Here is a 60,948-nt window from a genome sequence, read left to right as displayed (position 1 = left end):
AACAAGTTCGAGATGGACAGGACAAAGAAAGAACAGATATAATGTGCTGGAAAGAGGGAAGGAAACAAAAGCACAGAGAAAGAGCTACATCCTCTCCTGACACGGACATGAAGAACAGGACAGGAAGCAGCGTATCGGGAGCCGCTTCTCATTGCTTGGAAGGGACCTTGTTCAAGCTGTTCAAATGTTCACTCACAACCTTGATTAAGAGTTTTGTGAGCAAACAGGAAGTGTGTGTGTGTGTGTGTGACAACGTCACAACAAGGCGATGAATAAATGCCAGTGAAACATCTTGAGATTCGTTGTTTACTCGAATAACGCAGAAAAATACATTAATACTAACTTTTCCAACAATATACATCATCCATTCAAACTTTATACATCCATCTGAAATATATACACACGCTTATATTCAAAAGGTGTGCTCTGAAGTTACAGCAAAGCAAATAGTGTGGTGATCAGCTGCATTTTTAAAACTGTTGCACTGTTTAAACTCATGTCTAAAAATAGATTTCTATCAACATTAGATAGTTTCTAAAAAGACATCAAACAAGATTCTTTAAAAAAAAAGTTTTTTTAAATTCCGAAATGTATACAAGGTTGTGGCCACATAAGAAATAGCTTCTCTTTTACAAACAGCTCCATGTCATATTGAACGAAGGTGCTCTTGATAACAAACTTCATAATGAAACAGGATACATTCTGCTCATAAAATGTTGCTGCGTGCTGCTGGTGAGGCGGTCTGGCAGTGTCATGGGCCCGGCTGTGTGCCACAGCCCAGGACCTCGAGACGCAGGGCGATGCCATTGACCCACCCCCGCGGGTGGATGCGGAGGTAGCGGCCGAACAGAGGAGGATCGAAAACGCTGAGAGCTTCCTCGTCTGAATCGTTGTTTCCTGTGAAGATCTGAGGAAAGGAAACAGGAAGTGAACTGATGACCTGAACTCACACGGAAGACAGTGAGCCACTAACACACTGAACAGGATTCCTTTGGTGGGTTGTCAGCTCCATAACACAGAGTTAGTATAGTCATAATCCATAATCCACCTGTTTGAAAGTGAGGAAACTGTGTAGATTAGGCCTTCTGAATCAATGTTTAAGTGAAGGAAGATGTGCAATGAGTAACAAGGACCTGGATCATTTTAGCAGCATCACTAAGACTGGCCTTCTTTATTGGGCAAACTGGGATGTGTACCTTTTCTCTTTGGGAGCTTTCCTCCAACACACTGCTCCAGGACTGACCATCTAGACTGACGGTGACTGAGAACTCGGTCACCATCATTTGGGTCAACAGTGATCGTGCTCCTTGGGTTATGACCCCTGTGATGCGGCTTACTTTCTCCAAGTCAACCTGCAGCCACTCGTGAGGGTTGTCATTCTGGTGGAAAAAGAAGCGAGGAAACATTTTCAAATCTCACAAAGGAATACATAAATATCAAAGAACAAAGTCAAAAACAGACCCACAAACAGGTATACTGTACTGCTGTATTCATGTATTTTTTTCTGTTCATTGATTTGATTCTCCCAAAGTGTAATCACTGTCTCTGAATGAGAACTACAAGAAGATCATGCGATTATAGGATAATATGAGCAGCAATACCAAAGCCAGAAGTGTAATGCATCAAAAAGAAGAGGAAAAAAGACATCTTACAAAACAAAAATGAATAAATACCAGCTTCTGAACGAGATAGAAGTAGGCCAAGCAAATGAAAACAAAAACAGATGTAGGGATCGCCAAAGGGAACACACCACTTCCTCTCCGACAATACAATTAGGAAAAGTATAACGTAGGAAAGTGTTTCTGGCAGTGCATCGTTTTCCACTGACATGATGTGGCTGAACACAGCAAAACCTAATAACATTAACCAACAGTTAATGTGGGGATTTATGATCACTTCTAGCTTCAACTGATGCAACAAGAAAAACCCCAACAAACAAAAAATGACACAAAGTTTAACCCTATCTTAAATAACAGCTCTCACATTTTAATACAAGGAAAAGCAAACTTGAAAACTTTCATGTGAGCTAGGATAGATGTTTCCCCCTGCTGTCAGTCTTCATGCTAAGCTAAGCAAATGTTGCCTCTGGTTTGAGCTTCATATATATATATATATAGAGGGTTGTCAATCTTTTTTATCAAACTCTTGGAAGTGGTATAAATGAAATAGCGCGTACAGTATTTGTGAATTTGTGATCACCTTTGGCCTCCAGGCGTTGGCTCTGCCTTCCTTGTTGAGGCGAGCGAGCTCGGGGCTCCATCTACGCAGCAGAGATGAATAAAATGAGGAAGCAGTAAAGCTGGTGTCAGGAATCGGCCCGTTCTGGAGCCCAAGAGGGAGAGAGCAACCTGGTCACATGCACAAACACAGACATAAGAGTCATTCTCTGCACTTTGATACAGAATAATATGAACCCTCTGCAACAAATTCTGCTACTGTCGGTGTAACTCACTGTTGAGATCGCAACCCAGCAGCTCCAGACGGAGAGCAGGCTTTAGCACAAAGCTTTTGGGCTCAATCCTGACGTAGCGAGCCACAAATGGTGGAACGATGGGGTTGTTTTTCACCTTGGAGCTGTCCATGTTGCCAAAAAATGACTAAACCAGAGACACACAAACAATTCAGCTCAAACTTCAAGTATTATTAAAACTTGGTTGAGATGGGCAACCCATTACAGTGAACAATGTGTGGCCTTTACTGTATTTATTTGACAATGAAACAGCATGATGTCATGGTTATGCAGATTAGAGACCACTTCTGCCTCTTGGTACATTTAATACTAGTAACAGTAGAGGGCAAACTTTTTTCTGCTCTGTTCCGTTTCCCCTGTAAGTGATCCAGGTCTCTTGGTCCAGGCTGTAGGAGATGTGAAAGAGTGTGATGTATTTGTCCCTCAGCTTCGCTCTGACTCCCTGCGTCTGCACCCTGTGCAACAGGGTGGGCCTCTGAAGGTCAACCTAGTAACACACACATTCCAGCAGTGCTTCTGTTTTACATGTGGTTATTAAAAAGATAATACTCAATTCAGAGCTTGCTTCAGCACATTCAACACTACATAATAAAGCATTGCTTTGCAATGGTTAACAGGAGAAAGGCTGTATATCTTACTTGTATCCATGACTTTTCGTTTCTGCCCATCCAGGCATTGATATAACCGGACTGATCCAGCCTTGCCAAGCTCGGCTCCCAGTTATCTGGACACACGTGTGTAAACATGGTTATAATCCCACTCAGTGTGGGTAATTTCCTGTTCATCAAATTTTTTGAAGCTGCTTGGAGGCCACGCGACTGGGGTGTTTTTTCATTTTCTGCACACTGGGTATACATATGTGGTAAGCATTTCCTCTCTCTACAAACATTGACAAATATTGAAGGTCTTGTTGGTATGTTTACCCTTTGAAATGAAAAACAATGTCTTACCTATGTAATCTGATGCTGTGATCTGGGAATCCTCGATCCTTCCTGATTTCATCCCCAGAGGAACGACACATTCTGCATGGGAAACATTCCAGCTCAATATTGCATTCCTCAAATCCAGTACAGAACTATATATCTGTTTTTTGACATTTCTGAAAATGATGAAAAGTAGGACTCTATGGGTTTGACTCAGATATTCAATTTTGCAATATGGGAAGTCCATTGATTAAGAAGCCCCAACAATTACACAACATACTTTACAGTGTAGAGAATGTGGGGAATGCCACTGACATTATTCATACAATATAAAGTACACTGACAAGGTTGTTGGCTTTAAATACTATACAAGTGTATTGTGTTTCTTACACTATTCAACTGAACTAGACTGCTGGAATGGTGGAAAATTGAAGCAACACATTCATCATTACATTGATGACTACATGGAATCCATTATTGCCCTACACAATTTCGTTCTAAATATTAATCCTATACAGATATGTGCCACCGCGTGTACCTGGATTATAGACCAGTAGTTTAGCCCTCATGCCGGCGAGCTGGTAGTCTCCTACAGTGCACTCCACCAGCCATGTGCCGATTGTGGCGGGTCTCATCTCCACCGTGCCAAACACTCCTGAGGGACACAGAGCAATGCAACACATGCAATAATAGTCAAGAATAAAGCTTTTAGAGTTGAGAGAATATAAAGATGAAAACTACATTATTTTCTATGATTTCATTTATTTTAGATTATACAGTTGGTCATTTTAACATAATTTAGACAGAACAACCTAGTGGTATTAAACGCATAATAAGGACGTGGTTTACATGAATTAGTTTAAATATACTGAAATGTCTGTGGAGTAAATTCAATCTGATGACTAAAGTCTGGCCCAAAACATGTTTTACAGTAGGAATTGTATGGATTGCAGTTGTTTTTACTGTACAGGGCAAAGGAAAATGTTGACTCCTTAGAAGTGAAACTCAAATCTGGAAATTTAGGGGTAAACATCTGTTCATGTGTTTGTTTGTCAACAGAGAGTTTGCGTGATCTTTGGTGTAACGTGTGTCTTTATGTGTGTGTTTACCAGGGAAGAGGTTGTAGACTCCCATTCGATGTTCCTTTTCATTGCGAGCAGTGAAAGGTAAACCATGGAAGTGCACAGCGTGGTACTCTCCATCACCTCCAACATTCAGCAGGTGCCACCTGATCCCCTGGTGCTGGGCGACCAACAGACCAGGAAGTGTCTCGGCCACATAACCATTTATTGCTACGGGGAAATGCAGGCGTTATTTCTGAGATGACATTTTGGAGTTTGAGTTTAGAGTATGCTTATTACAACGTGACACCAACAATCAACCATTTTTCTCCACCTGCAAACGTATTGCTGATGTGGTACCAGGGGTCCTCAGTGTTGGCCTGACAGGGCGGAGCACAGTGCCGCCGCAGGCTCTCCTCCAGGTACCAGCTTTTAGTTTCATCAAAGGTGTGGAAGAGGAGGGCGAAGTCCTGGACGTATGACTGTGGGTCCAGACTAGCAGAGTTACAGATCACCAGTGGACCAATCAGCCCTGAATGAAGGTCTTTCTCCTGGAACATAGAAAAAAAATACATACTTTATTGTTGTCATGTATCTATAGCTCTGTTAGCAATCATAATTACAAATGAGGAAAAGTAATTGATATGTGTTTTTTTTTTGTGACACTTGATTTCTGTGCAAGGTTATACATTTTGATGACACATTTATACAAAATGAACACAGACATACAGTACATGCTGTATATCAATGGAAGATACAGTGGGAACAGGCTTAAGATGAAGACCTATCCAGACCTTGTCCACAGTGGAGTAATAAGACCCAGTCTTGCAGGCAAATCCAGTCTTGTCTGGTCCTTGTTTCTTGGTTACGCTCCAGGTATATGTCCGGGCCTCCCCAGGGGCGACAGGCTCTCCTGGCACCCCAGATGGAGCAGACGAGGAATGGGTTGTACCCTGGCGGAGGTCATAGATCCCCTGAAGGTGAAAGGAGTAAGGCCTGGATGCCTTGTTCTTGAAGACCACCTTCAATAAAACAGAAAGGACAAAGATATGTCAGCAAGCACCTACAAAAAGTGAGGATTATTATTTTAATAGCTCAGTGACAATATCACTCACAGTGAGGACATTATTCATCTCAGCTCTGATTAAAGGTCCCATAATTCCCAAGTGTTGCTCTTGCTCTCCTCTGCCTTCAGGACGGAGGAAGTATTCATCTTTGTAGGCTCGAAACACCACCTTCTTATACTCTGGCAGGAACTTCCTCATCCCTCGGCGCATCTCTCTAAAAAGAGGAGTTGAATCAATACTGCTGCTTCACACATTGGTGTTAGAATGGATTTTAAAATGCTGTTTCTTTCTGTTGTAATTGTGAACAATTTCAGTTTTCTTTTTATTTGTTCCATGTTAAAATGTGGACTTTGCCCAAAACTAGAATTTTGATCTTGTTACAAAATAACCAGATCATCCAAAACATCACCTTGTTCCAACAAACACAAATTCACTGAAGTCTTTGAACACCACAAAAGAAACATGTTGGATAAAAAAGCTTGAGGATGGCGTCTACAGAAATGTCATGTTATTTCCTAAATCAAAAGGCTATTAACATACTAACGAACCAACATTAGCATGGTAACATGCCTAATAAAAGCTATTGCATGTGATCATGAAGCTCTTTAGTATTTTATCATTCTAACATGCCAACATAGTATATTAAGACGCTCAACGTATAAAAAAGAGACATCCTCACAATTAGCATTTTAGTTTATCAAGAAAATAAAGGGAGAAAAAACAATCAAAGAAAAAGATTCATAAAGCTCAGACTGTGCATTCGGGCGGTGGAGCCTGGGCCTGTGCAGTGTTACATTTCTGTTTATGTACAAATTACACACGGAGCTTTCGAGGCGCAGGTAGGCACATTTTTTAAATTTTATACAAAATGATTTCTTTAAGATCCTGCACGGATACCTGGGTGAAATATTATTCCTACCCGGGTTTGATGAACTGGTGTGATTTTCTGATGCCGTAGTCCCAGCTGATCTCCTCAGCAGCAATGTAGTAGTAGTGGCGATTTGTGGAGCCTCCGGAGCGCGGGTCAATGTAATCCGTACCAAGTACATTGAATGTGCTGTTCACCTATTTGTGACAACAGCCAACATATGGATATACTGTATATATACTTAATGAATGGACACAATACATACACACACACACACATAGAATGGTACCTCTTCTTCATAGTCATCATACTCGAGGGACAGTTCAATCCCTGCTGTGACGTTGTGATCAACAGTGTGGTTGTATGTCAGACCCTGCAGACCTGCTGCAAGGTTTTCAGGTTGAGAGCGGACGTGGTTTTGTGGTACTAAGTTTTCATCAATCTCTTCTGAATTGCTTAGCCCTACAGTTGATTCCTTCTCGTTCAGCTGTTGATTCTTATCAAGTAAGATCTTGTTCCCTTCAAGCTCTTCATTCGTCCCATTAGTCAAACTTGACGCTTCATTCCTTTCCTCAGCGTTTACCTGAGCACCAACCTCAGTGCTATTTACCACAGCTTCTTCTCCAATCTCTATCCCTGGTCCTCCATCTCGAAAGGCTCCAGAACCGATATCTATATCTGTCCAGTTGCCGTCTGCTTGTCTCTTGTGCCTGACACCTCCTTCTGCGTCAGGTTCAGTCCCATTCGGAGAAACTGTCAGCTCCCCAACTCTCTCTATTCCCTCCAAGATATCCCGTGGGATTTCTCCTTCTCCTTCTGGTGATGTTGCTGTCATGTCCTTCAGCTGAGATGCTGAATGTTCTTCCCCCCCAGTCTCCTCAGTTTTAACACATGTGACATTTTGATTGGAAGTGTTTCCTGATTGAGTGTTGTTATTAACAAGGGTTTTCTTACACACTGGAACCAACACGGTGGGCTTTTTTGGTCTTCTGCCCCTCGGCTGTCGATCATGGTATTCAGAGTAGTCGTCTGGGATCTCATCCTGATCAACTCGGTATCCATCGCCGCCATGACGTACGCTGTAGCGGATGCTCATCCCCTTGCTTTTGAGGCTGCCATCGTAGGCACTGATCTCCCACTCGCCTGGGGGAAGACAATGTATTACTCAAGAGCGAAGCACAATACGACAATGACGCATCAAAACCTGCAACCACTGTTTTCTATATAAGCCCTCATTCAAGCAGTAACCTGATGCATTAATGTGCATAAATACATATTATTTCTCAGCATCGAGGCATGTCAGTGCTACAGGAAATCAGCTACTGAACCCTGGCTACTTCATCAGAGAAGTAACAGGGTAGCTGTTGCCAATAATAGATGTACTCTGAATTCCTTGAGTCAATGAGTTATAACTTGACAATGTATGAACTGTTTTGTTATTACAAAATGTTTTTCACTACATCTGAACTGCATTTTCTATGACAAATTATCTCAAGTACAAGATCTGTTTGGATATACTTACTTGATTTGAATACTTTCCAATTTGAAGCTAACACATGTTAGCAACTGCAGTCAAGCCATAGGAACATATCTGCAGTACTTTACTGCACCTACACTACATTCAGCTCAGCTTACCCTGCACAGCGAGCCAAAACAGGTACGTAGGGTACTGTGACATTCAGCATGATGCATGTAAAGTATTCAGTGAATGAGTTACTTACAATTTGGTTACACCCACCAACATTATCTAACAAATAAGTCTCACCCAGTTGCTCGGTTTCCATGGGAACCCGTATGCCAGTCATGGGGAAGAGGGTGAGGACGGACTGGTAAAGGCCTCGGTACTGAAAGAGGTTTCCGGTGAAGTAAACAGAGAGGAAGTTACTCTGGGTGCCCACATTGGCCACATGCCAAAAGGCAACGTCAGATTGAGTCGCTACAAACTGTCGCCCGGCGAACATCTTGCCGTTTATACCTGGAGTGAAAAGGATATTTAGAGTTATTAAATTGACGTTGTGATGGCTTAAAGTAGAATGGGCAGATCAGACGAATTACAACATACATACAAATAAGAACAAAACAAAAAACAGCTACGCCTGTTTTTGTGGACATAGAAAATGTCTTTCATGAATAGAGATAATCACTTTAAAGCAGTTATAATCAATATTTTTTAAATAAAGTATCAAATGACACTGTGGAAACAAGGTGAACGTGTTAGTACGTGTCGTAGTGATGAAGCTACAGAGAAGTTTCTTACTGTAAATGACATTAGAGTTGTAGAATTCAGGGTCTGTGATGTTTGGGAGGTTTTGGCTGGACTTCTGCATGTTTTCGTTGAAGTACCAACTTCTGTTCTCATCAAACACAGCAAATATCAGGCTCCACTCTTTATCTGGACTTAACTGCATGCAGCAGTAGATTCAGTGAAAGAGACACAGGGTGTTATATTACATTAGAGCAGGTGAGAGAGAACCCAACAGGATCTTTGGAAATAATCAATCAACAATGCGCTATGTCAAGCACATTAATTATTATTATTGTAGAGACGTTCTTCTCACCAGACGTCCTCTGGTGTCCATGGTGTTGTATTTGCAGATGAGCAGGGTGCCCACAAGCCCAGAGGCCAAGTCCTTCTCTCGGGAGACGGTGCTCTGATACAGCTGGGTCAGACACTGGGGGTCTCCCCCCAGGGGTCCATCATCTACTGTTAGGCTCCACACGTAGCTAAACGTCCCGTTGGGCGGCACTTCCATGGTGCGCAAGTCTTTCTCTTTTTAATGAGATGAGATAGATAATACAGAAAATAAAACAAGAATAAGACCACTGAAGGCAGGTAGGAAAACACAACACACTATAAAGTTTATACATTCAATTTGTGTTGCTAAAATTCATTCAAAATTAATTTAAATCAGTTGAGATTTTGAAGCTTGCATTGCTGATGTTAAACACACTATTGATGAGTTTAGTCTGTTGGTTTATGTCCTTGCGTAAGCTTACCATTTTTAGATCTATGCATTGGAAAGATCTTGGTCAAGCCATTGGGGTAGATGTTGAAAGGGCGACTGGCGAGGTTTCTGAGAGTAATCTTCACAGTTCGAACCAATGGGAGACAAGTAGAAAGCCAAACAAAAAGTGCGTCATAAGTTTGCCTCGGTTTTTCTATGATCGATAACCGATGTCTTTTTTTTTGTCGCTCATATTTGATGATGCACAAAAGACTAAATGTAATATGTCCTGTCCTCACTCACATGGATTTGATCGTTGACTTTTCCTTTCAGAAGTGGACCCATCAGTGTCTCGTTTGAGTTCTTTCTCTGAGTGAAAGATCCATCTGTGTATTCTTTATACACCGCCTTTTTATACTGGTAGCCCAGGTGATGGGGAGGTGTAACCAAATAGCTTGACCGCTCACTGATGTGTCAAAGACAAAAGAGAAAAGAGAGAAGACAATCAATTCCAATCAACTTTCACTTTCTGTTATTCTTCTTCCTTCTCCTCCATCTTTCTTACCTATCTGTGGGTTTGAGATGATGGGTGTAGTCCCAGGTGATCTCTTCAATGGCGATGTAATGCTTCCAAGTCATAGGTGGCTGTCCTCTGCTGGCTCTTGCTTGCACAATTTTAGGATTAAAGCTTATGATGTTGAAATCCTCGTCATCGTCACCGTCGTCGTACTCACTGTCATTGTACTCACTGCTGGACACAATATTCTCAGACTTGACGTGACGCAGGTCGGGTCCCGGTAGAGTCACCGGGTCAGGGCATTCCTCCACCGTGAAAAAGGCATTCATGCCATCTGAGCAGTAGTACACAATAACAACAAGAGTTGTCATTTAAATGAAGTAAATTTAATTAGAGTGACAGATTGTGCTGAGTCCAGGAGACTTATCTGGTCTTTCTTACCGTGGCTGTGAGCTTGTATCTGACAGCTCATAAGAAAGTGGCCTGAAGTAGCAGTTCTCATTTCTGCAGTGATTAAAGTCATCGGGGTCACCTCAACGGTGACTTTGCGATGGTTCAACACCTAAACAATAACAATACTAGTGTCAATTTTGTGTCAAGGCCTGACTGTTAACTTTCAAGTTAGATTTAGAGACTTTTGGAGTCTCTCTGAATCTCTTTTACCCTTTAAAATGTATGACTATTTTATGCTTTAAGACTGAAGTTACCTGCAGAGTGTGGTCCTGAAACTGAATGGAGTGGATTTTTGGAGACGTGCCGATCCCAATGAGATGCCAGATCACACGTTTACGGCCTTGACACATTGTCAAACCTAAACACAAACAGAGAGATAGAGAGAGAGGGTAGGAGAGGGGGAGAGAAAGAGAGAGAGAGAGAGAGAGAGAGAGAGAGAGAGAGAGAGAGAGAGAGAGAGAGAGAGAGAGAGAGAGAGAGAGAGAATTAGGCCACAGTCCTGTGTAGCTCATACAGCAGAGCCACTGATAGACCGAGCACAGAGTTAGCAACACTTAATATTACAACATAACTTCATGGAAAAGACTGTCTCCAGCGGTCTGGTTCATTACCGGGTAATGTAGAGTTGACGTATCCATTGACGGTGTGGTATTCCTTTTGGCCAATGCTTTTCTTGAACTTCTCTCTACTCATTCTCGCTCCTACCGCTCCATACCAGCTCTTGGTCTCGTCAAACACTGCAAACAGCAGGACAAACGCTGTGTTTCTCCTCTGACCCTCCTCTGTAAGGGCACCTGGAAAACAACAATGCAATATGTGATATTTTGCGTTCAATTCTACAGAGCAAAAAAAAATGCAGGATCTTATCTCATTATCTGTCATAATTTGTCCTATACATTTTTACTATTCTATACAGTCGGATAAACCCCTGCTCATCACGAGCGTCTCCATCCTTTGCAGGAATGACAATGTTGATTTGTTTATTGGCCCACCACTGTATTGCAGACTGAAACGTCCCAACAGGATTGGAGGAATCGTCGAAGAGTTTTGTACAGATATTTAAAAGTGCGACGCCCACTCAGTTAACTGATTCCCTCACTTTTCTTCAGCACCAACATGAGGCTCACATTTGACGTTTTGAGTGACAGTAACTATGAATGTACCACACACTGACTTGTTTTGCAGATGAGCAAGGCACCGATGAGTCCTGAGTTCACATCTCGGACCGCGTCCACCTGGGATGAGTAGGAGTAGGTGAGGCACTCTGGGTCACTGAGAGTAGGACCGTCTTTATGGCTGATGTCCCACACATACTTATAGTAGCCTCCGGGAGAGACAGCATCGTCCTCCTTCTCCTTGCCTGCTGTGGAGTCATCGTAGCCGGCTCCTGGAAAGAAAAGACGCAGCATGACTCCTCTGTATTTATTCAGCAGTAGAAGAATGTCAAAGCAGGAAAATGGTTGTCACACGAATGCAAGTAAAAAAAAAAAAACTACAATGGCGTTACAGGAAATGCAACAAATAAATAAATGATATTGTGTTTTGGGAACTTTCGCCTTTTTTCCTGACAATATGTTTTTTATAGTGAAATTGACAGTGTGTACTGCGGTAAAAACATTGCCAAATAATTCACTGACTCAGGATAATTCGCAGTAATGACCTATGTCTGACATGAGTAGACACACCCACCCACAGGCAGCAACCTTTTATTCACTCTTAATATCACATGCTGGTGCGATTAGATTCGACACCTCAATCCTGGATGCAACAGGTGCAGCCTTTCAGATTATGATGAACTCCATTATAGGAATCTAACCTTCGGCAGTAAGACATGAGCTGTTTACAAGAATTGGCTACTTTGGATCTACAGCAGCATTAGGACATATGCCAATGGCTTCTGTGAAGGGAATTAACTTTCAAAAGCTTCTCTGATCAAGGATTATAAATTATTTCCCTTGCAGTTGGGTATTGTAATTCAAAGGCACCTAAAATGAGTCATTATGCTGTAAGACTGACCAAACTGACCGTTTGGCTCAAACATGCTGCAGTCAATCTGCACACACAAGATAATGATAACCGTTGCACGCTGTAATTTCGTATGAATTAGGAGTCAACTTTGTTTTTAATCTCTTCATGAAACCTGACTGTTTGCCTCTGATATCATTCTGGTATAGTAGCTATTTGACTTTTACATCATTGCTTTTTCTGTGGATCTTTCTCATTCTTGACCCCAACATGATTTCAGACTTCAGCAAAAAAACAACAACACAAAAAGGATGTGAGTAAGACGATCTAATTTGGATTCTTCCTGAAATTCGTAAAAGTCGGATTGGACCAGTAAGTGTTGCCATCGACTCATCTAAGCTTTAACATGGACTTCACAATGAAAAGTGATGATGAGTCAAAATACTGAGTCAAAAAATAAAGTATGCCGCTGACTAATGTTGAGCTCTGGCCTTAGAGAAAGTAAAAAAGATCACAGGATGACTGCGGATCACTCCATTCAGTTTTCTACCTTCAGACTGTTTCCCGTAGGTGATCCCCACAGGGCTGATACTGTAGGACTGGGAGGCCAGGTTTTTGAAGTGGATCACCACCCTGTGACCAATCTGAGTAACAATCACTGGGCCTTGAATACCTGCAACCAGAGGACACAACGTTCTTATGAAAGTCATACATTTGACCGCATACTCTAAGACAAAGGGTACATGCTCTGAAACAAAACGGACAACTGTTACATTTTGTTCCTTGTGGTGAAACGTCAGGCAATCGCTATATTTGTCTACAACATCATGATTACAATCACATTATTCTTGACTGGAAAACTGGAATACTTTCCATATAACGTGTGGTTATTTTGTTTGTTTTATTTATAAAATGAATGGACAGGCTATTAAACATTAGTACACAATTATGATGAATTAACACAAACTTACGACACATTTGATTGCTTGAGAAAATGAAGAATACCAAAAGAGACATACCTGTCCATGCTGGCTTTGGTTTGGGCACACTGTATGTAGCATCTGTATACTCCCTGTAGACTGCCTTGATGTATTTTTGAGGAAGATCTCTGCGTGTCCTTTTAGAAATCAAAAGAATCAAAACAATGGAAGCAAATAGATCAAATACTCATTTGTAACAATAACTACTCATAAACAGCTCTCTAAACCAATGGATTAATTACTTGTAAATGTGTTCCTTAAAACACGAGCTTGTATTGGAGCATGAGCCTAATCGTACTTAACCTAATGTTCAGTACTAAACCAGCCTTTGGAAACTGGAAGATGTCTAAATGCCATCCCGGAGTGATTAGTTTGAATTAAACAGAGAAATGTTCACCTCTGGTCGGCCGCAGGGTCAACACCGTCCAGGTAGACGTAGTCCCAACCGATTTCTACGGCTGCTATGTAGTAGACTCGTTCCGGCTGCTGCTGCGCCTCTCTGGCGGAGCAGCGCAGCAGCAGCAGCGGCAGCAGCAGCGTTGCGGCTCTCATCGCGGTCATCTCCAGCGTGTCCAGGGTCAAACAGCGCCGGGCTCTGCTGCTTCTCGTGTGGGCTGAGACATTTAAAGGAAGGAGGGCTGGGGGAGAGGAGTAAAGGGGCAGCTGAACATGCACGCGGGGGCGTGAAAGGCGCGCGCGCTCTGCTATGGTACGATCAAGTGGACTTTCATTGTCCAGTGGGAGGAATTTGGCTGGGACTCATCGTGCTAAAAAAAAAAATGCAGTAAACTCATGAGAGAAAAGCACAAATAGCTACAATGATGTCATATCAAGTAGCCTAAAATATATATTAATAACACATATTGGGTTTCCAAGTTGTGAAAAGTTTTTTGGGGCGTGTAGTTTTTCCTTTTCTAGTGTCCAAGGACTGAGAATGCCGTGTGCTGTATAGATTGTAAAACTTTCTGAGGTAAATTTGATATTTGTGATATTGGGCGATGCAAATAAATGTAATTGAATACTCAAACTTCTTTTTTACTTTGTGAAAAATAAGTAAGATTTGGTCCTGTGACCACGATTTATTTAATGAACATGACGAGAGTTTTTAGCTGATAGTGTTGTAATACAAAATAAACAATGCATCACACAATTAACATTATTTTGTGCCCTTTTCTTGATTTTGGATTGCCGTCAAATCAAATTATTAAAGGAGTTATGAGATTATCATATCCTCAACACTCGAACAATATGGATAAGACATGTTTTCATGACTTGACTTTAATGCCATCTTTTGGCAAATAAGAGGTACTGCAGAACTTCTGCATTTTGCACAGCACATTGTTAATAATTGACCCTGAAAACAAAGAGGTATTGTAAAATAAATGGTTCCAGCATTTTAATGCAAATGTGAAAAATCTCATTTATGGGTGTGTGGAAAAAATTCTAGAAACAAGTAGGCCTCCAAGTTGACCACAGGCACATACAACTAATTTAAATAGTCAGTAAAAACAGAAGCAAAACCAAAAAATAAAATCGCATCACACTATCTAGAAAGGGATAACATTAAATTAAAAGTTACATCTATGTCAATTGGACAGAAATGCTCACAACAATGCTTCTTGGAATATACGAGCACAGAAAAGCGATGCCACTCTCAAGAGAAAAACACATCTTTCTTGATTTCTTGAGTCCTGATCATAGCTTCAGTGAGTTGACCTCTATGATCTGCTGCAGGATGTTGTCCACGTCGGGGGTCTCCATGCTGATGCCAGCCAGGTCCAGCTGAGGCAAGAGGGCTGTGAGAAGCACCACCACGTTGTTTCGGATGCTGCGCAGATCTCCTAGTGAAGATCTGATTGGAGAACAGCTTAAATTATGAACGCTAATAAACATTTCAGTTGCTCAGGTAATGAAACTGTTAAGGGATATTTTATTCATGAAACAGTAAAAATGGATTGTGTAAATAATTGTTGAAGAGGACATGGCCTAACTGCTTTTGAAGAAGTGAGAGTAGAAGAAACAGTAAAGAGAGGTGATAAAGATAGGAGAAGATATCTGTACTATGATTGTTTGGATTACTTTGTCTTTTAAAGTAAACATTCACCAAAATGTCTGGCTTGTAAAAAACATGATATACATTTAGTGAAGCCGGCGCATGTCTCTCTAGTCTAGAATACACACCTGTTGCTTTCACAGGCCTCGTTGTCCCCGACTCTCATCCTGCTATGAGTTCCTGTTTTCTCCTTCTTCAGCACGCTCTGCTCAGACTGCCCTATTGACAAAGCTCTCTGACCCAGGACCACCATGCCCAGAGATCCCGGATCCGAGGTCAGGCTGCTGGAGGAACTACAGCTCTGATGCAAAGGAAGGAGAACAGAGGATTACTCATGAGTTTGCTGTTGGATCTTCATTTCAGATTAGTCTGACCAGATGGCCTTCAATACAACATTTTTCTTTCTCAAGCACTGCGCTCATCTGTGATTTTTTTAGTTACGAATCATCATTATGAACCTAAAATATTCAGTATACATTCTGCTGACCTCAGACAAGTCGGTCTGGCAGCCGACCTCCCTGCATGCTCTGGATGCTGGGCGCGTCTCCGGCCCCCCTGTGGGCTTTTCAGCGCCGCTATCAGCTGTTGTCATCGTGCCTTGAGTTGTCTTTGTGACTTCCAGAGTTAGAAGCCTTCGTAGCTTCTGGGCCTCTTTCTCCAACCCAGCCAGCTTCTGCACGTTAGCTTCCCGCCCACTGCCCTCTGGAGGCGGTGGTCGGCTCCGAGGCCCCTCTGTTCGACTCAGAGGGGAAACCATCACAGTCTGCGTGGAGAGCAGCGAGTGGGTCCAGGGGAGATTGGTGGGCGTTCGATGTGCTGCGTCCCCTGGTTTCCCCACTCGGCTGCTACCATCGGGCCTGGTCTTCTCCGAGGACACCGTCTCGGGTATATCCGTTTGTTTCTCGGGATTCATCTCTTTGGCCATATTTTCTGAGTCAAGCTGCTCCTTCTGAAGAGACGACTTCTTTATCACAGAGTGAATTAACAATCCTGATGTCTTCTGGTGGCTGCAGAGGACAAAAGCTAGTTAGTGAAAATTAACTGGCGGACACTTCAAACATTCTGAAGATAAGAAATGACTTTTATCTTGATGCAGCGGAAAACATAAACAGCTCTGGTAATATTCACTACACTACACTACATGACGGCGAAAGGGTTCGCTCGTAAAAGCAGAACTGTGGTTGTGTACAAGGACACTAAATCAGAGATTTGAGAGTCAGTCATAAAACACACACAGAAGACTGTTATTAACTTTACACGAGACAGTTAAAAGAATTATCTAGAATATGTGGTAGCAAACAGACAGCAGCAATCTCTTTAATCTCAGAAGTTGAAGCGTGCTTTACCTGCTGCAGCTCCCAACGGTGTTACCATTCATTGTCAATACAACTTTGTAATTGAGTTTTTATTGAAAACTAATATTAATGAAAACTGGAAAAACATTGTAAAACTTAAAACATGCTTATGGTGGCACTACCGTAAAATACACAAATGAATCTTATTCAAAGGAGGATTATTCACGATTGTGAACTTGCAAAAAATTCACATGCAACATAACGCACCTTAACGTGTCCGTGTTCTCCACTTCTCTCTCCACCGGCACCATATTTGTGTTATGTTCTCTCTCTTTAGCTTCTCCCCTGTCATCAATGGTCTCCTTTTCCACATGGGTTACTTGTCTCTTGGCTTCAATGATTGTGCGTCTTCCAACGAGATTCTGTTTTGTGTGTGTGACTTCAGCCGTGACTGTACTTTGTGTCTGCTTATCATCTTGAAAGTGTGTGTCTGTCATGTGATCTGCGCTCGTCGGGTCTGGCTCGAGTTTGTCTTCCTCTGTGTGGCTTCGATCTTCCCGGAAGGCGGGCCAACTTGGCTCCGATGAACTGCGTGAGAGGATCTGATGTTTCGCTGGTTGGTCCTGGAACTCACACACCTGCAGCACAAACCATCACGCACACTTGTACTACACATTGTAGGCACACGTTGTTTAGCCAAACAGCACATTGGGGTCTTTATCAATGGCAAAGTTTCCTTAAGTTTCTAACTGTTCACAAACCTCCAAGGATTTTTCTCGTTTTCTGGTTTTGGGATGCACTCTGCGGTGAAAGCAAACAGAGATGAATGAGTTGACAGGAGAAGATACTTAAACAATACGGTGAGGTTTAACTGTAATGTAAATATTTGTCTAACTCCAATAACTCTCTCTCCTTTCCCAAAACCATTAAGATCTGAGAGTATTAGAGATTGTTTTTTGTATGTCAAAATGATCAGTTAGTTAGTTAAATTAGAAAAGATAGCTTCTGATTGGCTTCAATCCGACTGCTAGTAGGATTATCTGCTACTTGGGCAGAAAGGAAGACCTGGACAAATAATAAATAGGAACTTTGCAGCCAAATCGTTTTTACAGTTCCAGTTCAATTAACCTTTATATAATATTTTTTAATTATATTTTATGACCCTGAGATTTCACTTGTAAAGTCAGTCCATACTTTATTATCTTGCAACACAGGTTTCGAGTTAACGTCTGCAAGATAAACAGTAGCTTTCTCAGCGAGTAAACCAATTTGGTTGATAACTTCAAACAATGAACAAACACACTTTTACATTAGATGTTCAACAGTTTTTTGTTTCAAATGTATTCCACCAACATATTGGTTCATCACTTTGCTTCTATGGGGGACGAGTTGAAGAAGTACTCTTCATTGCAGCCTGTCTATCTTGATCACGGTTGAGTAGAGTATAGCAAAACTAGGCACCCGCAGTCACATGAACAGGAAATAAGAGTGTGAAACTGACAGATGGAAACCACACAATGGCATCTAAACCCACAAACCCACAGGCATCCAGTGAGAGAGCAGAGTGAAAAGTCTCCCCGTGTCCAAATTCTTACACAGAACAAGTTTGAAAGGTCTTGAGAAATGAAATTGGAGCTTACTGCTTCTTGTGGTTTTTCTGGTAACTGGGTGTTAAGAGCTCCTCGCTGTCTTCTGCTTCCTCTGGTGAAGAGCAGCTTCTGAAAGACAGAGAGACAACTCAAGTACTGCTAAAGTTAAGCTAATGGCCTTCCTGTGAGAGTCAAAACAGACACACACCGACCTCTAGTTAAGGCACAAGAAGATGTCTCGACTCCTACTTGGCAGTTTAATTTAACATCTTACAGGTGAATCAGAGAGAAACATGTGGTCTTAATCATCATATTTATGTTCCTGCATTTTAAGCCTTTATCATAGACAAGAGAGAGATGACAACAAACGAGGGCGGGAGAGACACAAAAAACGAAAATGTGACTCGTCTGTGGACGAACGATGAGTTGCTGCTTTGCGTCATGATACGATACCGATAGTCCTTCCAACACCGTTGTTGTCGTCGTTTCTGGCGCATGCTCATTACACAAAACAACAACGGGCTTGAGCGAATTAAGACGACGTCATCGTTTCGCAAATCGTTACGAAGTTACCGGAGTTTTAAAAAAAAATCCCCACTCTATAGGTGTGTTTAAAAAAAAGGTCTGTTTTAGTGACTCTGCTTGCATGTGAGTCCTTTCAGTAAATCAGGAATGCACTTTCATAAAGTTGGAAGACTTAATAGATGGTCTAAAATGGAGGATAGAGGTGTGCTTCATTAGACCATTCCTGTCTGATAAATGTCCCCACTACATGCCTTCAGTTCAAAAAGCAACATTTGATGTCTTAAGTTGAATTCAAGGAAATCCATAACAATAAATACACATTACCTGTAATTTACATTGGGGTTCTGGCTGCAGGTCCAGTTTTCAGGAACAACGTTGTAGTGACTTGCAGGGACATTTCGCCATTTCAGGCAGTCTTCACACTGTAACCACATGGGACCCCTGTACAGACAGACATCCACATATGAGAAGTCTCAGTAAACAGAAGCTGGCATTCACTGGGAGATTCTTTCACCAAACATAATTATGAGAATAATTATCACAGCAATTCTGTTTGTGTGCATGAATGTGTCTTTTCAAAAGCTATATACACAAGAGCAAAAATATTTTCTGTTGAAGACATTTATTTTATGGTTTCTGTATGACAAATAGATAATGCTCAATTGGGTTCACGCAGCTCAAGTGTCTCAAAGCTCGAATTTCAAGCTTTGGAAAAGAAATGACCTTTACACTTTCAGTTGAACTGACAAGTTCAGACATGAGAGGGTTATCAACAATACTCAAATCAAACTCACCTAAATTAATAAAAACAATTTGTCACGATTATGTAAAAAAGCAGTCAACACTTACTCGTCTGCGTCCTGCTGGTCTGTGTTTTCTTCTCTTTCCACAGCCTGAAACTCACGCTCTCTGGCCTTCTTCTCTATCACCTCTTTCCAGTAGTCATTCAGCTTTAAGCCCAAAGCACCGAGGGTGAGTCTTGGGAGAAGAAAATGTAGAACACGGTGAATTTCTTTGACTGTTTTACCTTGTACCATTAACATAACAGTGTATTAGGAAAATGTTTCTCCACAGATCTGTTACTCAGAAAAGCAAAAAAAGTGTGACATCAAAATTATTTGTGATCATTATCAACTTCCTCTGGTGTCAATTCTGCTGAAATGAGTGCATTTCCAAGAAGAGCTGCACGAGCATGAGTGTTTGTTATATCTTTGTAAACACAGCATGCAGCAGTTATCTTGCGGCCTTCTCTGATGTATGGCAAGAATCAATCAGATTAAAAGCAGATAGTTCATTAGCGCACATATTAGCACAGAACTTCTTCTCGGTGTCTTGGTTTTGTTTGTTTTGTATGTGTGTTCTACCTGTATTCTTTGGTGTATTCAAAGTCTTGCTTGTTGTGGGCGGGTTTGAGAAAGTTACACTCGATGACACCAATGACGCCAACACCTGCCCTTTGACCTGAAGCCTGGAGGGAATTGAGAAGTCTGATTAAAATCACCTTTACCGCCGTATATGAAAACATACAGTGAGATCCTTTCCCCCTACCTTCAGCTGGCAGCCCACTTTCTCGTAGGCTTTAATAAGACGGTTTTTGTGGTACATCATGATGCCATACTGGTCTTTGTTTTTCAGGTTCAGCCCAAAAGTCACCTTCACCTTCTCTTTCTGACGGACACCAGTCAAGGGTAACAGCACTGGGCATTGGCAGGTTTCAAAGAGGATCAGCAAACATTTAGCAAACTCAACTTATCAGAGGTGAACAGCACCAAAAGACATTTTTTATTTTCTGTAATGATTTAAATGACAATTAATAATGGAAGGAGCCTGTTTTTTTCCCATATCAAAAGAAGAAAAACTGCATAACATCCCAGTGCATCAAGGAACACGTAAACTGAGACTCTTTAAAATAATTCAGCCTGACTGATTTACGTCTGAAAAAAAACCTTGACAATTGAATCAGCACAGAAAAATATAAACTGATTGGACTTCAACACCAGTGCCGATACCGTACCTGAGTTTCGGTACCAGTGCGGGTATAAAAACAACATGGTTCTGCATTTGCTATTATCGGCTTAAATCGGTGGATGTAGTCTGTATTCAAAGTTTTGATGGATCCTGTTTTCAGAGCAAAGCACCAATGCATTAAAAAAATCCAGACACCCAAGAGAGTGGTGCATTTGAATTGTTTGAAAAGATTTTTGTGCTTGTAGAACCTATGTCAGGAGCTTCCAATCAAACATGTTTGGCCATGCCAAGGCACAGTTTCTGTATTTTCTCCTTGTTTTGCCAGATCTGAGCAAAAGTATTGCTGCCTGATTCCCCTCCAAAAGCGACTAACTTCCCACTTGTTGTTTGCAGATACTAACTTGGCTTTACACCAACATGCACACATATGAGCAACCACACAGATATTATAGGATACACTGAATTGGGGTTTGTACACGTCATGCTCAATGTGTTTCAGCCTCTTCGACACCAACTTAACCAGAATCTTCTTCCCTCTCAGTATAATCTGTGTCCTTGGCTTCAGATACAGGATACCAAGGTATTCCTGAGACGAACACAGAAACAGACACAGAGCATAAAAAGTAAGACATTTTCAATTTAAAACACAGACTCGTGTATTATTTTTAGTCTGAAAGCATTTGTAGACACTTAAAATGTTGAGGTTTTGCCTAAGAATATATTATTCAAACTCTTAAAACTAAAAAATCTCTTGAATTACGACATATACAGTAATTATGAATCTTATATTGACTGTAAGACTGTCATTATGGGATTTGTTGACGACAATTTGAACATGAGTTCAAAAGGAATCTGGGGTCGTGTTACCACAAAACCAAAGGTACGACTCTGCGCTTCAATCCGGCTCAAACACTTCAACCAACCACACAAGTTTGCATAGGATTTATATTTCATATGCACTGTAGGGGATTACCCAAACTTTACCACAACATCTCTTGCCTGTTTGACTCAAACCCTGAACATTAACCCTTAATTCATTCAGAAGAGCTTTAAGTGTCCTAACAACCCGAAATATCCAATTAAAATAATCTTTTCCAAATTTGGTAAACATGATTTTTTTAGTCAAATTGAAGGATAAAGTATTCTTTTATGAGTCGAGAAAAATATCTAATGAATTAACGTTCCATCCTAATTTTAAACCAATATTGATGAAAAGTGCTCAGAAAAATTTAAATATTAAAATCTACAATTCCATCACAACTGAGCAAAATCCATCTCCTGATGAAGATCCTGTGGCGCGATCGAAAGCTCCAGAGCGGCTACCGAATGGACATTGTTTTGACATTGTTCAGTGGGATTTGTCAAGAACACGATGGCCCCAGGTGTGTGTTTCATTCAACACTTGCTCATCAACAAATCAGTACCACGTTCATACTGAAATAGCATATAATGATTTACCAAAATTATAGACTATATCATTGCTAGTACTGCTATGCTATAGTATAATTACCACACACACACAAGCCCAACATAATCATCACCCCTTGCATAAGATAGATACGGGACATAACCGTCTATAACTATATATTTATATTTATATATTTGTGGAATGCGTTGTAGCGATCACACAGGGATCCACTCACGCTGAGACTGAAGTGAATGTCAGGGATGTCATGTCTGGCTCTCAGAGATCCACCGGTCCTCGGACATTTCTGCAACTCTCCGTTATAAATCTCAGGCAAACGGAAGTCATTCACATCGGTGTCAAAGTCTATCTCTGGCTTGCCGTCTTTTGCCCTTCAGGATAACATCAAAAGAAGACACAAACAGAGACTTTAAGTGCATCGCCCAGCAGTACGGAAACATTAGCACAGTTTAATTCTTATGAACTGATTTATTTGAGAAAGCGTTGCTTTAGAAAGCAACGAGGAACAGAGACCTCAAACCTTGAAGTTCCAGTTTCACCTGCCCTTCATATGACAACAATATGAGGCTTTGTTTCGGATTGTGTTTTGCATACATTTGTCTAAAAGCTGTCAGAAACAAATTTCATATGCGTGTGCTCATGCTTGTTTGCTTGTTTCTGTTTGAGTCTGCTTTTGCATACTCAGCAAGCTCATCATTTTACAGCATACCCCCAACAGGTCCAGCGACGATCTCAAACCAAGGATTATGGTGTGAACTTAAACTTAAGAAACAGTTTAAACATTTCGAGAAATGTTCACTCTCAACGTGAATGACATGAAGGTAGATTCATTATTTTATGCCAGTGCATTTTGTGATCAACATTTACTTCATATTGAATAACAAAGTTAATAATAAGAATACAAAAATACAAGTTATACAATACAACTCTATAAGAAAGCTAAAAAGAGTAAATTACAAAAAGTCAAACAGTTTTTAAGTTAATTTTGAATTCCCAACTTGCAGATGAAAAATAAAACCTCACGCTGTTTACTTTTGAGAAAATGTATGATTCTGACCTGCGGAGGTTCCAGATTAATATCTTGGTGCCTTTTTTGGAGAGAATGGAGTCAAAGTGTGCATGTATCTGCTCCTGCGAGGTGATGATGGAGTGTTGCAGGATGGCGGCCAGGCTGGCCTCCGAGTCCTCGGTCACCACCAGAGACTGTTTCACTGAGTCAAGGGCAGAACATAAACCAGCTTGCAAGGTAACAAACAAATTCTCTACCAATCAGTGTTAGGAAAAAACACATCTTATTCATTTTACTTCCCATGCCATATTTTTTCATGAAGGATATTGGTTAGTTGGTTGAACGGGACGATGGGGACAATGACGGCCTGGGCCTTGATGTTTTTCAGGTAGGTCTGAGACAGCATTCCCACAGTCCGGCAGCCGCCATTCTTGGTGAATATGAGCGCGTCGCAGCCCAGACGCATAGAGCCAGACTTGAAACCGTTCCCGTACACGCCGATGGCCTGCTGACTGGCCTTACCTGAACCCTTTTCTGTGAAACCAAAGCTGGACATAAGAGTGAAGGGGACAGGAGCAAAATAAGGATTCATGTTTGATTATTTTTGTTGTAGAATAAATGATAAATATTAATAAAATAGAAGTCAATAAATGTGATTGATGCCATTTGTACATATGCGTCTTCATATTGCTTGTTCTAACTCACACAGGCTCTGCTCTCTACTGGACTCTATGGGTAATACTGTCCTGCCCTTTCCATGCTGTTGATGAAGGGTGTGGTGGCAGAGAGGACCAAGACAGAATATCATAGCATTTTGGCTGCTGCGCCAGAGCTGGTCGCTCATCCTCTCACACCGTTTTAACAGAATGAAAGGACTGGACATGAAGAGTGAGTTATTCTCTCTGGTTCTGCAGAGTCCCTACTCCATTTATGGCAAAATGGGGGTAAATCCAGTCTGAATAAGTAATGAGGAAGGTAACAATAATGTAACCCCGGTTCTATAAGTACAGAATACTCTACCAAAGGGGGCCTGTGGCTCCTACGCTGCACGCTGAAGCGTGTGTAGTATACAGCAAACCCTCCATTTGTAAAGTTGAAATAATGTTCAGCATTTAGTTTATTTATAGACTTCAAGGATTAATGGATTTAGCAATGAATCAACATATCTCTTCAGATGTATTTATATGTGTGGAGTTACATTCTTTGAATTTGATGGACACTCCCACTGGTGTGGTCATTTTCAGAGAATGAGTGCATCAGTTTCAATTTGCAGTGTAAAAGCGCTCGTGAGTCACACACTGTGATTTCAATACAGAAGAGAGGAACACATCAGTGTGTTCAACTCCATGCAATTAAATGTTTCTGAAGCAGTGTGCTAAAAATCATTTTTTTAACGTGTTTTTCATTAACACGTCAACGTCTGTGTGCGTCATACCTGAGCATCTTGTGCAATTTGTTGGGGGTCATGCCGCTGCCATTATCAGTGAAGGTTAGACACAGGTGATCGGCTTCATTCACGACATCGATCCAGATCTGTTTAGCCGATACACCAGGATCTGACGCATTGTCTAGAACACACAATTGAATTAATCATTTAAAACTTCTTTCATATTTACATCTATGGTTCAAGCTCCAAAAGATTACATCCAAGTGCATAGGAAACAACAAAACAACAAAACAATGACAATACACTAACACTACATACACTGATAGACTTTAAGCGTATTACGCTTACAGGCACTTTGCAATGATAACAGTTGCAGATTTTACTGAATGAATCTGTTTTTGCCGGCTGAAATTAACAGTTGGAGCTAGCTAGCTAATTTTAGCAAGCCAATTTTTGCTCTTCATGTTGCTTGAAATTGCTGTCTTTGACTGACTTTACTCACTTTCACTTAGATGTTTAATTGTCTTTAACAATATATGATGCTAATTTCTGGCATAGTCAAAGAAATGAAGACATGTACATTAAAGTATGATAAGATGACTGTTAAAATCATGACTGAGTACGGCGGCACAATTAATTAGAATTGTACCCATTTAACTGTACTTGGTTGGACGGTTCGGCCGTCCCTCCTTCCTCGTTGAGTCCTCCTGATGGAGTGTGTACGTGGAAGTGTGTACATGTAGGAGGGAGCATACGGGTATGCTGTGCGTGTATGTGTGTGGTTGATCGTGTATGTGTGTGTGTTCATCTGTTAGTGTGGATGTTCATGTATGTTAGGGTTAGAGTTTATACTCGCATATAGACTACCAACACTAAATGCTACCGTTTGGATTATTTGCTATTTGTTTTATTAGATTGTTTATTTGGATGTCAAGGATGACTCGGATGTGTTGAAAACACTAAATAAAAAGTTTAAAAAGAAAAGAATTTTATCGAAATCATAACATTGCGGCGCTGGAGAGATGTCCTGGCTTACACAACTTAAGAAACACCTGTTGGCTACAAATCACAGCAAAAGTCCAGTTAAAATCATATTAATGTTATTTAGTAAAAAATTAGTAAGGTTATGTAAACAAAATCCTGCAGTCTAAAATCGCGAAATTATATCGCAATATCTCTCAAAAAATGCAATATTTGATGTTCTTAAAAACCATTCATCCTATTCATCATTCTACTAAGTGTTAAAAAAAGCACATTAACAAGTTACAAAAGGACATCAGATGACAGGTGATAGATGTGTTCCTATTCTGCCCCGAGCTGTATGCAGAGTGTAAATATTAGAAATGTCCATTTCCACACGCAACATGAAGTATTTTGCTATTTTCATGCTTCAAACTGTAGATGCTATACATGCATATAATCATATTGTTTTAGTTTACCTCTCTAATCTGTACCATGCATGTGTTTCTACGTTGCTGCATGTGACCCCTAGCTTTTCTTCTTGTTCGCACGTTCACCTTAACGGTATATCTCAACTCACAATGAATATAATATTCTCAGATAGATAGTCCAGCTTTTCACGAGGCCTTAAGTCACCAGTGAGAAGAGAACGGATGGCATTATTCCCCTCACAAATGTCTGTAAACAGGTTTTAATGCCAACATCTAAACTCAAGGTGTAATGTGAGCAGAGACAGCAGTGATCGCATAGGATCATAAGGCACACACACACGCACGCACGCACACAGGCACACGCACACACACCAGTGCACTGCACGACACAGTGCACTCCCACGTCTCCTCCTGTCAAAGCTCAGCAGCCAACAGACGGCCAGCACGTCTGAACCAGTAGCAGAGCGCAGAATGGCAATGTTGACAGCCCCGAAACGGACGCTTTGTGTCACGTGGGAGGACACCTCACCTGCTTATTTACATGTTGTACTGTGAAAAAGTGCTGCCTTTTGTCCCATTTCCCCCAAATATCTTAACAAAACCAAACAGTGCATGCATGTACAATTACTGTACAATTACTGTTACAATTACTGTTACAGTTTATAAGTTCGCAGCAATTGCATTGCAAGGCCATAATTAATTATAATCATTTAACTTATTGTGAGCCTAGTTATTAATAACACATTATCACAACAACACTCTGCTCCCAGACAGGCGCCTATCAGTAACACCGCCGTTGAGGGCGAGAAAGAGGAAGTCCATTCGGTCCATTTCAGCAACAATTTGTTGAAACACACGGTGCACGTTGCGCGTTACAGCGGAGGAGCGCGTGACATGACGCCATGGGAAGTTGCAGCTGCGCCGCAGCGGCACCGGAGCGGCAGGTGCAGGAGTAGTTTCATCGTGGTCCTTCGTTTTGACACATACCTATTAACTCTGCCACTGCGCTGAAGGGCCAGGTGTGACTTGTGGAGTTGCTATTCAGGAAGGAAGGACTCATCTTGAAAAAGAAAAATAAGAAAAGAAGTTTAAGTGTGGTTCATTTTCAATTGTTCTGCACCTTCAAGGAAAGTACATAGACATTGTGCAATGATGTGAACAAAAAGAGGTGAAATACGTACGGAACTCAGGCGAATCCCATGTTCGCTTAGCCTCGCCATTGCTGCGACTGTTTCGCCTCTCGCGGTCTACTTTCTGCACGCAGACGCGTAGACTGTCACAGGAGGCGTAGCGTGCTGGGCCGTCTGAAGGAAGTCACTGAGAGAGAGAGAGAGAGAGAGAGAGAGAGAGAGAGAGAGAGAGAGAGAGAGAGAGAGAGGGAGAGGGGGGGGGGAGGGGGGGGGGGAGAGAGAGAGAGAGGTGACCAAGAAGTCACTCACTGAACAGTCGTACACGTTGGGCTTTTCCTAGAACTATCACTATTCATCAGAAATTCACGTGCCCTTCTTGTGTTTGTCAGCCGTTTGGCTGATGATATTTCATCAAGAAATTAAACTGAGACGAAACTAAAAACAGCAGATGTGGGGACAAATACAAAACGAAAGCACCAGTTAGTACTATGTAGTAGTACTTTTTTCTTCTTCAGTCAATCATTACATACGATACAATTCGTAAAGTCACAATGTAATTTACAAAAAATAAAGACTGAAAAGGTATATAGGTAGTAGTTTAATACCTATATATTCCTATTCTGCAATCTGATCAATTAAATCAGATAATTTGCTCCACAAATTATCTGCTGCAGACAGGGATGCTGGAAAAGTTTGAGCCAGGAGCTCAACATCTGTCTTATTGATCAGCAGTTGTTCAGAAGACATTTTCAGTGTCACCTAAAAGTATGCAGGAGGCACATGGTCGAGCGATGCATAGGACTCAAGTCTGGTAATGCTTCAACGACCGTTTGCCCTGAGGTGGGAGCTGCTGCAGTTCCACACAGAAGTTTGAAGTGAATGCAAACTTGTGTACTTTGTAGAACAAGAAAAGCTAGTTTAATGGCTGCCTGTTGAGTTTTGGTGTCATCAGCCCCCCTTCAATATTTTTAGGCTTCTATTTCCTGCAGCTAACAGGTGGAGTTAGGGTTTAAAATGTTTGCAAGTTATGACCCCCCTCAGCTATCTGCAATGCAAGTACATGTACAAATACATCCTGATGACACATTTATAAAATATAAAAAGTTGAAATCCCATTTTTTGAGCCAGGTTTTATTGTTTTACTTCAGCCTTCAGAGAGTCCATGCATGTCATGGCGGCATTGCTTTGGTGTACTTTCATCATCTGTCTATTTTAGTAACCTGTGCAACATTTGCTCAACAGCAGCCACTGTGGTCACAAGTGTCAAACACAGGATAAAGCTGAATGCTAAAACAAAGTGTAGAAACAACACAAGTAGTCTTAGTTAACACACGCCACTATAAGCTACTGGTCGTACGCAAACTAGGAAGACTACATTTGCAAAAGTCTGTTTACTATTGACTCGAATATAGGTGCTTTCTATTGCTTTCAGAACGGGTTATATATTCTTTCAGAGTCACAGTGTCACTTAACAATGAAGTCAAACAACTGGTTTTGCCAATGCGGTTGAGGACAAAGCTACATGCCGCTAATTGCATGTCTCATGTAATTGTCCATCGAAAATGTGATTGTTGTGACACACTTATGTCCTAAACTGTTGTGATACATGTAGATGTGCATTGTATATCATTCTTTATTTTAAATGTATTTTTGAAAATAGAATCCTGTTAAAATCATAATTTTAACTCAATGTATCAGTAATCTGATTACATCTGTTTGCTTTTTTTTGTTTTTACTGAAACTGTAACAGAATGTATATAGACACGTGTACACACAAACTCATTATATTTATTAACCTCATCACATTGGACAGTCTCTCACTTAACAAACACTGCAGGTTGTCTTCTCAAATTATTAACGTTGCTAACAAAACTAATAATAATAAAGAAACATTCCCTTCTTTCTTTTATTATCTTCTCAAATCTTAGTGCAAGCACTCAATCTCTTGTTGCATAAAAGAGTCCCCATCGCTGGTCTCCACTGTTGGAACGGTTTAGTTTTTCCCTCCATCCGTTTACTATTGCCAAATAGTCCTCTTCAGAGAATTCCTGCAGGAGACAGGCGTTGGCATTATGACCAGTCGTTCAAATCATTTGGAGACACATTAATAAGGTTTAGTTTGTTTTAGGAATTTGACAGATTTCGCTTACTGACCTGAATGAATTCTTCCTTGATGAGCTCAGCTCTTTGCAGCTCTGTCTTTATTACCTGGATGAACTGGGCGGTCCGGTCTTCTGACTGAACGTTGCTGAAACCAGCGTCCTGAAGGAACTGCAGGAGAAGAGAGAAGGGCTGAAGTAGTTGGGCAATCAGCGCCACCAGCTGGTGGACAGTAATAATACATCTACAGCGCAGACTATAATTATTAAAGGAGTGACACAATGTGCCCGGGGACTTGGCAAAGCAGACAAAGGATCAATTTAAAGGGATACAGTGTTTACTAGTTTAAGATCTTAACTGGACATAAGATCTTAGTTTCACTAACAGTTAAAAGAGTATACTCGTTATGTTTCATAGCTCATTTTCTACGACTTGGGTATTTTGTCTTTCAGGGAGGTTTGTGCAATTGTTAGATAGCCACCAGTGCACAGACAGGAAACCACTAAAACAATTGATATTAATATTTTAGACATACGTTTTGTCACTTCACAGCGAGGGAAGAGGAGCGCAACACTGTACAGTTTCAAAACATAATTGTCAGCGCTATCTGGTGGAAAAACATTTGGAATGGCGATAAGGTGAGCTTTTAAGTTATGATAAACTAGAACAAGTATAAACAAAAACAGTTCTCTACTTCAGTAATAATCTGTATAAAATATCTTTGGCATTTCTTGACTCATAATTCTTTCAACATATATGCCAATATTGACATATCTGTGGTAAGTTTACTGATATATCACGTTGTTTATATATTAAATAGTAAAGTGTGCAAACAGACATTGCAACATAGTTCCAATAATTTGTTACCCAATCTGGTTACATAATAGTAAAGAGGACCAAAAGGTTGAAACCCCCATAGGGCAATGTGGTACTTCTACAAACTGTTGCACAATCAGGCTCTACTGTATATTTACCTTGCCATACGTTGATGGTGAGTAGAGAACATAGCCTCTCTGTTTGACGTAAACCTCGAACGCCGGTGTCCATGGCTTCTCCCCGCCACAGTAATCACTGATAAGCAACTTGCCGCCCGGCTTTAACCATGACTGGACACAAAGAACGAGGTGAATGAAAAAAAAGGAGGATTAGTTAGACCGGATCAAGTCACATAAAAGGCTCTCGTTTCCCAAAGGAAAAAAAAACATTTATGTTGGATATATGATATAACATAATAATGTTTGACGTAGTTTGTGCATGCATTTTATTAGATTTGCCAGCTTCCTACAAGTTATATGAAAAGATGCTCACATGGAAGCGTTTGAAGAGGGCGGGTTTGTCTTCTATGTGCAGGATTGTGTCTCTGCTGTAAACCACATCGAAGGAACCTTCAGGGAACGACCTCCGAGTGGCATCGGCCACCTCAAACTGGACCTGAATTGCATTCCATTACTGATTAAAATAAATAAATACATGTTATGTACATATCAAACCAATAAGATAAGACGTACTGATGGCAACTTCTCAGTGATCGCCCTCTCCATGGCGATGTCCACCATGTTGTTTGACAGGTCCAGCCCAAGCACCTCCACTCCAAACGTCTGAAAAGTAATATAACCATTGCCATCACTGCAGTGTCTTCAATCATTATAAAATCTCCCCATCGTCACAACAGTCAGTCTAACAATCCCAGATGTAGAAGCTCTTACCTTTGCCATGTAAAAGTCTCCTCCACCGATGCCACAGCCAACATCCAGAACCTTCTGTCCGGGCTTCAGGTTCAGCCGGTCCACAAACTCCTGTCAGCACAGAAAAAGGCTTCATTCTTTAGTTTATCCAAAGTAGTTTAGCATGCTGGCATGAAATCTTTTGAATTGAACAAATGTATACAAAATAAGGCACTAAGGGGTGTGTCATTAGTTTAGCTGTTAATTGATCATAAACCGTAAGTATTCGACCAATTAATTACTCAATGCAAGATAAACGGTTATTAAAATTCATCCTGTGGCTGGTTTGATTGTTGGTAGCAAATATCATGGCGACTTATTCTGCGATATTTAAATCTGGATCAAAGTAGTGGACCTGAGTATCACCAACCTATTGATTCCTTTCAGCCGACGTCTTTGGTGTTTTCCACACCTTATTCCTACCTTGGTGGTGCTGGGCCCGCCTGTGCTGACGTAACCGGCCCCGAACATCTTCTCGTAGCGCAGGATGCCGCGGTTAGTGTACTGCTGGTTGTCCAGGAACTGCTGGAAGGTGCTGAATCCACTGTCGGTGCTCGAGGAGCGGGGAACCTTCTCCACAAGCCAACAGATCTGATTCGGATTGTTTTTCATCTGGAAGAGGAGAAGCATGAGGACAGGTGGGATGCAGAGGGGTCGGGAAGGGGAGGGAGAGGGTTAAAAACACATCCTCACACTTAAATCTCACACTGCTTTGGTTTCACTAGAATACTTAAATAGTACCTCGACATAGGCCTGAACTTTCTTTTTCAACACAATGTCGAAACCAAACATTTGGCCTCCCTCATGCTCCTCCACAGGAAGTGATGAGACAATGTGGCTGTATTGTGCCTCAGTGCGGTAGCAGGTGGGGTTGAAGTCCCTCTTGGAGTCACCTTGGTTCAAATATACAAGTTCAAACATACAATTTCTTCTCCCTATTGTTTAAAAAAGAAAAAGACTTTAAAGGTGTAAATGTTTTATCGTGAGCTCAGTACCCGAGCGGTGGTTGCAGGACTCCCTGAAGAAAAGAAAGCCACCGGGCCGCAGCCAGCCCATCATCTTCTTCATGAAGGACTTCAGCTCTTCGTCGGTCAGGTACATCAGCAGCCAGTTAGAGAAGATGAAGTCAATGCTGAAGGGCAAAATAAATGGATACATCAAAATAAAACAAAATGCTAAAATTGCTTTTTTCATCAAAATCAAACCAGTATTCTGGTTTCAGTCGAAAGCGTATTCAATGGCTGTAAGCGGCACTAGACATTACTGTCCGTCATTTGTCCTCCAGCAGAATGCGCTGAGAGGCTGTACTGTGCTAAATGCCGACATCAGCAGACAAATGATGGTTTGGACCGAATGATGGCGCAAAATGAAAACTTGGGATCACCAAAATGATTACAATTCTTCCTGAAAGTGGGCATGAACGTCTCATTGATCCGACAGCAGGAAGAGTCAAATGTGGACAATAAATGTGTCTGAACCACTTTGCGATCCATCTAATAGTTGTTGAATTCTTCAGTCTGGACCAAAGTGACGGACTGACTGTTATATCTGTCCTGCCGCCCACACAGCGCTGCATGGGTAAAACACACACACACACACACACACACACACACACACACACACACACACACCTGTTTTGGGGTATATCCAGCTTTGTGACGTCAGCTTGGATGAAGGTAGCATTGCCATGGTGACCATTGTCCTGCCTGTTCCTCTCCACAAAGCTCTCCATGAAGTCCACAGCCGTCACATGGGAGGCCTTGGTCAGCAGGTGGCTGGTGTAACGACTGGAGAGACACACAAGTATAAATCTACCTCACCATCTTCATTAAGTGCCGAACCACATTTTCTGTTTGTAGACATCATAACATTAAAAGCCATAATTGTATCACTAAAACTTGACATTGCCTTCTGCTATAGAGAACATGAAAACTCTGCTGACACACGTCCATTACTACAGACTAGTCTAAAGCAGCCGTGCGCTCACCCTATGCCGGCTCCCAGCTCCAGCACTCTGAATCCATCCAGGCAGGGCAGCATGGACAGGATCTCGGGCAGCTCCTGCTCAGTCAGCTCCTTGGCGCGAGTGTCCAGCATCATCTCCTCCACCGTGGCAGCCTTGGAGTGCTCCTTCCAAAACTCTGTCATGTTGCTACGAGCTGTGAAGCACAAATGTGTCCAGATTAGAAAAAAAATGGATTTGGAAGCGTGTAAAACAATAATTATTGTTAAAAGAGAAATTGCATGCAAATTTGTAACAGGTTGAACGAACAAAAACTAACAAAACATCTATTACTGCCTCTAGGATATGTGGCAAAGTTCAAGAATAATGGCCTGTGAATCATCTATCAGGTAGTTCAGAAAACAAAGTATTCAATATGTTTATCTTATCAGTTATATCCTGACATAACATGTGATACAAACAAGTTTTAAGAAGAAACTGCTATGCCATTCATTCTATTTGAAAGGGACATTTCACAGAGATGTATGTTATTACATAATTCTTCAAAACACAGATTAACTATTAGTCTGGTTCCAGCAAGCAATCTCAAAGCAATACGTTAGTGTGACCTTGAATGTTGTAAATATAAGAATATATGACAAAATAGGCTTTAAATATTGGAATTCAAGTGATTGATCAAAAGCAGAGAAAGCCACCTTCGTGTTAAAAGCAGCCACAACAAAATGGACATTTGATAAAGGACACACTTAATAAAAACTTTTTTCTGCTCTTAAACTTCCCCACACTTTTGTTGCTTTACATCCACCCATAAATCCTGCTTTGCTGAACTGCGAGCAGCCCAGAGTGGTGACACTAACCTCCAATCGTCAAGTGCAAACAAAGGTAAATTAAATGTCTCCACAGTCCACTAACTGCTTACACACAAGAACTAGGATAACTGCAGGGTAACGTTCAAGCTGAATAAAGCTACAGTGCAACAAAAAAAAAATCATTCACACCACTGACACATTCCAGCAGGATTACTTCCACCAGCACAATGAACAAATTAGCACAAACCAACATGTGGCAGCTCCAACCCAGTCAAGTTGCATCATACCTAAAGATACATATCAACAGGTCTCCAATCACTCAAAGTACATATTCACTCTGCTCATACTGTACCTTTTTCCATGATGGTTTTACAATTATTATTATTTTAAAGTTACTGTAAATGTAGTCTCCACTTCCACTGTAGTCTGTTAAATTCACGGGTTAATTATAAAAGAGGGGTTACTGACTCTCTGACAGAGTGCTGGTTTCAGAGAGAGTGGGTGCTCTTTAAATAACAGCACACGTGGAGGAGATTGTCCCATCATGATGCGCACAACATGAGGACATGGGGAGGAGTGGGGCGTGCATGAATCTATGAATAATCATATAGTGACAATTGGGTCTCTAATCAGACCATCACATTGGTTTATAATCCCCATAAAAAGACCTGTGCGTTGTCAGCCCAGATACATTGTGGTCAGTGATGCCAAACTCACGATAGTTGGTTTATGTTGAATTGTGAAGGGGTGTGAGTGTGTGTCCCTGCGTCGGTCTCATTGCGCCTCCGTTGTGCTGACACAGGCAACAAATGTCCCCTGGCATGCAGCGCCGATGACGCAACATTGCGTCATCGTGCCGCTGGAAAAAAAAAATCCGCGTTTGTTAAGGTGTAAAGCGGTAAAAATATATATGTTCAATTATTAGTAGGTCATCCGCGCAAGACAATGTACTTCATAATTTATTCAAACACGTTTAAACGGAATAAGTTATATGTGATGTTAAGCTGTGACGAGTTATTAACCTGTTATTGTGTTTACAGGAAGCTGTTGAATAAAAGAGTAAAGTATTGTTATTTACTGAGTTTAGGGAGGTGAGTGGAGGTCAGTGAGGTGTGGGGCTGTTCGCGTACCTGGGATTAGCAGAGAGGGAGATGTTTGTTGTCCTGCTCGCCTGTCGGGAGTTCATGAGAGCAAAAGACTCGACAGAGTGTAAACTTTGGTCAACACAAACGCCATTTCAAAGGTAAAGCGGTATTCGTGGTGTTACGGTACGGGTGATGGCCCAAAAAGCACGAGGATAGAGTTAAGCAACAAATTGGCCAATTAGATATAACAAGTGAAAAACAACATTATGGAATATGTCCATAATGATGCCCTGTGATGTGACTGGCGACTTGTCCAGGGTGAACCCTGCGCCCCCTGACAGCTGGGATCGGCTCCAGCGCCCCGCGACCCTAATGAGGACACACGGTTAAGATAATGGATGGATGGATGGATGGATGGATGGATGGAGTTTCAATACACTGTACTGTCCTCTTTTCAAATAGAAAAGTGGGCTTGGAAGTTCAAATATTATCAAAAAGTTATCTTTGATATGTAATACAAAGATGTTCTGTATAGGTTAGTAGGATTTAGGTTCAGGATGAGTTTGATTATGTCCATGTCTAATTGCATGTGAGTATGTGTAAAATTTAAGGATGGACATAGTAGGGTTGTACCGAAAGTAAGTATATATGTGAGGAAATAAATAATACAACTGTGTAATTTGAGTTGAAAGTTTCTTGCATAGTACAATTTCACTGTATTATTGTTAATAATGATCCCTATAATGTTCATGTCAAAGTGCATGTGATTGTACTGTACAGTTTAAGAATTTTACAGCAATTCAACTTTATAAACAAACAAACACCACCTTTTCCCGCATTATGGGATAAAAACCTATAACGCATTATGCAATTATGTTATAAAAACCCAGAATGCATTATGTAATAATTATGGTGCATTATGTGATGAAAAGCCTGAACACAATGTGATAAATACACACATACTATTTTAATCAATTACGCATAAATATGTTCCAAAATATTATATGAGACTACATTGATGCATTTAAAGTTTTAAAGTGTTCGTCCCCACCCATTTTTTTCTTTTCATGAATAACATTCTGATCCCCAACGGGGAAGAAAACTACATATATGAGGAAATTATGAATATCAATATCCTTTTTTATCCCCTTAATTTTCTCAAATCCTGTAAAGCAGTAAAATCACATGAAATTGGACTTTCTTATGTGAGGTTTGCAAATGAGTGCTCTTAGTCAGACGACCTAAACTCTTTGGATCAAGTTGTTGTCATCCATTGAATCCGTGGATTATTATGTTTTGCACTCTACCACCAATTTAAATTCGTCCAAATAGGAAATAACATGTTGGTCAAACAAACTCTACAAACAAATAATAGGTCAACAGAGATTAAAAAATACCTGTATTTACTCAATTAATAAAAAAACAGATGTGTTCTTTTTACAAGGAGGGAAAAAAAAGAAGAAAAAAAAGATAGAACTTCTGATATTCGGGCAATATGTAACTATTGTTTGTGCTGACGTGTAAATGTGTGATTTATTGTAGTGTTGGACTATCTGCACAGTTCCAACGTAACCACATCCAAAGTTCACAATAACCAGACCGCACTGGATGAGGTCAGCAGGTGGATGAGGTTTTCTGAGCCTTTTTAGGAGCAGGTAGTGGCTCAGAAAATCTCACAATAAACACTTATAATAATCAATATCAATCAATATTATTTGTTCAATATGAACACAGATACACATATCTGACCAAAGGCAAGTGTCACCAAGGCATGCTGGATCATTTTCAGTAGTTCAGACATGCAACTCAAGTTTTAGTAAGTTTAGTGAGGATGTACATTTATGCTCACTTCCCATTCCACTTTGTCTGTGGTGGATATTTTATCACCTGTGTGTTGTCCCTGTATGAAACTGAATCAGAACCCACTTTGTGATTTAGGCTGTAAAAAAACAACAGTGAATATATACAGTATGCCATATGAATGGAGTTCAGCCGTGATCTTGGAAACAACAAGACGATATCGCTCCATTCGATGATTCAGCAGCTGTTTCGAAGCTCCACGACAAACTGAGCTACTGTATCTTCTGAGGAAGCTCCAGAGCAGCTGCTAACTCCAACCTGTTGGTGCAATCACCTCAAATATAATGCTTACACACAAGCTAATATGTAAATTGCAATAAATCAAAAACACTCAGGGAAGAATTGAGAAAAACAATATTCATAAAATAAGGCATGATTGAGGCCCAGTGCGGCCCTTTTTTTTTTTTAACAAATTTAAAATAAATTAAATACCCTTCATTCAATAACTTGTACAATCTGAATGATTTATTGTCTAAAGATAACATGTTTGAGTTATTATAGAAAACTAAAATCAAAACAATATTGCCTGGTTAAAAGAAAGTCATGAAAATAAGAAAACATTAATTTGTATCATTACATTGAGGAAGTTCATAAAAATCTAACTTGATATTATACCATTATTGCTTCACATGAGACACTAAAGTAGCATGAGAAATACAAATCATCGTCATTTCTACATAGTTCTCCAACCATGTATTTTGTATGCATACGTAATAAAAATAAACCTTTCTGAAATACAGAAAATTAAAACTAGCAAACACACTGAAAACTAACTTCAAAACTCAAATTAACTTTGAAAGTCAAAACTATAACAACCTTTGCCTGAGAGACACCTGAGAAGGACGATGCATCTCAAGAAGCTCTCACAGATAATGTTTTGTTAGAACAAGTTGGAGAAGGAAACAATTTGGAAGTTTATTTAGTTCAAGAGTCAAAATCTCCCACTGCAGTGGAGAGCCTGTAAATGATTATTCACAGTGACAATATTGACACGGTTGTTGTGAAAGACTTTCTCAAACTATGTCCAAGGCATGTCTTTTACATTCAGAGCGACTGTTTGTTGTCGGCTTTTCATAGAAACAAAGACTTTGATCCAGGCAACATGAACCCCAAATCCTGCCCAGTGCATCACACCAATGACACGTTGAAAACAGTACAATGTAAACAAGTCACAATATGATGTCTCAGCTGACGCCTCATATCTAATGTTGCACCTTACGCCAAGGAAAATTACTCGTCTGTGAAAACATTCCTGGCAAATAAATGTTTTTTGAAAGAAATGAGAAGATCTGTATGTCAAATTTGTTTGAAGTGACACTCAAAGCTAATCTTCTGAACGTGAATTACTGATCTCTAATAAACATAACACATCGCTGATATGTTTCACTGTGTTTTTTGGGCTGGAGACACTAAAGCAGGCATGTTTGAGCAAAATACGACTGTTTGGAACATACTGCACTTTTTTTTTTAATCAAAAAATGTGATTATAACGCAGTAGTAGTTTAAGTTACCTAAACATTATTACTTCTGCTGCTCGTTGAGGAGAAAACCTTTTATGGTATGTTTGTGATCCTCAAATGATCCCTCTGAGGCAACAGGACTTTCAGCAGCACGGTCTTTTTATTTAAACACAAAAACTGAGTTAAAACTCTCCACGAGAGAATATGAAAGTAAAGACAATGTTTCCTTTCTTCCAGTAGATGTCAGGAAAGGCACACAATAAATAGATTACACTCACAGTGGTTGTGGGTTGAGGGGGAAATAGAAGTGCATGTGCTGTGGAGCTCGAGCAGTGAAGCGAATGAGGGAATTAAACAGCAAGTTTGGACACAGCTATTATCTTTTCCTGCATTCTTTTAGAGAGACAAACAAAAAGAGAGAAATAGACAGCCAAGCCGGATTTTGAAGTTTGGCAAGCAGCAAAGCAGGACGCTGATTACATCATGATGTTCAAAAGCTTCATCGTATCTTACAAAACAGCCAAGAAACAGTTTCTGTATATTCAACTTCATGTTCATTTTAGGTCCAAATGGAGTATTGGGAATAATGGTGATACACTTAGTCACTTTTTCCCCCCCGGAGGACTTCTTCTGTTTCACAGTTTGAAATGCGTTGTGGCTCACGTCACATAACACTCTCTGCTTTCAGGTCATATCTACAAAAAATATAGAAATAAAGAAATGACGCATCAAGGAGGAGATTTAAGGCAACTTTCATTTGGAGCTTTGCATGTGCGAGCCTTACATTTCTTGCATGAAGATATGTATACTAATAATAATAATAGCCCACTGTGGTCATCACAAATATTCATGCATATTTCATGTGGGAGAGACGGTTTGATTTGTTTTCTGTGCTTTTCTCTAAAATTATCAACTGCCCCTCGGACAGGTCTTTGTCCATTTTACAAGCAGATTCTCCCAACAGAGAAAGACAGGGAGGATTTTTTTTACTGCTTAAGTGCTGTTGCTGTAGGTGAAGAAAACAATAAGAAAGAAACGTTTGGTGTCAATATGATATGGGAGAAATAAACAGATGTATTATATGTGTTTGGCCCCAGGGAGAAATTAAAGAAATCCCACTTCACTGGAACTGGAGTGGCAAAAAAAACAAAAAAAACATGTTAGCACATGAAAGATTCATTGGATATCTCAGTTATTCCAGGTTCTCTTACTCCCAGGAGAGAGAAGATGGAAAGAAACATCCGCGGTGAGAGCAACCATAATGTATGTTAATGTATTTATTTATTGATTTCACTACTCGGGGTGCATTTGTGAATTATAGAGTACAACAGACAAAACAATGCTGTTAAAAAAACAACATTTTACTTCTTTTCTGTGAGCTGAGCTGGTCTCTGTGGGGAAGCTTGAGCTCTCTATCTTTCTTTACAGCACCCCTCCTTCTCTCGTCTGTCAAGGACAGATGGCGACAGAGATGTGGTCAATATCCTCTTTGCTCCCAGGAGAAAGCAATGATGGATCATTACAGCCCATACAGTTCACTTCGAGTTATTGTCCAGTTTAAAGTAAAAGGAACCAGTTTTTAGATTTTCTCATCGTAGATACACTGCCTCTATCCCTCCATTCACATGTCAATTTCTCATTGATATGAATTCGACAACAGCAGGCAGAACATGGCAAAGACTCCTGGCTCAGTGCAAACAAGTGCAGTTGTGTAATTGGACTGGCCTTTGAAACATTAGCCTTATGCCAGGACGAAAGAGGTTGTATGAGAGTAAACTTGAGAATGCCCTTTTGTGGAGAACAAAGACTATCAGAGTGATGCCATGGGATCACTTCACCTCTACTATGAATAACCCATAACTCCTACAATGTGAACAGACTTCAACATTAACCTAGCTGTACAGTAAATGTTTCCTTGCCATTTCTGTCTATGCGTTCGTGCTGGTGAAATCAAATATGAATGCTGTGCGGGTACCAGGTCTCATCAGTGCGAATTTGAGAAGCAACTCCAGGGACAGGAAGCGTGCGTTTCCCAGCTGAAGAAACTGGCAGGACTGTGTAGCATCTCTCAGAAGGTCGGCATGCTCTGTGAACATGATTTGATGCACGGAAGAAGTCTACCTGTTGTGGCAAATCCTCACCTGACTCATCCTCCGCTGAGGGACGGAGACAGACTCGGGCTGTGACTGGGACATTGTTGGGAAAATGATGAGGAACAGTGAAGGGGAACAGCGAGTAGGTGATGCCTATTTATCCCTCAACGACAACAACTGTCAAGGTCGCCTAGAAAAAATAAGAAAAGAAAGTTTACAACAAAAAAAAAAGTTTCAGTTGAGTTTCTCAATGAATTTGATATTTAGGATAAACCTGGATGCTGCCAGTTGTAAAACATTTGGAGGTTAAAGATCCCTTTCAGAAAGGCTTTAATTTACCCAAATACTGTTTGTTTAAAACTTTGCTGAATACTGGAACATTATTGGCTTTCAAACTGTTTGTCATGGCACAGAAACCTGCTCGTACGCTGACGCCTTCAGACACTTTCTTCCTTAAGCACCGGTTTCACTTCCCAATGCACACAGAGAAAACATACATGACTAATTACAACATGAAATATGTAATTTCCCTCACATCGTGTCTTTATTCTCACTAATTGTAGAATGCAGTTTGAGTAGCAACATTCATGGTATTACAATACACAATGTGTTCATGTATTTGGTGAAATTATTCAGTTTTCCAAAATGCATATGTTAGTTTTGTCAGTAATACTGCTGAAGTTTTAGTATACATTTTTTGAAAGCAGGATTTATTTGATTATTTGATGTGTGCTATTGAACATGATTGAATACTTCAAAGTTTAGCGTGATACATTCATGTCCAGTAGGTGGCAGTATGCACCTTGATGTTGCAACTATGAGCAAACGGTGTGCAGAGGAAGGTAACTGCTTTTTCTTACACCTGATTAATCCATTCGTGTGTGACCTGTTTGATAATAACAGTCTCTTGTGTTTCTCATTTCTCTATACAAGTGTGATTTGTCACCAATACAACCTGCTTTCTTAAAAGGAGAGCGCAGCCTTGATTCTTTATTTACGCCTCTGAGGCAAAGTTCATCTTGGCATCCACCAGGGAGTTTCTCACTGAAAATAAATTATTGTTGTTGGAAACTTCAGATTATTGACTAGGAACCAAATTCATTACAAGTTTGTCATTGTCATCGTGAGGTCTGAACTCGCATTAAAAAGGTGCAAGTTGATGAATATATAATATATAAAATATAGACTGGGGAGGATGAAACATTAAATATGATACCGAGGACACCTCTAGCGGTGTAACGACTCTGGCAGTAAATCATGTCGCTGCTGGACTAACTTTACTTCAGGTGAGCCGGGTCAGTGCTCTCTAACAGTTGAACATTAAAAAGAGCCCGACCATCATTTCCAGTTGAATGCAAACAAACCACAACCCATTTATTTACCTTCCCTCTACTTCTATTGAGCAGGTGAGCAGAAAAGAACATATTTTCTCCTAAGAAGCCTGAAGGCAGCGTGCGCCTGAAATAACAATGAATGAGCAAATTAGTAGAGAGTTTATATGTCGAGATTCATTCAGACCACCAGCCTGATGGTCCGCTTATGAGCCACATTTACCACCTTGTCAGTACTCCTCAGTTTATATATATTCTTTAGCAGATGATTAACATGAAGTCCCCAGAAAAAAACAAGATGGCCTTTGCCTGCCGGCTTTCAACAGAACAAATGAGCACAGAAGGGATCACGATGTGAACACCGGATGCACTCCCAGCTCCCATGTCACCGACAATCTTTAACCCCGTTAGGCTCCCTTTCCTCCAGTCTTTTGTTGTCCTGGAAGCTCAACTTGAACTTGCTTCTTTGCACTACATGATAAATGCCAGGTGCATCCAGACACTACATTATGGGATTGGTAATCACCTGCTTTAGGAGTTGGGAATCTCTGTTGCAGGCCAGGGCCACCAGGGGAAAAGTAATTACACAATCTGTTTAGGTGTCATCAGCACATTATTTCTGTGGTCGCTCAAACATGAAGGAGACCTTGAGGTGCTTATTTGTGCGTCTGTGTGTGTGTGTTTGTTTGTGTGTGTGTGTGTGTGTGTGTGTGTGTGTGTGTGTGTGTGTGTGTGTGTGTGTGTGTGTGTGTGTGTATGTGTGTCTTCACTCCTCCTCCTCCTCATCATCATCAGGTCTGGCAAGCTGCTGTCAAGGTGTGGACATGTAATAAGTAATAAGAGATGCTGTTCTAACTTATCGATCTCAGATGTCCTTGCAAACAATCAGAGTCAACATTCTTTTATGGAAGAGAACGATGGTGCAGAGGACGAGGTGAGACAATTTACTAAAGCTTTTCTTATGGACTGAAGAAGTCTCTCCACATAGGAAGTACTAAACAACTACTACTACTACTACTACTACTACTACTACTACTACTACTACTACTACTACTCGTAATAATAATGAATGGATATGATTTCAGTTGGACTTAATATTCAGTCAACGCCTTTTGCAGTCAAAAATAACATCAATAATATTATGAGCCATGGGAGGACTGATGTAAGATATTCACCACACCGAAGTGGCATTTGCAGGTACATTTACATGCTGCGCCTTCCCTCAGTGAATGTTTGTTTGTCGTCTTGTTAAACAAACTCAGGTGCTGGACAAAATGTGTTTTCATGTTGACGTAGACTTTAGCAGGAAAGCTAACGTGGGCAACACTTTCTCCCTCTCAAACTGGTCACATGTGGACGGCGTGTCGGAGAGCCCCGAGGGTCACTTTGTAACACACTGGGTAAGTTTTAAAGAAGTGCGTTACCTTACTTCTTACTCAGGTTGAGGCAACAAACCTACCTGTTTAGGAAAAGATAGTTTGAGTTAAAATACTAAGCTTTTAATGTAACTTAAGTCAAGTAAATGAGTTAAGTACATTACGACAAAATAAGTCAACATTGAGTTGTGACTTCACGCCGTAGGCTCTGGATGTATGAAGATACCTGGAGACAACGTGAGAGGATGGGCTGCATTCATTCCTGTGAAAGTTTCTCAGTGGCGCATGAAGCCACTCTCTACGTTCCTGTCCAATTAAAAAATGACAAAGTCCCAAAACATAATCTTCAAAAATATATAAATACAACCATGTTTTCAGATAAATCAATGGGTAGAGATATTTTACTTTTAAGAATGAAGTTTACCACCTGGATGCAAACTGAAAATGTCAACAGTATTTGGAAATGATTCACATGAAGATGAAACTGTCTGCATAAAAATGATACAAATGTACAGGTGTGCTTTAATGTCGTTATTTATAACAATATGACTATCCGACACAGCCTTACTCGGGTCAAAAGAAGAAAGGTATAAATGTAAAAGCACTACGGTACATAAATTTAATGAAGTACAAAAAGTTGCAGTACTCAAAAGTGTAGCGATGAAGCTTTTGATTGATGCCCACCTTTGGACCAGCGCTGGACCACAAGCAATCTGTTCTTTTATGGGAAAATCAATTTTCAGAGTGAGTATATAAACTCTTTTTAGATTTATTAAACTGCAATTTTTTAATCACATTTTCTCCCATCAGACTCATGCATCTTTGTGTTTTATGGCAATGTATTGCCTCTGAGAAACATTTGTTCCAAGATTGTTTGACTTCTCATTGATCTTAAACTTTTATATCATTAAACAGCAAATACTGGATTGAAAAATCAAATGCTCACTCTTTCTTTTGCTCCCTGACACACTTACACATTATAATTGCTGCTACATAAGTGAAATGGAAAGAGACAGTGTTTGAGTGGTTGGAAGACTAGAAAAGCTTTATACGTGTCATCCTTCATACACTGATGGGCAGGGGCTGGTGCCACCTGCCCATCAGGACTAACATTCAACCCATTCATACACCGCAGCTGCCTGAGCAGTTTGGGGTTAAGTGGACTAGCGCAGCCGGGGATCGAACCGCTAATTCTCTTAGTGAAGGACGACCCTACCCTCCCACTGAGCCACATTCACCCAGTAACAGTGAATAAAGGGTCGATTGGCTCAAGATTTAATTTGGAGTTGAAACCTAAACCACAAACATCTGAACAACACAAAGCAGAGACAACCGGTTCATGGCTGAGTCACCGGACTCATCATGCATCTTACTATTAAAATGAAAGCAAATTTGCAGTTCTGCTTCAAAAGAAAAATTAAGCTAGTATTTCTAGTATTTCTACATAACCTTTAAATGAACCATTTTGGATTGAAACATAAAGCCAGGGCATGGAGATCTGACATTTTTAAACTGAAGCTGATTTCCAGAGCCTGGAGAGCAGCTGCCTCTCCTGCTTCTCCTCTCAGAGCTTTTCCTCATACTTAAACTGACACCTGCAGACTCAGGGATCAGTACCCTGGAGGTGGTTTCCAACCCTCCACCATCCTGCTATCTCTGACAGTCCAAGCATCTAATCCCATCGGAAGCTGTTTTCTGTATATCAGAAAAAAGAATGTATGAGAGCAGGAGAGAGACAGACAGTAAGGAAGGATAGCAAATGAGGAAGAGAGAAGGAAGGGAACAACATGATGTCAAAACAAACCAGAAAAGCCTCCACAAAGATCAAACTCCTGTCTGCACTAAGGTCAATACGTCGGCTTAAGCGGGATCTGAGCTTGAGAGCTGGGTGATCTTAAAGCATCTTTGAAGGTTTAGGAGAACAGCTGCACAGTGGTCTTGTGTGTAAACAGTATGTGAGATGAAGTATGTAGGGACCTGTGTGCAGCGTTACCTAAAACCCTGTTCTGTACTGTTTGTATATTGCTGCGGATAGACAACCTTCAAAGCCTTTCCTTTCATTTGACAAACCCCCAAAATATGGAAACGAGGAATGAAGCAATAGAGCCTGTTTAGTTTGTTGGGGAAGTTCCCATTGGCTCAGCGCAGCAGCTCTAAAGCAACAGCGTTCCAGCAATAGGATGGATAGAAAGGCATTCTGCCGTCTGCAGAGAGGTTGTTTCACAAGCTTCACCACACACAAGCTTAACAAGAGTGAGCATCGTCAGTTGATTGAACAAACTCTGAACAGCTGTTCTGGGAGTTTCCCCATCTCGAGGCAACTCAGGCTCAGAGTTTGTTGAGTCTGCTTTTAGACCCCAGGTGACAAACTTAGTGTCTAAAGCCCAAAGTTAACCTTTCTGTAATGTCTGTGTGAGTCCATTTCCTCTTATCTAAATAAAAAACACCAAATGCTTTCTATGAACCTACATCTAAACCTCTGCATCCCTGTTAAACACTTCTGTACATCTGTGATTAAATGGGAGAACGATGCCAGTGCAATGGCTCGTATCTGCCATCCTGGCATCTCAAGAATGAATCAATAATGTACGAGTGTAGAATAGATAAACAAAACATGAGAAGGTTTTTTTCTTGTGAGACTTGTGATTACTGATCAAAGTGAAGATGAATAGCAAAGAATGCAAGTGTCAGGTTCAAGTAAAAGCGCAGGGATAATGTGATATATATAAAGTCACTTTTCTTCTGGGGTTTCCCATAGGACCTAATGTCTGAAAAAATATGGACGGTAATAAACAGAGAGATAATTTCTTTTGATCTCGTTTGCAAATACAGAAGAATGTCGCAGAATGTGGAAAGTTAGTCAAAGATACATCCATTTAGTTTTGTGTGAACCTCTCAGTGAGCTACAGCTCTCGTCTTGCACAATGTACGTTACTAACATGTCCGTTACCTTGGCTTGCTAGTGAGCAAGGTTAGTTTTTTATGTTCCATGGACAAATGTAACGTCATCTTGCTTTTTAATTGTATAGAGCGGTTCTTTTTTAATGAGCCGGGAAGTGAAAGAACTAGGAAGACCTGTTCTTCATGCCAGTGCATCCTGGTACGACAAAGCAGTTTTATAACCAAATGCAAATTTCTTAACGTGCAATATATACTCACCAAACATATATTACCGAACGTAAGAAACATTAAATCACAATATGTTCTGCTCTGAGGATGCCATGTCTACATCTTTAGACTGGTCGTCTATGCGGATGGTTCTGATGTGAGAGATTTGAGCAACCTAAAAGCTATGTGAAAGACAAGTGAAGCAAACAATGTGACCTTTAAAGCATGCCTTTGAGCCCGTTTCTCTATCCATGACACAGAGTAAACTCAATTAGCTTCATGTGGAGGCATGTGGTTAGAGGCAAACACAGATGACGACGAGAACAAATCGCATAAAATAGAAATGAAGAACATATAGCACGCTTTCCATCTTCTCTCTGTAATGCGTGGACCTGTGGCGCTCGCAGTTGGAGAACACGGCAGTGTGCCTTTCAGTTAAGGTTTGCATAAAACCACTCTAGATACCTACCTCTTTTCCCAACCCTGGCATTCAGAAATCATACTCATACTGCTTAATGGATTTGTGCCGACATATAACTCTTGCTGCTGCAACTAAAAAAAAACAGGTCTGGTCTTTTTAATCCTGTAATCTGCGCTATGAGGCACTTCATACTGAAATAATATTGACACAGCAGAGATGACTGTATATATATATATATATATATATATATATATATATATATATATATATATATATATATATATATATATATATATATATATATATATATATATATATATATGTTGTAATGGAGGACTGAGTTGTAAGGATTTTCTGTGTTACTTTTTCTCCTAATTTTCCTCTTCCTGGTAATCCTGGAAACATTTTTAATCCCCGCCTCTCTTACTCATCTTTTCCTTGCTCTTCACTTTCAGACTGCGAGTAACCATCACCTTCTTGTTTGTGACACACTTTTCCATATTATGCCATAATATGTACTGATCTGCATTAATCATCAGGGTGAGCTCATTGCTGATGCCGGAGGCGGCTTCTGGCATGTGTGAAATTACTCAGTCAGGAGCAACTGGACCAAAGGCATGTACACACGACGTTTTTAAATATATAAACACTGAAGCTATTACAAGGTTGAAATACTTTAGAAATGCTCTCATAAAATTATACAAATTACATTGGTGAACAATCAAAACAGTGTTCACGTTTGTATCTTATTATGAGGCATGATAATCGCTTGACTGCAGGACCAAGAATCCTCATCAAAATGGAGGAAAATAATTTCTTCTGAATAAAAAACAAGGTATCGGTGTTATTCCGGTTCTTCTTCCACGCTTGCAGATGTCTACAGAGCGTTTCAATTCATCATTATTTGAGGCTTTTGGAGCAAAGTAAACACTTCTGCTCCGGGCTAATGTTGCATGCTATCTGGGTTTGCCCGACTCATTTATCATTTGGTATTCTGCATGCTTGTGGGTCAAGAATGAAGCTTTAGGGACGGAGTTGGTCCCATATTTGTGAAGTTACTAACCATCCATAACATGTGAATGGAGATGAAAGTAATTGCAGTTTCATCCCGGGTGTTCTCCTTAACCAGGTTTGATGGTTTGATGCATGATGTGTGAAGACTTGGTACACGGGTGGGCAGGTAAGCAGGTAAATGGTTCTGATATTGTACACAAATCATTATTTTCGGTCAATTAGACTCATTTGTTTTTGCATTGGCAGGGTTTTAGTTTTCAGGAATCACTTTTTTTGTAACTTATTTGCTCTCAGCTGTATTTTTTTTTTGTACGCATTTTTTCTTCATTTCTCTCTTCACTTTCTGTCAATGATGCACCAACCTGACTTTTATTAGTCCTAATAAGATGCCTGAGTTTTGGGTATAGTCCAATCCAGAGTATTGATCTGAAAACAGTGTTTATTACGCTGTACACTCACTGTGAGGAAGTGGATTTCATGTCTCTTCCTGCAGAGCATGTTTACTGCAAACTGTCTTCAATAGTGTCCCCTGGCAGCAGAAACACTACAACTCCTTGAAGTGTATCTCGAGAACAATCAGCCTAAACTATTCTAAAGAAAAAAAGAAGACATGTGCAAGCCAGCTCATAGCTGCAAATGCAGCTATGAGCTGGGCCAAATGGGCCAAATCAGCGAGTGAAATTACACTTACTAAGTTGCATTTGTTTTTTCATATAGCTCACTATCTTCGCCTCCTGCCTTTGAGTCGCTGACACCTGCCCTTTACCTGACAGGTCACAGCTGAATGAATACATTTAAAAATGGACGACTTCATCATCCATTAAGAAAAGTCAAGCCTTATTTACCCCACCATCGCCGATTACAGTGAATAGCATCAAGCACGAATTATGCAGAATATACATCTACAGAAGAAAAAAAAAGTGAAATAGTGAAAGTCTTGGATTGTGTTGCCACAGTGAAGTGAACCTAAAGTAGCACCAGAGTACAAGCTGCACATGCAAGACCGGATTATGGCCCTGAGGCATTGGGTTGTGAATTATTTTACAGCCTTGAATGTATACCGTTACATTTTAAATGACTGATGTGTGCAGAAGGAGGGGAGGGGGGGGGGGGGGGGGGGGATCCTCATCCTCGGGCTGCTGCATAGGCCTACATCGTATTAAGATTGTTAGATTGTTACATGAAGAGAAACATGCACACATGACGAGTAACAGCACTAAACAAACCTGACCTATCTTAGTACAGCCCCGGGAGGAAGAGCATCAAAAGTGACCTCACCCAAAGCAGTTTTCTCTCTGCAGCACATGTTGCACTCATAAATGCAATAATTAAGTTAATGGTCCTCCTCGACTACTCAGGAATTAATTACATTACATCCATGGAAAGTCTGCAAAGGGGATTCATTTAGAGCAACGCACTTAAATTATTTCTCAGAGTTTTCCATTTGCTACAAGCGATATTGCTGTACTATTAGCGTCACTTCTCGCTCTCCTTTTTGAGAAATTTACATTCGACATGTCTTCAGTGGATGTTCTGAAATGTCTGCTCCGAAATTGACTGAAACCGAGGATGAAAATGTAATTATTGACTGCATGCCTTTTGTCCACCACGTGCACAGGAAGCTTCATTTTCTCATGCAAAGTTAGCAGTAGATATTGCACCGTCTCTTCATGCAGCTTTCACATATGTGTGATTTTCTTATATCACAACATGCTATTTGTGTCCTTTGGGACTCACCTTTAACCTGACCCCTCTCAAAATGATGTGTGCATCAATATATTTTCCTCTACATGAATCGATGTAGAGGAAATTGATTGATGCACACATCATCCAGCAAGCTGTGTTTCGCTGAACTATATGAAATATACAGTTTGTTTAATGCATTGTGTAAATAGGGATTTTGAAGGCTGCATTAAAGTGGAAACGCATTATAACTCTTACTTTTCCTTCGGGACTGCATCAGCGAAAGTGGCAGAGAAAAGTAATATTGGTGCACACACAAAAGCATTTACAACATGGGACTGACGAGTTTAGTCACACAATCTTCATCCACTGACTCGTTCACTAACACTCAATATGTACCACGCTGAAGTCAAAAGGGACTAACATCTAATCTGTAGGCAGTTTGATGCAAAAGATGCATAAATAAACTGATAATCTCAATCCTACATGACGTTTAATCGTTATTTTATAATTTGCCAAGTAACGTTGGTTGTTCCAAACAAGAGAAGAAACCTTTGCAAAATGTAAAAGGAACAATGTTGAAGCTTCTACTCTGTACCTCCCGGTACACAACTATACACACTATGGTCACAATAATCCCACAAGATTACCAATACATGTAATCCTATATTACCATTTTATATTGACCAATGAAAATCGTGTCTTTGTTCAATGTTCATATACAGTTGTTAAAATGAGGATGGGGCATCATTTTATAACCTTGTGGTTGATGAGTCTTCTACAGTGTGCATACATGTGTAAATGTATGTGTCCAGTTTCAAAAGGAAGTGGGTCTTTGTTTTGCTGCATGCTGTGCACACTATATTGTTTTCTGCAGTGCTAAACTTTGTCGAGCACCTCCTCTGCCAGCTGCTGCGGACAATCAGACAAAACCAGCTACAGAATTTTCAATCAACCATCTGCAGTCTTGTTAAAACAAATGAGAATGTAAGAGCTCCAGAGTGCTGAGCAAAAAGGAGTAGAAGGTCTGACAAGACAAGCAAACAGCGAAGCAAACCGATGGGAGGCAGCCGGGATTAACGGCCCAAAGTTGGTAGAACAAACTGCTGAACCTTTGGGCAACACGAGACAAGTCAGAAAGGGAAAAACAGACAGAAACCTCAACGGAGCAGAGACAAGAGAACAGCGTTTTCACTGGATGAGGTAACACCCTGAAACGACTAGTTCTCTCATTGTGACACTATTTTGACAAGGTTGTGCACCACCTGGACACACACACACACACACACACACACACACACACAGAGAGAGAGAGACTTTTTGATAGTATACTCACTAACCGAGTCACTTCTGATCATTCCTCACACACTCTGAAAATACCATTCACACATTTCAGCGGTTTGCTCAAAGCCCTCACTGGTAAGAAACACCTCCTCTTCTAACCTTCGTCCATTTGAGATTGAATCGTGTAAACTGTTTTTCCAGATAACCAGCGATTCCAGGTACATGACATCGTCATGCTGGCTGTGGTGAAATGTCAGCTGACTGATGGAAGAGGCCGTTCTCCACTCTGTGGATTTGTTTGCAAGTAGAGCGGACGGCAGTTTTATAACTGGTTTAAAGCTAATTAAACCACGTGTCACCTGCTGGTCTTTTCTCCACACATGATGTACATTACTCTGATAATATTTCATCATCGCAGTACTTTGTGTGTGGGGCCTGAGGATAACAACTTCATCTCGTCTCCAAGGGATCCTATTGTACATGGATCAAAACAGAGAGAGAGAGAGAGAGAGAGAGAGAGAGAGAGAGAGAGAGAGAGAGATCATCCCCTGACTACTGCAGTTTCCTCACACACCTAGAGCAGAACTCTGTGTATTCTCTCTGAAAAGTTCAAATCCAAAAAAGACAGACCCGCTGGCTCTGAGACACACTACAGTCAGTGAGCCCCGGATACATTCCTTAATCTAAATGTTTGACACAAAACTATACTAATATTATTATTAATTATATTATTATTATACAGCACATTGGAGAAATGAAAATAAAATGCAGCACAAACTCATCTGTTATCAGTCACTGAATGGATTTATCAAAGAAGCAGAATATCTGAACTTTTTATTTATTTTGTACAAAATACAGAGCAATGTTTTGGAGAAAAAACAAACAATACATTCCGTCACATAAAAGAGGGACACAGGGCCCACTAGAGCATTATTAGACCTCTAAATACAATTTGGAAGTGAAGCGTGTCGTCCTCTAATAAACCAGTGGCATATCTAGGGATATAAACCCAGTTGAAAAATATGACCTCTAAAGAAGTCCTCAATGTCCACTGAAACAGCCCAAATCATACGTGTAGAGCACAGCTGGGGGAATTCCCTCTGTCCTCCACATGATTAAAGGAGTGATCTAGTTCCAGGGTCACTTGGCATCAGTTGATCCTGAGAAGTAACCGCTTCTACCCAGAGACCGATACCATCTCAAAAACCAACTCCATCGCCTCTATAAAACACAGCGAAAAAAACACTTCCAGTCTCAGAGAGAGGACAAATGTGTTGGCAAACCACCGCCTTCACACATCGATGAGACACGAAGCAATCTGAGCATTGTGGTCAATAACCCCTCAGGGAAATATCTGGCTCTTTAGTTGCTAAATGCTCCACTATGTCCAGTAACTAGTTCCTATTGCGGACTTTGTCTGTCTGCTGTAAGGCGCTGGAAAGGTAGCGAACAACTTCATCAGAGCTTTGTCCCTGAAAACAGATGCCTATCTGGAAACACAGCTCGTGAGAGCAGTGAGTGTGCACCAAAGCAGTAAAACTTTGAAAACAATAAAGTAAAGCAAGTACTTCTCTGAAAGTGCACCAGCAGTAGGAGCAGCACCCCTGGAATAACAGTCAATTGATCTATTGTTAATGAAAAAATATTGATTGGAGCAGCGAAAAAATAACTACTATTTGTATTTCCCTCATGTGTTATAAGAGTGATGTATATAGCAGAAATAATGGATTCTAGATGCAAGGAAAAAGGAGAAACATTTCAAAGGCAAATGCCATGTGATGGACCATGGATGTATAGCTGTCGTGCTTCATCATTATTCCTCTGCCCTCACAGCACATCCCTGTTAGTCAACATCTGGAAGACAAAGCACACATGTGGGTCAAGGTCAGCTATTTATATCATGAGCTGTATCGAATTAAGTCAACCTGAAACCCTCTGCAGCTAATAGGCTTCCATTTGATAATTATCAAAAGTGACGACAGATAAGAGAGGAGACGGCTTGATATTAATGATAATACGGGGAATCATGGAGATGGCGGTTTGGTGCACGGATCAGATACGAGTGGATCAAAGTGTCAACATGGTTAATTTGACAAAATTATTAAATTGCGTTTACGTTCAATTATATTCCCTAGAGAATAAATTAAGCCGAGGGTTGAGATAATCAATCTTAGCTGAGTCAATAACACTGTGTTTATGAGCTTGTAAGCTTCACAGGCCCAACAAAAGAGGGCCTGCATCTCATTGCTTGTAGTCATACAAAAACTGCTTCAACAAAGCTCACTTCCCTGCACTAAACCTCTGACGCTAGTCCACATTTACTCTCTGCGTCACAGTGGCTCAAGGGGAAATTATTCTTCAAAACTGTCTGGCAAGTTCTGATATTTTCATTTGGATGGCTGTGAATCAGCTATTTCAACAAAGGTTACTCCATTTTCTGTCACTGTCTAAATCTTCAAGGATGTACAGAAACGTTTCACCAGTCTTTATCTTTAACCACCAATGGTAAAATTCACTGTAAACCCTAATTTCCAAATCATTGGTGAGATTGTATGTTTTCTAAATCCATTAACCTGTCAAAGTGGCTGTAGGGTATGACGAAGAACCGACAGACAACTTCCTCTCTGGTTAAACCAAAACGGTTTAGCCTGAGGGGAAGTTTAATCCACATCAAAACACTCAATCTGAAGGACATGCTTGGTCAAAAAAGATGCAACACATCGACTGCAAGTTCTATAGAAAGGGTTTTCCAGATCAGAGCTGTCAAAGGGATGTGGAACTGATACCTGAATATTTTTTGATAACTCTTTTCAGATATCTCATATAAAACAAAGGTAGGCTCTGATCAATTGTACCCTGCCCACCCAACAAACTATTTTGTGTACAATATGCCAACTGTTTAAAGTCAAACTTGGTTTCAACTGTCGGCTAGAAAGACTGGAAGGAGGCGCCACCCTGCAAACTATGGTGTGTGGAGCTATGACTCCATGACTGCTGTTCAGGGTCATTTAGCCAACGGCCGAGAGGATAGACAGTGACCCCACTAACACTCATCCTGCCCACACCATTCCAAGGGTTTTCTCACAAAACTGTTCCTCAATGTGTCAACAATATCTCGATGAAACTAACACCCGACTGTCATATCCATCGGGAAAGATGGAACGCTAGAGATTTTCGTCTGAGATCTCTCTGAGGCACCTGGACATATCGCTCCCTTTCAGCAGCACCATCAAGCCTCCGGGGCTCTCTGAGACGCCACCAGGCAGGCCGGTTGATTTATTCCACCCTCAGAGATTAATCTAGATATTGCCTGTGTGGTGTGTTAGTGTTAGTGTGTGTTTGTGTAGTTGAGTAAGAGAGGGAGAGAGAAACAGGCAGTGTCTAATAAAGACAGAGCAAGTGGGTCTGGTGATATACAGCCTGTTTAGATCCTCGTTTCCCAGAGTTCATAGCTCTCTTCCATCAACCCCCAGGCAGGGAGCCAAGCCTTTGTGCTCTCCTCCACGGTGGTCTAATTCATCCTCACTTAGGAAAGGTAAAGGCTGCCTGTGTCTGCCTCAACAGGTCCAAAGGCAACTCATTTTTTATCAATTCTCTCTGATCTGCAATCTCTGTTCTCCTTATCTTTGATCAATTGTGTGCTTCTGCTCCTTTTGTTTTTATGCTGCATGGACTAAGTCGGAAAGGAAAAATGAGCCTCAGTTTTGGAACATTTTCCTTAGGCAAAGGTTAAGTAGGCAAAAGCGTAGCCAAAGGAAGAAAACAAATACACACGACGAGACGCATGCAGCCACCCACATGCAGGCATAAACACGCGCACTTTGCACTCCTACACAAGATGTCAAACTCCCAAAATAAAAGCAGATCAGCCTCTAATTTAGTCAGATTTAAATAACTTCCTCCAAAGCAGATGGTAATAAAATGAGGCTTTTCTTGGATATCACTCCACTCGGGGCAGCTCGGTGCAGCTGGAGCAGGTGTGTGTCACTGAAACAGGGCCAGAGGCTCGATGCAGATTTGCAGTTCATTATGTCCAGCTGTGCATTTGTAGCTCCGACAGACCTACACTGCATCGGCACCTTGCTGATGGAAAATCTGGCCGGATTTTATGAATAGACGAGTATTACTGTGATGGAAAAAGTGATGACTCATTTTAATGTTGGGTAGAAAACCCTGGCTTGTTGCCCAAGTAAAGAAGGACTGACACTAGACTTGTATTTAGTCAAACTTCCTTCCCCACAAACAATGTTCTGCATCACTAAGAGGAAGGAATAAATACTAATACTGATGCTTTTGAGGAGCCATCAAAGAGTAGGCGTTCATACCAACAAGCCAGGCCTGGATTCTGCAGCAACAACATGTTTCAATACGCGTCACAATGAGGGAAAAGAAACATCACAGAATACAAATATTATCAGCCACATACATTTACCAACACAAAGGCTTCTTATAGTCCAACAGATGAATAAAACATCACCAAAGCAGAAAACACGGGCGTGTAGAATGTTGAACAATAGAAACTCAACAACGGCTGCAGCTACAAAACACACATGAAAAAAAGAGATAATGCAGAGAAATCAGTCAACGTACTCACCTGTCTGAGCGACAATCTAGGTCTGACTTTCTGCGTTCATCCAGAAGGCACCTGGTCAAACACCTGTTTATTGACTTCATTTAGCGTGACGGGTGGTGTTCTTTTCTTCTGCTAGGACGGAGTTGACGTAGTGGGATTGTTGTGCTTTTATTGTCTTAATCAATAACCCCTGTAAACAGAAAACCTAATTGCAAAGATGAACAAATAGTTTGACAGCTTGTGTATTTATTTTAAGATTCACATGTCTTTTCATCAGCCACAGGACTGAAACAATGTCCTCAGAGGACCTGAGCAGTCTGGGATGTGCATATGAAGCATTTTCTGAAAGTATTCATGAAGGAAATAAAAAACGATTCTGCTAAAACAGCATTCTGAGTTGTAGAGTTAGCTACTGTCTGTTTTTGTGTCCGACCAGTGGGGAGAACATTACAATAATCTACAGCCTGCTGGTGATGAAGGCGTACATTAGTCTCCCACTGTTCTCTGGAGAGACACATTACTCGACCTCGCTGCACTTCAAAGGTGAGATAAAGCAGTTTGGCCAAATCTCCAAAGCTCTAAAGTATTTTGTGAATAGACACATTAGAATATTTTAACTTTGCTGCTGGACAAAGTGTCATGAAGTAATGGCCCATTTAGGAAGGAGCAAAAAGTAAAATAATAATCCCAACAAATAATCCAGATGTGAATGGATGAAATAAGCTTCATCAGGTGAAAGTAAAAGCCACAGGTAGTGATGAAATGCTACCCACCATGTGGCCTTTTCTTTGGTCTAATTAGATAGCTGTTGTACGCCACATTAGAAGCTTCGGTGACAAATGACTTAACGAGCTACACAGGGAGTCCTAATTATTCTGCAATTAGAAATGTAATTATGGGTTGCTCTAACGGCGGCTTGCTAGTTGGCTAACAGCGTGAGGGAGCATCACATTTAAATGCTAGCTAATCTTTTAAAGTGCATCGGCCTCCAATCACAGACCCACTACTTAAACGGTGGACTGCACTGGACCAAGTTGAGGCAATGAGGTTGATAATCCATCACTGCAAACCCACACTGGGTAAAACTACTTCTATAAATGTCCCTAAAACAAGTAGCAACCAGTGACCAGACTACTGCTCTTCTCCCCTAACAGGTAGAACTGATAGTGTTGATTGAAGGCAGGCAGGTAATGTGTGGCAAGGAGATTTCCCTGAGCCTTTCAGTGTTTTGTCTGTAGTTGTAAAGTTGCTAAATAAGTTTACAATCTGAGATGATCCGTCTGCAAATACTTGTGAAGTCAAACTGTGTTCAATAAGCTCACGATCGCAGAGAAAGTTAAGAACAAATGGAAATAGATGCTGTTACATCTCAATCCAGCATGATCAGCTCAGAGTCTGGCGGTGTTAATCTGTTCTGCAGAATGTATTCATCCAATATAAACTGGACTTTTTGGCTTGATTTACATCAACACTGCAGAGACTTCACTGAAAATGTCTTACAATATTGTATTGTATATCAATATTGTTTCCTTCTGTTCGCAAACAGGAAATCTGTGTGGATTTTAAAAGGAATTAAAATGGTATTTCTTCAAAAGAGGACCAGAGTAAAACATATTTTTTTCTTAATTATGTTGAACTCTATGCTTACCCGTAGACAATCAAACATTTATCGTGTTTAGCTGACCTTCTGTGCACTGACTAAAATAATCAAGGGTCTGTTATATCTTTTAATTTACTGGAAGTAATGAGTTGGACGTACATCAAGTGAACTTTCTTTATATTTGACCCATAATTAGAAACAAATTACATAGTTATTTCTAAGAAACTAGTGATGACTTGGAACTAACACCTATGAAATAAAGCATGAGCATCTTCTGCCTGTCAGGCACTGAATGAAATGATATACAACCCAACTCCAAAAACTATTCTCAGGTCCTGAATTGTTTTTGGACTATCATTCTGTTTGGCCACATTTTCTAGCTTGAGGGTATAACAGAGTTGCACAGACCATCCAAGGTCATGAAGATGAGTGCGATGTCATATCGATCCCCGAGGGAGTTAATACATCTTTTCAGCAGGAGCAGCAGTGTCGGGTCAGGTGCACAACAGGAACGTTGAAGTTTATATGGTTCACACTGCAGGCAGACACAGGGTCAGATGGCCAAATAAAACACGATAGCACTATAATATTGGTATGTTTCTGTATTTACGCACTTCTTTGTCACTGTGTATGCTGATCGATTTATTCTTTTAATGTTTTAGCGACTAAGATTCCCCTGGTTTCCTCGTGACAACAGTCACGTGAAAACAGGCTACACAATACATGAACATATTGTTCCTCATTTCAGGGTCAGCATGTGCTCGTGCCATGCTTGCAGGCAGTGTTGGGACCCATGCACCATAGTACTACGCTGTAGTAATAAGGCTCTTGTGCCAGTGATGACAGACGAGGGCTAAGAGGGCATAGTCCTACCAACCCCACCCTGAGTTTTGAATGACCTGCCAGCTGATACTTACTCTTCCAAACTTACTTATTCCAAAATCAGCTGTTTTGGAAGCTTTGGGCTGCAAATTGGTGTCACAACTAGACAACAGAGATCAGAGGCACTAATCATGTGTGAGATTCCTCTCAAGAGGTGATTTTTTTTTACAGATTTGTATATTTTCAAGAGTATAAAACATCCATGTCTTAAGGAAGATCTTTTAGACACAGCTGAGAAAAAGAAACATGACTCCAACACATTTGGGATCAGACTTTTATTGGACTTAAATTCACATAAATAACATTGGTTCATATATATCTTGTATATTATACAACTTTATATAATATATATTTCCCCCTATGATTTACATTCCTCTCTGGCTAAAAGCATCTCTTATATCTATGGAATTAGAAAGCTTTGCATGAATGCAACGCTGCCTTTTTGTGCTGTTTATCAAGGTCCAAATGCCAAAAGGAGAGGAGCGCCTTTTTCATGAGTTGTAAAAAATTATTTCCCAAGTTACACAAACAGAAAAGCAAAACGGAGAATCTATTGCATTGTCTCTATGGTTTTACACTGCACTACAAGGAGTGGGTAAGCTATTGAAAATCATTCACCGTATATATTTTACTGTATTGACTTGTGGCACAAGAAAAGAAAAAGCACTGCAAAGTATTTGATATGCATGGGGACGAACACTTTGTGCTGAAGTGTTCTCGTCATGGTTTCTTTTTTTTTTCTCGCAAAGACTAAAAAAAAGAGAATATGCTTGACGCAAGATAAGAAACCCCATCGTGAAGATGAGGAAAGAGTTATGAACCTGCAGCAAGGTCACGTAATCATGCAGTGACCCAGCCAAGCACCCTTGCACAGATGAGTTGAGCTTGTCAGCCTGGATCACAAATCAACACATGACCGTTTGGAGCCTACGACCGACAAGATGGGTGGATATCTGGAAGTCAGGTAACATTTCACTGTCTTTCCATAGCTAAAAATTTTACATTACTGGATCTTTGCCTGGTCAATATGTAACTATGGTTACTAGCAAATGGTTGGAAATCAGTGCGTGTTTTTTAAGGTCGAGCAAATCATAGCTTGTAAATACAAATGTTACATGACATTCAACATTAAGTATATACCTGGTGATGTGTAAAAAGAGTGAAAATGGCTGAGTTGTCAAATCTAACAAGATGGTATGTAAAACATCTGCGTTTTCTTTTTTTAAACACAACCTCAAGTGTCACTGTCACAATCCCTCTGTACTGTTTCTGCTACACAATCTCCGAAGTCTGCATAAACTATAATACATATTTGATTGTCTGAATTGGAGCCACTCCCTGAATATCAAACCAGTGAGAAACTGTCACCCACCATAGGCCTTCAAATCCTAGTAAAAAGCAAACAATGGATCCGGCTACAGCTTCTATCTGAACAGTGATGGGTGACAACAAGAGGACAAGTCAGCTGGAAGCAAATATGCAGGTGAGTCAGTCTAATGAAAAACAAGATTGAACTTCAAAGAGCTACTTAAATTACCCAGTGAACCGGTGTGGGATCCTACAATGTTTCATGCATTTATCACGACGAGGCCAACCCAAACGAAACATGACATGTGTGTAGGTTGGTGCGTGTTTGTGTGTGTGTGTGTGCGTGTGTGTGAGTGTTAACAAATCACAGAGGAAAACACAATCATGCCATGACATTGTGACATACAGCAAGTTAAAGTGTGAACCCCCTCCTTCCCTGATTAGTTGAAAACAGAGTGATGTTTTAAAAAAACAACTATTAGTTTATCATAATTTAATCATGATAAAAACGCATGAACATCATCATAATCATATCCCTTTTCTAAACAAGATAAAGTTACTATATGCTATAGCTATATGCTATTGAAAAGAGCCGTGGGGAGGGACAGTCACTGGTCAGCACAGTGAAAACACTTTTCTAACTTTACAGCAGGGGCTTCTGAATCTGTGGAGCATTTGTTCTTTTTATATTCAATTGCGAATCCAAAATCAGAAACTAAAATTGTATTTTCCAATCTTGGATCACGATTGAATGTGAAAAGAATAATTGATACACAGATTCTTGTGGAAATTTAAACCAGATTGGACAACAACAAAAAAACAGTTCAAACTGTATTTTATTGCAATACTTGATAATGGTTGATATCCAGTCCCCATCATCAGTTATTCAGCTAAATTGTTTTTTCTTTTATAAATATGAGTATGAAAATAAGATGATGTAGATTTTTCAGAGTGACACCACCAGCAGTCGTGCTAGTTGTCACTTTCCCTCCCCATAACGTCCCTGTCACAGCTCGATCTACTTTGTTACTCATAGAGAGGAAATAGTGTTAATTCAAAAGTGCATCATTAATATGTTGAGATCATAATAAAAGTAAACCCTCTTTTTTTGTCATAAATAACACTTTTTTTTCCTTGAATATTCAATAAACCTCTTATAATACAAGTTGAGTAGTCACATGATGCAAATCTACTCCCTGTGATCATTTTAATATCTGGGAGCATCGTTAACACTTCCTGAAACTTGGAAGCTACAAACCCACCAATACAAAGACTGCTGAATCAAATCTGGGAGGAAGATCAAGGAAAAGACTTTAGCAACGACCACTTACAGCTACCGAGGCTACGACACATGAAGAGTGATGTGATGCAAAACAAAAACAGCTAGCATGTATTTGCGTTAGCAAGATGGTAGCATGTAGTTCACGCTATAAAGTGGAGTCAAAGAAGGCACATCAATATTCAAAGGAAGAAATGTTTTGGGATATATGCTTGCTTTCTGGGAGGTGGATGAGAAAAATGATTCCACTCTCATGCCTGTGCTAAATATGAAGTTATACAACCAGCAGGTGGGTAGCTTAGCTTATAACAAAGGTCGGAAAACAGAAAGCCTGGCTCAGTCCAAGCTAAGGTAAAACAAAAATACTCCTTGCAACTCTTCAAAAGCTCACAACGCTAGACATGTTATGAGAACTAATGAGAAATGTAAAACAGAGACTGTACTGTGGAGTCTTTATGCTATGCTAAGCTAACTTGACCGCTGGCTCTTGCTTCATGTTCCTCATGCAGATATAAGAGTGGCATCAGTTTTATAAAAATCGCCAATAAAAATAAGTATGTGTACTTATATAATTTCAAACTATTCCTTTAGCTGCGCATTCATTTACAGTTTAATTTAGCTTATGTCAGATTTAGTTCACTTGACATATCATGCCAACTTAATGTGACCGAAATATGGAACATTTTAAATAAGGAGGATTCTTCACTGTTTTTGTTGTTGTTGTTGCCTCTGCATTGTGCTGTGTTTTAATCTACCACAGGTGCGATGTGATTATCACAGTTCATATGTTGTAACTTCAAACTCTAAATGGCTGATGCCTGGGATCAGATCAGGAGGAAGATAAATCAAAAAGGAAGACCTTAAATGGTCATAAAACCAGATGTCCAGCCCTGCCTTCAGTGACTCCAGGGCCTCAGATGAATTTGAGGTCTACTGACAGCTGTAGTCAAGAGACCTTGCTCCTATTCACTGA

At 40.5% G+C, this 60,948-nt stretch overlaps 4 protein-coding genes across 7 annotated transcripts in view; all 4 read right to left on the bottom strand.

The window, feature by feature from the left end:
* Window positions 1-292: 292 nt before the first annotated feature.
* On the bottom strand, window positions 293-14,067 carry f8 (coagulation factor VIII, procoagulant component). Its single transcript, XM_068595434.1, has 27 exons — window positions 13,647-14,067; window positions 13,289-13,386; window positions 12,820-12,942; window positions 11,479-11,691; window positions 10,916-11,098; window positions 10,559-10,662; window positions 10,293-10,413; window positions 9,900-10,185; window positions 9,638-9,800; window positions 9,387-9,474; window positions 8,948-9,159; window positions 8,647-8,791; window positions 8,155-8,364; window positions 6,679-7,532; window positions 6,441-6,586; window positions 5,570-5,735; window positions 5,249-5,476; window positions 4,789-5,005; window positions 4,503-4,685; window positions 3,932-4,048; window positions 3,421-3,492; window positions 3,109-3,194; window positions 2,802-2,957; window positions 2,453-2,597; window positions 2,200-2,348; window positions 1,197-1,379; window positions 293-907 (listed from the first exon to the last, which is right to left on the bottom strand). Exons 1-27 carry the CDS (start codon window positions 13,808-13,810, stop codon window positions 752-754), a joined length of 4,968 nt encoding a protein of 1,655 aa, XP_068451535.1. The 5' UTR covers window positions 13,811-14,067; the 3' UTR covers window positions 293-751.
* Window positions 14,068-14,671: 604 nt separating this feature from the next.
* zgc:152774 (uncharacterized protein LOC553526 homolog) lies at window positions 14,672-27,150 on the bottom strand. Its single transcript, XM_068586667.1, has 17 exons — window positions 27,074-27,150; window positions 26,880-26,952; window positions 24,550-24,682; window positions 23,442-23,662; window positions 23,163-23,310; window positions 22,323-22,476; window positions 21,137-21,265; window positions 20,260-20,379; window positions 20,076-20,179; window positions 19,561-19,689; window positions 19,036-19,152; window positions 18,238-18,315; window positions 17,359-17,398; window positions 16,865-17,235; window positions 15,790-16,309; window positions 15,431-15,603; window positions 14,672-15,101 (listed from the first exon to the last, which is right to left on the bottom strand). The coding sequence occupies exons 1-17, from the start codon at window positions 27,110-27,112 to the stop codon at window positions 14,945-14,947; spliced, it is 2,706 nt and encodes a 901-aa protein (XP_068442768.1). The 5' UTR covers window positions 27,113-27,150; the 3' UTR covers window positions 14,672-14,944.
* A 1,677-nt stretch (window positions 27,151-28,827) lies between these two features.
* pmt (phosphoethanolamine methyltransferase) lies at window positions 28,828-34,886 on the bottom strand. Of its 2 annotated transcripts, none has more exons than XM_068592619.1 (12): window positions 34,749-34,886; window positions 32,834-33,005; window positions 32,478-32,633; window positions 31,842-31,978; window positions 31,588-31,739; window positions 31,270-31,458; window positions 30,829-30,918; window positions 30,631-30,720; window positions 30,431-30,553; window positions 30,097-30,228; window positions 29,177-29,293; window positions 28,828-29,070 (listed from the first exon to the last, which is right to left on the bottom strand). In XM_068592619.1, the coding sequence occupies exons 2-12, from the start codon at window positions 32,992-32,994 to the stop codon at window positions 28,960-28,962; spliced, it is 1,458 nt and encodes a 485-aa protein (XP_068448720.1). In that variant the 5' UTR covers window positions 32,995-33,005; window positions 34,749-34,886; the 3' UTR covers window positions 28,828-28,959. The 2 variants fall into 2 exon arrangements, with proteins under 2 accessions (XP_068448720.1, XP_068448729.1); XM_068592628.1 differs by lacking the exon at window positions 34,749-34,886 and adding an exon at window positions 34,336-34,461.
* Window positions 34,887-57,659: 22,773 nt separating this feature from the next.
* The window catches only part of mid2 (midline 2), a 126,066-nt gene continuing 122,777 nt past the window's right edge, over window positions 57,660-60,948 (bottom strand). For all 3 annotated transcript variants that reach the window (XM_068588465.1, XM_068588464.1, XM_068588467.1), the window contains one exon: window positions 57,660-60,948. This exon is cut by the window's right edge and continues 648 nt beyond it. The gene's annotated coding sequence lies outside the window, so the exon portion shown is untranslated.

This window comes from Clinocottus analis, unplaced genomic scaffold, assembly GCF_023055335.1.
Source record: "Clinocottus analis isolate CAN_PGR_092001 unplaced genomic scaffold, fCliAna1.0.p SCAF_10, whole genome shotgun sequence".
NCBI classification, from domain to species: domain Eukaryota; kingdom Metazoa; phylum Chordata; class Actinopteri; order Perciformes; family Cottidae; genus Clinocottus; species Clinocottus analis.
This window is presented reverse-complemented; position numbering and strand designations above follow the sequence as displayed.

Bases quoted from the DNA above. Each gene is read 5' to 3' on its own strand.
- zgc:152774 (XM_068586667.1), bottom strand. From the start codon at position 27,112: ATGGCGAGGCTAAGCGAACATGGGATTCGCCTGAGTTCC. The intron at 20,180-20,259 runs GTAGGGGGAAAG...AATTCCCTCCAG, and splicing joins AAGTGGGCTGCCAGCTGAAG to GCTTCAGGTCAAAGGGCAGG. The intron at 19,153-19,560 runs GTAAGTGTTGAC...CTGTCTGTACAG, and splicing joins GACCAGCAGGACGCAGACGA to GGGTCCCATGTGGTTACAGT.
- f8 (XM_068595434.1), bottom strand. From the start codon at position 13,810: ATGACCGCGATGAGAGCCGCAACGCTGCTGCTGCCGCTGCTGCTGCTG. The intron at 10,663-10,915 runs GTAATGAACCAG...GTTTGTGTTTAG, and splicing joins CGTCAACTCTACATTACCCG to GTTTGACAATGTGTCAAGGC. The intron at 8,792-8,947 runs GTGAGAAGAACG...TGCTGCATGCAG, and splicing joins TGGACACCAGAGGACGTCTG to TTAAGTCCAGATAAAGAGTG.
- pmt (XM_068592619.1), bottom strand. From the start codon at position 32,994: ATGACAGAGTTTTGGAAGGAGCACTCCAAGGCTGCCACGGTGGAGGAG. The intron at 31,459-31,587 runs GTACTATTTAAG...CTCCTCTTCCAG, and splicing joins AAGTTCAGGCCTATGTCGAG to ATGAAAAACAATCCGAATCA. The intron at 30,554-30,630 runs GTACGTCTTATC...AATGCAATTCAG, and splicing joins TCACTGAGAAGTTGCCATCA to GTCCAGTTTGAGGTGGCCGA.